The sequence below is a fragment of the Camellia sinensis genome, chromosome 1, assembly GCF_055761805.1.
Source record: "Camellia sinensis isolate YWXY chromosome 1, ASM5576180v1, whole genome shotgun sequence".
NCBI classification, from domain to species: domain Eukaryota; kingdom Viridiplantae; phylum Streptophyta; class Magnoliopsida; order Ericales; family Theaceae; genus Camellia; species Camellia sinensis.
Genome location: NC_138961.1, coordinates 231,813,810 through 231,885,898, shown reverse-complemented (window position 1 = coordinate 231,885,898; position 72,089 = coordinate 231,813,810). Strand labels below are relative to the sequence as shown.

The 72,089-nt window shown below is 34.3% G+C and overlaps 2 protein-coding genes and 1 long non-coding RNA gene across 4 annotated transcripts; 2 read left to right on the top strand and 1 right to left on the bottom strand.

Annotated features, from left to right (window-relative positions):
• The first annotated feature begins 14,507 nt into the window (after positions 1-14,507).
• LOC114317266 (B12D protein) lies at positions 14,508-17,152 on the top strand. The gene is made up of 3 exons (XM_028263975.2): positions 14,508-14,921; positions 16,626-16,714; positions 16,818-17,152. The coding sequence occupies exons 1-3, from the start codon at positions 14,898-14,900 to the stop codon at positions 16,972-16,974; spliced, it is 270 nt and encodes an 89-aa protein (XP_028119776.1). The 5' UTR covers positions 14,508-14,897; the 3' UTR covers positions 16,975-17,152.
• A 3,104-nt stretch (positions 17,153-20,256) lies between these two features.
• LOC114271504 (uncharacterized) lies at positions 20,257-22,832 on the bottom strand. Of its 2 annotated transcripts, none has more exons than XR_014345907.1 (3): positions 21,941-22,832; positions 20,794-21,666; positions 20,257-20,437 (listed from the first exon to the last, which is right to left on the bottom strand). It is a non-coding gene; the product is annotated as an uncharacterized LOC114271504 (long non-coding RNA). The 2 variants fall into 2 exon arrangements; XR_014345904.1 differs by lacking the exon at positions 20,257-20,437 and having other exon boundaries at positions 20,444-21,051; positions 21,483-21,666.
• A 25,779-nt stretch (positions 22,833-48,611) lies between these two features.
• On the top strand, positions 48,612-55,850 carry LOC114317287 (PLC-like phosphodiesterases superfamily protein). The gene is made up of 8 exons (XM_028263995.2): positions 48,612-49,074; positions 49,181-49,306; positions 52,148-52,285; positions 52,372-52,470; positions 52,720-53,023; positions 53,115-53,338; positions 53,467-53,553; positions 55,632-55,850. The coding sequence occupies exons 1-8, from the start codon at positions 48,988-48,990 to the stop codon at positions 55,674-55,676; spliced, it is 1,110 nt and encodes a 369-aa protein (XP_028119796.2). The 5' UTR covers positions 48,612-48,987; the 3' UTR covers positions 55,677-55,850.
• Positions 55,851-72,089: the final 16,239 nt, after the last annotated feature.

Genomic DNA, 72,089 nt, shown 5'->3' with positions numbered 1-72,089 from the left:
TCCAGAACCAGACGCTATCGCTCGCTCGAGCGAAGCCACTCTGGCTCGACCCACCAGACAAACTCAACTCTCGCTCGAGCGACAAACTCCTCGCTCGAGCAAAGGTCCAAAAATCTGGGCAGCAACACTAGGCTCCCAAACACAACCAACCTGTAACAAACCTGCCCAACACATCCCATAGCTCAAATACGAAGAAAAAGGATGCAAACAAGATAATAAACAACTACCAACATCCACGGACACATGTCCGGATCACTGTACGACAAGGGTAAACCCGGGATCGCTATATAAGTCCCCAGACATGGGTCCTTTAGAGGGCCAGATATTTAAGTCCCCAAGCATGGGACTTTCAGAGAGTCACAAAGGTGACAACAGAACAGAACAGAGGATTAATGGATCCATGACAAACAGAGAGTCACATAAAGTGACCAATTAGAAGATCAATGGTTATTTAAGTCCCCTAAGATATGAGACCGTTAGAGGGTCACTAAAGTGACAATTCAAAGGGCCAATAATGATTTAAGTCCCTCAAAACATAAGACCTCTGTAGTGAAACTTATAAAATAATTGCTCAAAAATACATTTAATAAACAGTTATATTTATAGATTTCATTTTTTAAACAAATATAATTTAGGAAAAATTAGTCTAAGGTCCCTTTCTCACTTTTAGTAATGTATAAGATCCATAATATCATTTTATAATGTCTAAGGTCCCTCAATTTGACACTCTCAAATCAAACCTCTTTCTCTTTGTCTGTCTTCCCTATTTCAACTCTCTCTCTCTCTTCCTCTCTCTCTCTCTAAATCCAAACCTCACTTCACTCCCTTCAATGGCCACTCTAGATTCTGTAGGAGTTCATCATCGTCGTCATCTTCTCCAACTCTCTCTCCTCCGTCAAGCGAAGCTCAAAGCATCCTTATCCATGTACAATTTAACCGATATCAGAATCAAAGCGTACCGCGACAAGAAGACAACCCAATGGTGGAAGTGAATGACGATACCATTTCTCAGAAATAGAGTCGTTTGTGAATGGTGGTTTGGAGTTGAGTTCGTGGTCCAAAAGGCTTTGAGTATCAATTTCCATTGGCAACGCCAGTAGTCAAACAAGCCCTAGAAATTCACGAAGATATATACATATATATATAGATATAGAGAGAGGGAGACAAGGTGTTGGTTATCATAGTGGAGCTTCAGAGAGTTGATTAGAAATCAAAGTTTAGGTATTGTAGTAGTTATCACTCTCCCAATATGAATCAAAATCAACATGGTAGAGAAAATCAAAGAAGCAACAAGGCAAAGAAAATCAAAGAAGCAACCTAGCAGAGAAAATTGAAGAAGCAACATGGTAGAGAAAATCAAAGAAGCAACCTGGCAAAAAAAATTATAGAAGCAGCAAAGAAGCAACATGGAAGAGAAAATTAAAGAAGCAGCATGGTAGAGAAAATCAAAGAAGTAACCTAGCAGAGAAAATTAAAGAAGAAACATGGCAGAGAAAATTAAAGAAGCAACATGGCAAAGAAAATCAAAGAAGCAACCTAGCAAAAAAAATCAAAAAAGCAACCTGGCAAAGAAAATCAAAGAAGCAACATGGCAGAGAAAATTGAAGAAGCAGCAAAGAAGCAACCTGGCAGAGAAAATTAAAGATGCAGCATGGTAGAGAAAATCAAAGAAACAACCTAGTAGAGAAAATTAAAGAAGCAACATGGCAGAAAAAATCAAAGAATCAACATGGCAGAGAAAATCAAAGAAGCAACCTGGCAGAGAAAATTAAAGAAGTAACATGGCAAAGAAAATCAAATAAACAACCTGGTAGAGAAAATTAAAGAAGCAGCATGGTATTTCTTTGGAAAGAATAGAAGGTCAGAGAAATTTATCTGGGTTAGATAGAATTTCTCTGGTCCAGAATTTCTCTGGATAGAATTTCTCTGGCAAGCCCAGAAAAATTCTCTGGATGAAATTTCTCTAGATCAGATTGAGGGACCATAGACATCATGAAAATATTAAATGTCTTTTATGCTATAAAATCTTAATACCAGGGACCTTAAAAAAAAACCCTAAAATTTATTTAACAAATAATATATCTTAAAAACTAATATACTTTACATAAAATAATTTATAATAACTCAAAATATAATCAAATTCATCGTCCCTAATTTCCTTCACCATTCACGGCTCACTTCCCTCCCATTTTTGGGTTTGTTTTGCTTTTCTATTTACTAAACTAGCATAATTACTCGTGCTATGCACGGATATAAATAAATAATTAAAAATTAAATTTTAAAATTAAATAATAGTTTAAAAACTTTATCTATAATATTTAGCAAAAATAATTTAGAATTAATCAAATTTTATTCATTTTTATCACAGTTACATATAAGAGAATTTTTTTATTCTTTTGTCATTAATTGTGCGCTCTAAGTTCTTAATAACAAATATATGTCATAATTTAACTAATAAAAATTAAAAAATATATCACAAAATTATATTTATGATAAAATATAAATACATTTCGTCTTATGAGTTTCGTAAATTTAATTTATCATATGATAGTGGTAAATTATATTTGTCAATATAGTAATTTTTTCATATTTTGTGAAGTCTAAAAATTATAATTTGTCTTATGTTATAAGATTCAACCTCGTTTTGTAGCTCGAAAATTATGAGACTCGAATGGCCCGAATCCAAAACGACGACGTTTTGCTTTCTTTTTTTTTTTCTTTTTCTTTCTTGTTTTTCTGAAGATAAAGATCATGAAAGTGGAGAAGAAGAGAGAAGAGAGAAGAAGGAGCTAGAGCTGGAGCTGCAGAACACAAAGAGGGAGCTGGACAACATCTTCATCAACACATCATCATCACCAACAACTTCATCAACATCATCATCATCAACAATTTTTTTTTTTTTCCAGATCCAGATCTACTTAGAAAAAAAAAAAAAAAACAGAGTCTGAAAGAGGAACATCTTCATCAGCAACAACATCATCATCAACATCATCATCATCAACACATTATCGTCATCAACAATTTTTTTTTTTTTTTAGATTCAGATCTACTTAGAAAAAAAAAAGAAAAAAAAAAAGAAGAGAAAACAGAGTCTAAAAGAGGAGGTCGGCCATACCCACCGGCGCCGCCACCATCACTGTCGATCATCTTTTCTCCTTCTTTGTCGCCTCTTCTCTCTTCCTCTTCCTCTTCCTCTTCCTCTTCTCTTCTCTTCTCACTACGCCAAAATTGGGCTTTAGCAGCGGTTTCGTTACCGCCGTTTATACTCGTGTCGAAAAAGGTACAACCGTCGTAAAAGGGTAAATTACCGTTGTTAAAAGTCGACCAAAAATGGCAGTAATATAGGATCAAAAACGGCGGTTCTTTACCGCCGTAAATAGGTTCAAATTTTTAAAAAAATAATTCTCTCTTCTTGCACCCCCCATGTTTTGAACCCTTGACCTCTAATCCATATACACCAACCACTTCACCATAGCCACTCTATGTGATATATATTCCCTAAATAAATATTTAAACATTACTTTTGCTTTATTGTAGATGGTCATGTTCAACCTCTGGCCGCGCGTGGTCACCACACGCTGGAGTTCCACCGGCAAAGACCGCCGTCATTAACGGCGGTAATGAGAGCGCTTTCGTGGCGGTTTCGTTACCGCCGTTAAAAGAGGGCTTTAGTGGCAGTTTTTTTAACGGCGGTTTCATTACCGCCGTTAAAGATACTTTAGCGACAGTTTTTTTTACGGCAGTAACGAAACCGCCATTAAAGATACATTAACGGCAGTATTAACGGCGGTTTTCATTACCGCCGTTAATAGTATCATTAACGGCGGTAATGAAAATCGCCGTTAAAAAAACCGCCATTAATGCCCTGTTTTGGCGTAGTGTCTCTCCTCTCTTCTCTCTCTCTCTCTCTCTCTCCTCTTCTCTTCCCTCTATCTGTGTTCGAAAGAAAGAAAAAGAAAGGGGGGAAAAAACTGTCCAAAACGATGTCGTTTTGGGCATTCGAGCCGGAAGAATTTCGAGCAATGAATCATTTTTCTATAAAATTTGTGTAAAAATAAATTAGGATTCACTTGTGATATTAAATTTGGGTTTAATATTAGATTTATGCTAACTTGTCATTCACCTAATCATTAAAAATTGTCTTGTTCTATTCTCAACTTAGATAAATCATTTAACCTATCTATTTATTAAATTAGTAAATAAATATTTGTAAATATTTTTTTATAATAAAAATAAGAAATATGGATTTATTTTATGCATACTTATTAAAAGTTTGAACTATAGTTTAAAAAAAAAAATCTATATATTTATGTTTAAAACAATTAAATGAATAGTTATATATGTTTATGTATAAAAAAATTATTTAAGATAAAACCATCCTAAATTGTAGGTCATATTCTAGTCCTAATAAAATTGTAGGTCATATTTTAGTCTTAAAAAATTTAAATTTTACATTTAAATTATATCATAGTTTATCAATTCATGACTGATAGGAGTTAATTTGAGAGTTTTAATATTGGATTAAATACTAAAAAGTAGCCAAGAAAATTTAGTTGAAGTCGATTTTTTTTGCCAATAATTCTTGATTTAAGCCTAGTTCTTAGAGAATCATCTAATTCATGTCTAATCCATGAGTTAGTAGACTTACCTATTTATTTAATTTTTAATTAGTAAATATATATATTTTAAAAAATTATAATAAAAATAGGAAATATGTACATATTTGTTTGGTATATTTATTAACAATTTCAAAATTAATTAAGAAATTGTGTAGTTATTCTTAAAAGGATAAATTACATTGGTAATCCCTATATTTTAACTCTTGTGTTATTTTTGTCCTTGCAATTTTAATTTGCTCAATTTTGACCCAAAATTTATAATTTTACCTCAATTTGGTTCAATTGTTATAATTGTTAGTTTTTTTTATTATTGAAAATACACACATAAATAGCATCTGTTATACTTTCATAGACAAAATTATAAACTTATTCAACTCAATAAGTTAATCTCAACCATCTCAATAACTATTTTCTTTCAAAAATCTTAACTGACATTATCAATTTGACCAAATTAATACAAAATTTAAAATTAGGGGTAAAAATCAAACTAATTGAAATTACAGAGACCAAATTGACACAAGAGACAAAATTCATAGACTATAGATATAATTTACCATTCTTAAAATATGTCTAATATTGATTGTATCAATATTAAGATATATTTATATCTGAGAAACTATTTAAGATCAAATCAAGCTAGAGCCTGAATAAAAAATTTATGGCTTATTAAAAATATTAAATAATTATAAATTCAAATTTGATAAATTTTTCATTTAAATTTTTTCATAGAATTAGGTTGTTTGATAATTTTAATTTATAGTTCCAATTTTCCTTGTATTTTTTTAGAAATATTTTAAAATTATATATAATTATAATTTCTTTTGAAATTTCATTTTCAATCTCAAATTAGTTATAACTTGAATTTTGTTAAAATTTATTTTTGACTTCTCATCTATAAAAATTAACAATAAACATAAATTAATTTTTTGAACATTGTAAAAAGGTAAATAAAGAAATATATAATCAATAATAATAATAACAAAACATATTTTTATTTATCATATTACGTCTCACCACTACATTGATAATAGACATTAATAATAAAATTCATTATGATAATACAATAATAATATATCAAATGATAAGTAACAAGTAATCATAATAATTTTTGATAGTTATACAAAAGTATCCAAAATTATATATAAAAAACAATATATGATTCATATTCAATTTTTATATGGTAAAATTCACACTTAATCTCAACTACACATTAGTTTCTAAATCAATTCATCACCCAAACTATCTACTATTCTTTTAATATTCACCTTTTCAAAATCCACCCAAACAATCTCACCACCTCCACTAACTATTATGCAACTCCGATATAGTGTTTTTATCTTTGTAAATATAAAAAGACAATGTTGTGGAAATAAAAAAGTGTCGTTAGTGCTTTAAAGAGTTAAAAATGAAAAATAAAAAAAAAAATACGTGATTTTAGGTTTTCTTATTTCATATATGAGTGTTAATTTTTTATTTATTTATTTTTTGAAATCCATAAATTATGGAATAGTGTTCATTATTTAAAATTTTATTCATTGATGGGCAAGTCAATTAAATGTTTTTAATTTTTTACAAATACAAAATTTGAAAAATTTGTTTAAGAAATTTAAAAAATGGCCAAATTATAAAGAACAATATAAAACGCCTTATTCTATAAAAAAAAAAACAAAAAAAAAAAAACTATATTATCAATTCACATGTATCAAAAGAAATAATAACAACAATATAAAAAATATACAAACATCCATCTCAAAAAAAAAAAAAAAAAAAAACCCTTCAAATCAACTCCTAAAACAGAGATAGTTAACAGATATATAGTGATTATCAATTAGCTGGAAAAAAAATAAATTGGAAAAAAAAATTCATATAGAAAAAAAAAATACTCACACGAAAATATAAATTTATAAAAAAAAAATCACAAACAAAAAAACTTAAAATAAGTTTGGACTATTGGTAAAGAGAGAGAATAACCATTGTATCTTTATATTTGAGGAGGAATTAGTTGGGCTAGAAAAAATATCAAATATTGAGTATTTTAAAGATAGAATTGTATTGAATTTTTAATTTAATTGGGTATTTAAAATTTTAGATTGATATTATTTTTGAAAAAGGTGAGTGGGATGAAGGTGGCTTACCATATTATTTTGAATTTGAAATTCAAAATCATAAATAATTAGTGTGTTTATTTTTTTTATTTGAATTATTTTGATCAACAATATTTTTAGAAAGAGTGTGGTGACTTATCATATTGTTTTGAATTTTAAAATTCAAAATTGTAGATTATTAAAAAAAAAATTGTTTTTGGATTTTTGAGTTAAGAAACTAACCAATAAATTTTTTTTATTTCTTTAAAAATTAACAAATTAACAAAATTAATTTAGAAATTTAAAACTTCCACAATCATTATTTAAAAAAAAAAATTTATTTCCCTTATATATATATATAGATTACTGGCTAATCCTTCTATTTATAGGAGTACTAGGTAGGGCAGCAACTTTGAGTTCACTCAATTGTCAGATTTTGGCCTCATCTTGACGAGTCAGCTCTAGCTTATCCCACACAACTTATCCAAATCCATTGCCACGTTGTTTGCCCACATCCAAACAGTTGGGCCTCAATCAATTGCCATCTAGTAGTTTTCTTTTGCTACTTATTTTGTTCCAAATAATATAATAATTACATTATCATTTTTTTAGTAAGACATAATGTCTTCTAATTGGAAATTAAATTATATTTTAAAATATTTAACTATAAAATTAAATATTTGATATTAATTAAAATATTTGAAATGTTACATTTCTCCCCTCTTAAATATAAGTTTATCTCCAAAACTTATTAATTATAATCTTTTCATCCGTCAATTTAACTATTTTTTTTAAAGTAAAAGCATTCAAAAATAAATTATCATATAATTTCGATAAAAAAATATTATTCGGAGTGTTACAGTAAGCCTTTAGAATGTGTCATTAAATAAGAAAAAATATTACTTTCAATAATATATATATATATATATATATATATATATTGTACGGGGTGAAATATCATTTGCTTTCCGTATTCCTTTGACTCAAGTTTCACGTAACGACGTCTGACCTGGAAACAGAGAAACGGTGAGCTGTCCGGTAGTGTATTGCCGGATAGACCCTCCGACGATCAAGTCAGATCACTTGAAGAGGAAAAAGAGAGCTCTTTTTAGAGAGAGAGAGTTGTTCGAAATTGCTTACCTCCAACGTCCACCCCTCTTCCTTTTTCTAGGCTGGCCATATAGCCTCAGGGATTATGCGCGCACTACCTCTGTTGTCCTTCCCTGGACAGGTGGCAGTGCTCTCCTCTCACTACCTTATGCGTGTAAAGGCTAAAACCCCCAAACAGCATACGTGGAACTGCCAAACGGTATTGACGCGTGCCAGGAGTGGATTTCCCCTCCATCACACCATTGGTCCAGGTGGCACACCAAACCGGGATACCACGACCGACCTATCCCTTGGGAAGAAACACAACAATGACTCTCACGACCGAGCTGTATAAAGTCGGTCCATCCGGGCTGACCGGCCATGAGCCGGGCTGACCAGCCGTGAGGCATGCCGACCTTCGCCCCGGCCTAAATTCACTCCGGGTTGTACTTGGCTCGGTCCAGACACACCATTGCGAATCCAACCGAATGCCTAGCCAAATCGCAGCTCGGTCTAGCACACGCCTGACTCCACACTCCGGTCGACAAATCTAGCTCGGCGGGGCATGACAGGCCAGGGAATCACTCAAACCGAGGAAATAGCCTGGCTCTCGCAAGGTCCGTTATAACCTGCGTTACCGTAGCTCAGCCGTCCTTGTCCGGCGTAGATCTCCCTCTCATATATATATATATATATGATTGGTTTCTCCATAGCAATTTAACTAATTATGCTTCCCTAGATGTGAATTGTGAGGCTTCGGAGAGAAAGAAATGTATCAAAGCAACACGTCACACAAAATATAGAAAAACACATAACCATCTTGGCATGGCATGCCCGGTAGGCTTGCCACAATCAAAACTTATTTTGTTTTTTTGGGTAAATTACATTCATACTCTTGAAATTTATATTTAATATAAATTCTCTCTTTATATTTAAAAAATTATATTTTTTTCTTTGAAGTTTGTAATCTCATTATAAATTGCCCATGGATTGCTGATATCATACTCTAAAATTGTCTAAATGACCATCTTGTCATTTCTTCTACCATTTCTTCTTCCTATTATCATAACTACGTTCTATAACTTTCTGTTGGTGAAAATACCAGAAAAAATTATATTTTATTAATAAATAATGCAAAGAAAATGAGATACAAATAGATCAGGCTAAGACACGGATATCTCGTTTTCTTTATGGAGATCAAGCCCACTGCAGTAGGAAGAACCCAAATACCGATGCAGCAGTCACAAAACTATGACTTGTCCCCTCTAGAATACAACAGTCCGACCACTTGTCGTATGGTTTAAGCCAACTCTGCACAAGATGGTAAACCCAAAGCTCCACCAAGAAAAACACCATTTTTTGCTAGTAATCCCTCTTATGTAGAAAATAGTTAATGTGTTGGTGTAGAAAATAGTAGAAGAGAAGAACTATTTATAGGCCACTTGGACATTACAAAATACATCAAAAAATAATAATGACCATGAACCTAGAGAAAAGGGAGAGTGTATCCAAATATGAATTCACCACCAAGTTCATGAGTTTTAATTAATCTCCATTTATGAACAAGACAAAAGGACACCAAAACAATGAATCTCCATTCATGAACAAGATAAGATTCATGAATAAGACAAAAGAAAGATTCATAAACAAAATATATAAATAAATAAATAAAAGATATTAAAATAGTCCAGCAATCCCCCGCTCATTTTAATATCAACAAGGACAAGAAAGATTACCAAACAAAGATAGACTAGTATGCATCATGAAGGTGTGCTCTGCATTGAACCTTCATTAGTGAAGCAGCAATCTCTACTCCAGAGTCAATAGTGGTCTCAAACTTGAACTATGACTGCTTAGGGGAAATAAAGTATTACTGCTCACACATAATAATTCAAGTGCTGACATGAGCTTTAATAGCCAGCACATTACGGCCTTGTACTTATCCCAGTTTTCATGAGCATATTTGAGAATAAGTCTTGTTCTCATAGAAAACGACCCCACTTTCTTGCTCACATAGGTGAAATCTGTCAAGAATGTTCTTATAATTGACACACCCCACTCAACAAGAGCTACAGAATTTCACTAAGAATATAAAAACTCAACCCTCTAACATTATAGGACAAATGCACTTACATCATAGGGATGGATAACAAAATATTACAGAGTGCATTTTTACAACCACTATATAATTCATTCTTCCCATTAAGCCTAGTTATAGGATCTCTGGTCCCTAAGTTGCGTATCCTCATACATGGTTTATGATTTTATAGGCTTCAAACCCATCCCCCTCGATGTATTCCAAACCCTATCTCTCGCTAAGGCCTTGGTTAACGGCTCCACAAGATTATCACAAGATCTTACATAATTCACAATTATGATGCCATTACTTAAATAAGATCTCACATTACTTTTTTTCCTTCGAATAGGTCTGGATTTACTATTATAAAAATGGTTATTCACTCTACCAATAGCAGCAATGCTATCACACCGAATTAACACAAGAGGAATTGATTTTTACCAAAAAGGGATTTCATGTAACAAATCTCTCAACCAATTCGCTTCCTCACATGCTGAAGCTAACGCTATAAGCTCAGCTTCCATTGTAGAATTAGCAATTATAGTCTGTTTTTTAGACTTCCAACATATAGCACCACTACCCAAGGTAAAAATAAAATCCGAGGTAGAGAGAGAATCACCTGACAAAGTGTTCCAATCAGCATCACTATATCCCTCAAGTACCGCAGGATACTTGTTATAAAACAAATCATAATTTTTGGCACCAGATAAATATCTCATAATTCTTCCCATGGCTAGCCAATGATCTTGACTTGGCTTGCTAGTAAACCTGCTAAGTACTCCAACAGCACATGCAATCTCAGGTCTAGTACAGTCAGTAGCATATCTCAAACTACCAATCATGCTAGCTTATTCATTTTGATTAATCACTTCTTTTTCATTTGTTACAACAGATAAATGTATACTTGCATCAAAAGGAATAGCAACATGTTTATAGTCTAGAAAGTCATATTTGTTTAACATTTTCTCAACACAATGCGACTGATCAAGAAAAATGCTATCCTTAGTCTTGGTAATTTTAATTTCCAAAATAAAATTGGCTTTACCAAGATCTTTCATATCAAAGTGACTATTAAGCATATTTTTAGTCTCATTTATAATATGCAAATTAGAGCCAAAGATAAGTAGACCATCTACATATAAGCTAATAATCACGTGTGCATTCACACAAGTTTTATAATATATGCACTTATCACATTCATTAGTCTTATAGCCATTCTCAAGCATGCAAGAAATAAATTTCTCATGCCACTGTTTAGGAACTTATTTTAAACCGTAAAGGCATTTAGTTAGCTTACACACCTTGCTTTCTTGGCCAGGCTCCACAAAGCCTTTGGGTTGGTCCACGTAAATCTCCTCATCTAGATCTCCATTTAAAAATGTTATTTTCACATCCATTTGATGAATTTTTAAATCATGAATTGCAGGCACTGCTATCAACAGTCTAATGGATGTAATTCTAGTAACCAGAAAAAAAGTATCAAAGAAATCAAGATCAACTTGTTGCTTAAAACCTTTAGCGACAAGCCTCGCTTTATATTTATCTATAGTTCCATCCGGTTTAAGTTTTTTACGAAGGACCCATTTACACCCAATAGTTTTACAACCTTGAGGTAAATCCACTAGCTTCCATGTTTTATTTGAAAATAGTGAATCTATCTGATCATTTACAACCTCTTTCCAAAAAATAGCATCAGGTGATGATAAAGCTTCTTGCACCGTAAGAGGAATTTCTTCCGCATTGTAAGGATAATAGTCAGGGCCAAAATCTTTTTTAACTCTAGCTCGTTTACTCCTCCTTGGTTAGATTTGAGAATTTTCTTGTTCTTGAAAAACTTGAGAAGGAGTAGAAGAGCTAGGCACGAATAAAATATTTTCAAAAATTATTTGATCCCCCACTATTTCTAGATTTGAAAGGAAATTTATTTTCATAAAAAATAGCATCACTTGATTCAAAAATAATATTATTTTCCATGTCAAAAAATTTATAAACTGTACTATGCAACGCGTACCCAAGAAAAGCACAGGTAGTAGCTCGTTCACCTAATTTAGGTCGTTTAGGATCTACAAGTCTCACAAAAGTTAAACAACCGCAAACCCTCAAATAACCTAGATTTGGTTTATGCCCCCGCCATAACTCATAAGGTACAATTTTAGTCTTTTTGTGTGGCACTCTATTTATCACATGGCAAGCTGTCAAAATAGCTTTGCCCCAAAGATTTGAGGGAGCACTTGAATCGATAAGTATAACATTCGTTAAATCAATTAACGTTCTATTTTTTCTTTCAGCTACGCCATTAGATGAAGGTGAATATGGTGGAGTAGTCTCATGAATAATTCCCAATGACTAAACAAAAGAGTTGAATCCAAGAGATTCATACTCCCGGCCTCTATCACTTCTAATTCTCTTAATCTTTTTACCGAATTGATTTTCCACTTCAAGAAGGAATTCTTTAAATTTTTCAAAAGCATCACTTTTATTTTTTTAATAAATATACGTTTGTGTATTTTGAAAAATTATCAATAAAAGTGATAAAATATTGGTTATCACCCCGAGTTAAAATTCCTTCAAACTCACACAAATCAGTATGAAATAATTCTAGCAATTCGGTATTTTTTTTCAACACTTTTATGAGGCCTCTTGGTAATTTTTGCTTTACTGCAAATTTCACATTTCTCAAATTTTTTTTGTCACTTTAGGATTTAATCATAAACTACTCATGATTCCCATATATTTACTGTTAATATGACACAAGCGAGCATACCAAAAATTAATAGAAGACAAAGTGTAAGTGGTGTCATAATAATCATAAAATTAATCAGCAAGGCAATTTAAGAGATAGAAACGACATTTATACTCATTTGTATTATATAAAGCCACTTTTGCTTCATGTGCCTCGTAGTCTTCATCATTCATCTCCTCGGTTGAGATTTTGTTTGGGTTCTTCTCAGTAAGAACATATACAACTTTCAAAAGGATAAGGTGAAAAAGAACTTTTCATTTCCATCTCTTAAAATGAACTTCTTTGAACTTGAAAGGCTTGTTGAGATCTCCAATTCTATCATTGGTTTTTTCTGGTACTTGATCCATGTTTGATCTCCTTAAAATTGTTGGTAAAAATACCAGAAAAAATTATATTTTATTAATAAATAATGCAAAGAAAATGAGATACAAATAGATCAGGCTGAGGTACGGATATCTCGTTTTCTTTAAGGAGATCAAGCCCACTGCGGTAGGAAGAACCCAAATACCGATACAGCAGTCACAAAATTATGACTTGTCCCCTCTAGGATACAATAGCCCGACCACTTGTCGTATGGTTTAAGCCAACTCTGCACAAGATGGTGAAACCACAAGATGGTGAAACCAAAGCTCCACTAGGAAAAACACCCTTCTTTACTAGTAATCTCTTTTGTATAGAAAATAGTTGATGTGTTGGTGTAGAAAAGAGTAGAAGATAAGAACTATTTATAGGCCACTAGGATATTATAAAATACATTAAAAAATAATAATGAACATAAACCTAGAGAAAATGGAGAGTGTATCCAAATATGAATTCACTACCAAGTTCATGAATTCTAATTAATCTCCATTCATGAACAAGATAAGATTCATGAACAAGACAAAAGGAAGATTCATGAACAAAATATATAAATAAATAAATAAAAAGATATTAAAATGGTCCAACACTTTCCATTATTAAATTCTACCTGACATATTATTATTGAGTAATGATATACAAATATAAATTTTATATAAAATTTTCAAACACATGGATATAATTTGATAGTGATATTTCACTTTAAAACAAAACACCCACAAACATGAGTTATATTTACAATAATATCATTATCATAACATTTTTATGATATTTTTTATATATGAATATAATTTTTTTTTTTTATTTTCACTATTATTTTTATTTCTCGTCTATTCATTTACATTTATTACAATATTATCAAATACCGCAAACCACTAAATCAAACTTAAAAGCATCAAAATACAATGCATATATATACGCTTATACAAAAATAACATCAACAAAAATATATTCCACACCTTTATAGAGTTTTCATAAATAACTTTCTGAGTTTTTAATTATATTTTTATATTTTTTTAAAAAATTTGTTGCAACCCTCGTGGATTCTTATATTTGTTGCAACCATGGACCATTGTGGTGAAGGACAACGTTAAAAAACACTTTGGGACTTGGGAACAACTCTTGTTGCAGACAATACCATTCAATTAATGCACGAATTAAAGTTGTTAATTGCTATAGACCATTCAATTCAATTAATACACAAATCAAAATTGCCCTTAGGGTGATATTACATGTATTAATTAGTATACTAATTAATATATATTATTATTAATCTCACCGATTATATAAATTATAAATTTTTAAAATTTTTAAAATTATAATACATCATCTGTTAGTATATTAATTAATATACTAATTAGTACATATAGCATTATTATTCTTAATTTTAGAAACACTAACAACAAAATCTTAATAGTAAAAGTGTAGCTTTAAACTCTTCCGAATATTTTTCTGTGATTTAGAGTTATTTTGACAATAATTTAAAATAATTAAAAAATCACTATAAAAAACACACTTATTTTGATAATAATTTTATTGGAGTAGAACATTCTAGTCTGCGAAAGCAACCTTAAACTTGTTGACCCAAATCGAACTTGTAAAAAAACACCGAAATAGTAAAGAAAACAAGAGGCTGAGCACCCAGTTTTGTTAAGAAGTCAAAATTTGAATATTTACAGCCCACTGGAAATGTTTTCCGCCCCATCATCGTCGTCGTCATCATCATCATCTTCATCATCGTTCTCTACGCGGTAAGAACATACCAAAGCCACCACTGCCAGACTCTGTATATATACCATTCCATTTCATGATCAAATAGTATAGTCTATACATACATACATATATTCACTTTAAATATATTTGGTGCACATCTGTATTGCTTGTTGGATCAAATTCTCAGAGCTGAAAAAAGGGTGACAGTTTTCGGAATGGGCCGTTGGATCAGACCAGAGGTAACCAAAAAAACATCATCGTTTATAATTTTCTATTCAACATAGAAACCTTTTCTTTCTTTTTTATTTTTGTTTAATTAGAATATAGTTATTCTGCTTAATTTTTGCAGAATCGTTGGCTAAGCATCCAATCAAAATAGTACATAAATTTTAAAATGCAAAAAAAAAAAAAAAAAAAAAAAAAAAAAAAAAAATCTTCCTTCACTTTCCTTGGTTAAATCAAAATCCAATCTTCTTCAAACTATCTCATTTTTTCATAAACAACATGTTGACTCGGTCAACTTGAACGGTGTACATAATGAATCTAATACATAAAATATTTTCTTTTTGTTAGGAGGATATATCACGTATTCCTTTTAAGTTTAAAATTAATTGTAAATTCACAAACTCAAATTAGATCATGGCTTAAAATTCATAATCACAAATTGCTCAAAGTCTATTAGCATGATTGCCTGAGTAATGATATTCATACTCTTTATTTTGTCTTCTTTTTGTCAAATGACATTTTATTTGGGTCCAATCCCATCCAAGCCCAAAATATTATATTTCCCTCTTTTTTTCTTTTTCTTTTTCTTTTCTTTTTCAATTTTTTTTTTTTTTTTTTTTGGGTTTCAAAAGAGAGCAACAATCTCAGCAAATGAAGGTGTAATCAATTTTCAATAAAATCCACATAAAAGGTCAAGGCCCCATTTGCTTCTAGAGTTGGAGGGTGGAATTGAGACTAGTACTGAGGTGGGATTCAAAAAAATTATGTTTGTTTTGGAAAGTGGCCATAGAATTAAGAGTCTCATGAAACTATGAAAAGCCGTAGATGAAGGGACTAGTAGTGGCCTAGGAGATGTGGTATTCAAAAATAAATCTCTTGGGACAATGGGTTAATTGACTATTCTACTTTTGTGTTTATTGCTAAATTTGTTATAATACTTGGAATGACGCGCATAATATGGCTCATGTAATATTAAATACAAATAATTGAGTAAAATTTTATTAATAGTTAGATTCTTGAATATTTGCAAAAAATAAAAAATAAAAATTTATTGATAGTTGGATTCATTAATATTAAAGAAAAAAAAAATAACGTTGAGTAAAAAAAAATTGATAGTTAGATTCTTTAATATTTAAAAAATATAAATAAATAAAAAAAAGAATAATAATACCATTGAGTAAAAATTTAGGGTGATGATTGAGACCTCCTCCAATCACCACTCCCACCATCTCCACACACACGTAGCGGGTGGTGATTGGAGGAGAAGGAAAAAAAAAAAAAAAAAAAAAAAAAAAGTAGCCAATCAGGTGAAGAGGGGGTCAAGGGGGTGGGGGAAAAAAATGGGATCCAAGTCATTATTGAAAAATTTATTTATTCTTTAGTTGGTACAAGCCTAAATTTGATAATAATGCAATGGGTATTTGTGAAATCTTACATGGTTAATCTCACTCATATCTCTCAAAACAAACATGAACTATTACTAGTCTACTGATTATCAAACAAACATAATTTTTTTTAATCCCCTCATAGTAGTTCGCTTGCTAACAGTCTCCTCCATTCTACTTCTGAAAATAAATGGCCAAGCTAATAAGTTTTTGTAACTAACTAACCAATGTGGGGGACAAGGCAAAAAGAGAAGCTTCTTGTTTTGGAATATTTTACGTACTTCCAACTATATATGTGGTCTAATTCTTTCCGATATTGTCAAAACAAAACAGGTGTATCCTCTAATGGCAGCAATGACCTTTGTAACCAGCATGTGTGTTTTTCAGCTAACAAGGAACATGCTCACGAACCCTGATGTCAGGTATACATATATATGTCGTCCAAAATATTAAAATTCACCTTTAATAAGTCGTTGGTCTTATATAATTGATAAGAGATATGCTCATTGGGGCTGGCATTTGCAGAATCAACAAAGCACACAGGAAGACGGCAGTGCTTGAAAATGAAGAGGAAGGAGAGAGATACGCCCAACATGGCCTCCGCAATTTCCTCCGCACTCGCCCTCCCGAGGTCATGCCTTCCATCAACCACTTCTTCTCCTCCTCCGACACCACCAAATAGATCTAAAAATATAAATACAGTACATGATTTGAAGGAAACTTATATATGTATATTTGGTCCACAATATTCATCAAGTTCTGCTCTGTACTATTAAGTAATGCTTGTGTGTTGTTTTAAAACTGTGTGACTCGTCCATGTTAATTACAATAAAAATTAGCTTATGCTTTCCTTTTGTTCATGTCAAGATCCAAAACATATATGAATCAATAGTTGTTTGCAACTCTTATTATGATTTGTTGAAAGGAGCTGAGCTTTTCTAGAATAGTTTATTTTGTATGGCCTCATCCATGCGGATCAGATCATATGATCGTTATGGTGTATGCCTCATGCGTGTTTGTGCGTTCAACATTTTGACATCAAAGGAAATGGAGGCTGTGTGAATCTTTGGCGGCTTAGCATCAAAGATTTTTTGGTGTAAATTAAATTCAAAGAAAAGAGCCAAAGAACTCTGAGAAAGGATTTCATAGTCATGGGGGCATAAATTCAGAAACATATCTCAACTAATAAAAACAACTAACAAAAACAAAATGCAGCATCTGCAGATGCACCATTAAAAATTGTAATATGAAGTTTGCAGCATCAGCCGTGCAATGAAATTTCTGTTTTTATTTTTTTTGTTTTTGAACATCAACATAGTGGCAAACAATTGGGGCATTACAACTAGTATTAAAGATGCCTTGTGTCCTTTCTTCTTTTTTTTTTTCTTTTTTTTTCCAAAATAAAAAACCTATTGAACACAACAGGTGAATACCGAATATGTGGGCTGCGCAAGGCCCAAAACCATTTTGTCAATTTTCTCAAAAGCTAAACATGTCTAATTTCCAATTTGTAACTACTAATTAGGTTATATTGCGAACCACACCCAACTTTTATAACATCATTGTAATTACTTTATATTTTTTTTCTTTGGAGGGGTGGAGGGGGGAATCAATGAGTAAAAAAATATTTATAAATATCAAAACAATCATATTAAATTGGATAATCAATTATATAAAAAAATCCAACAAAATAAACCGCAAATCCAAAGCGAACTATCACTGTAAGAAAGAGTTGATAATAAAGAAGGAATATACTACTAAACAAATACCTTTTAATAAAAACCAAATAATTAATATTTGTCAATGACATTGATTGACCCTTTTAAAAAAATCAACTTAGATGTACTCATTTTACACTGGCAATCATGAATAGAGTAGGGATAATGAAGGAACGAAGGGTGACCCGTGAAGCTTCTACCTAGGATGAGTTGCAAGGGCTAAAGACTAATATATTTGTTAGCAAAAATTTGATTTGGATTAAATGGATAAAAGAGATTTCATAAAAAAAATTAATTTTCACAAACAAACAATATGATTAAGTGATTGTGATTGGTGTCCTATATCTTGACAGATGTAAGGATTTTCTTTGACAGTTATCGTCGGAGAGAAACAAACTAGAAATTAATATTATATTACTGAAATTGTTACTTGTTACAAAGATTTGAACAAGAACAAAAATAAAAATAAAAATACAAAATAACCAAAACAAAATGTTTACTTATTACAAAAATTAAAAAATCACAAAACCACTAAATTAAAATTACTCCTAGAGAAAATAAACTACTCCTATGATATGTTAAAGTAATCTACTCCTAGAGAATCTATTATAAACTCATGGTGAGTAAGGGTGCGCGTGGATTGATTTTTGACAGTTTGGTTTATGGTTTGGACCCGCCCACATATCTGCGTTTTGGAAAAAATTGAACCCGCAACCGCCCGTGATGCAGATTGCAATTTGTGCGGATAGGGTTCGTGAATATGAGGGCAATTGCGAGCAGTTTGCGGATTAAGTTTTTTTTTCAAAAAATTATTTTTTGGCTTGTTTTTTTTTTCTATTTTTAAATATTTTTTATTGCGGAAGATTCAACGCCTCCTCCATTAAAACTCGATTACAAAAAATTAGAATGAAAATTAAATAAAAACTAACATAGAAAAAAAAAATCACATAACTAGATTTGTAAAAAATTTAAAAAAAAATCAATTGAATAATAAGTATTTCAAACAAGACCGTGTGTAATATTATTATAATGTTATAATGTTAGAACCTACAGGTTTGATAATCAAATTAAAGTGAGTGAGAGAAGAGAAAATTAGATTTACACACTTACAAAACTTATAAGAAAATCTGATGGTCCAAATTTAAAAATAAAAATAAAAAAATTGTATATAGATACGACAGGTGAATGTGGGTGCAATTAAAACCCACGACTCGTCCGCAACCCGCAAAATAAGAAAATCTTAAACCGCATTCAACTCTAACAATTTTGCAAAACTGTCCAAATAAACGCGAGCAATTTGGATTAAACGATTTTTATGGATCGAATAACTCTATACTCAACCCTCACGGTGGGTGATGATGATTGATCCCCTCTGTTCGTCCTCTTCTGGTCAATTTATAGGCTTTGAACTTCAAGCAACTGCACTAGGCAGTTCTCTAATCCATATGCATAGTTAATTGAAGTTACAATTCCCTCATCTATGCCACATGTTGCACCACACACTAGCCCACTTGACACTATTTGCAAAGTCGTTGCTATGTATCTTTCATTAATTTCCACGCCACTTTCTTGTGTAACTTCCATTAATCACAATTTTTTTTTGCACATTGGGGTGTTTGTTTGGATTTTTTTAGTCAATTTATAATTTTTGACTTTTGAAAAGTTATTTTGGACTGCTTGGTTCACTACTACAAATATAGATAAAGATCACACTTTTTTGGTGTGATGTATATTTTTTAATCACACCTTTTAAGTTTTATTAAAGTGTGGTCTTTAGGAATGTGATTAAAAATGGTCATTTTTAATCACACTTTTTAAGTGTCATTAAAAAATGCTTTCATCACACCTTTTAAGTGTGATTAATAATATTTAGATCACACCTTTTAAGTGTGATTAAAAACTTTAGTTCACATCTTTTAAGTGTAATTAAAAATATTTTGATCACACCTTTTAAGTGTGATCTTTGGAAGTGTGATTAAAAATGATCATTTTTAATCACACTTTTTAAGTGTGATTAATAACATTTAGATCACACATTTTAAGTGTGATTAAAAATATTTACATCACATCTTTTAAGTGTGATTAATAACATTTAGATCACATCTTTTAAGTGTGATTAATAACTAATAAAATCTGTGATAAAAAAAAGGTGCTACATATTTGAAAAATAATCAATATTATTTTTGTATGCACATTTGAATAATGTAATACACACTATATACTATATTTTGAATCATAACCACATATTGAATAGAATAACGTCATATATTTCATAAATGAAAATTAAATATTCAAAAGTATATACAAAGGAATTAAATAATAAAAAATTAACTGTGCTTACATATATTAAAAAATAAAAAAAACTTTAAAAAACTAAGTTCTTTAATTCTTGGACCATATTTTGCATCTCTCCAAAAAAATTCTGACCTGAAAAATAAAAACACAAATTAATCCAGAAACCGCTGATGCATATGAATAAACTAAAAAGTTAATTCAGCAAACCAAAATAGAAACATTAATTATTTCTGCTTGATCTTAATTCTTTTGGAAGTAACTTCCCTGTTAACAATTAGATGCCACAGCAGCTCAGTGTCAATGACATTGTAATTAGAAGGTCACTAATGAGCATAATATTTAAAAATGATAAATTTCAATACAGCTTGTGTACGATCTTTTTGTGAATATATATTATTATTACTGTTGAACCATAATTCTAGGTACCCATAAATAAATAAATAAAAACTCAAGAATTTACTCTTTTTTTTTTTAGGGGAGGGAGATACATTGCAGTTACTATCACCAGCACCAGCAGCAGGTTTTGAAGAAGCAGAAGCTGCATTTTCTTTTGCACCTTTGGAGGAAAAAGAAGAAAAAACAGCTACCCATTTCATGCATGTCTATCTACCAAAGAATAACTGCAAACACTAACAATTGGCACAAGCGTATAGAAAATCATAAAGAAAATACATTATTATCTCAAAATACCTAGCGAAGCATTGTAGCCTCAGATTCAATTCCTCCAACTCCCCAGCCAACAACTCCTAAGCCAGCAATCATATTTGTATGGGAATCAATTCTAACCACGCTATCAGGGTACAGAATGCCATTTGTGTAGAAAATAACCCATCCAAGGTATTCAAGATTAACTTGAAAATTACCAGAGTCACTTGCTAAATGCCAAACCTACCAAATAATATTATAGTGCTAAAAAAATGAGAAAATTTGGACTATGATTTACAAGAGGCTAGAGGTAAATGTGGCTTTACTCTGGAAGCCCCATAAATAGTTAAACATTGCAAACCTCATGTATTGAGCCTATACCTATCTAATGTTTTGGCCCTTTTAAGAGTAAACCATTCATACCACCTTAAGGTCAAATTCTTGCACCTTGCCATGAGAATTTTCCTTTAACAACAGTATAACATCTAGATATAGAAATACCCTTGATGCACTAATGATGCCAAAGTCTTACCTGGTGGACAATACCAGAACCAGGAGGAATAATGAGCATATTGTGAAAAACATTGGAACCCCACTTCAGAAAAACAAACCTCTCCTTGTTTCTCTGAAATTCAAGCCCCATATTTGCCTGCATTGCATTCATTTCCTGCCACATCAACCTGAACAGAATTGTCAATGACAAGATCCACTGGAACCTAGACATAACATTTATGTGTGTAAACAAATATTGGTTATATTAATTTATTAGTGTGAGATTCTAACAAATTAAGAACAACTCAGTTGATTGATACATGTGAAGGTTAAGTTGGAAATCAATGGTACATTCAAGAAAGCAGATTTTTTTGCCCAATATTATTTGCCGACTCCCAATGAAGGTCAGCAAGTGGGCCGAGCAGAAAACACATTAAGGCAGCATGCAATCAAGACCCTACTACCAAACTAAATATTCAAAGCGCTCAAGGCCATCACCTTGCATTGTTCGTTCATGGCCAAGAGCTGGGCCTCTTTTTTGTCAAGTAGAGCGGTCAACCTCACATTTTCTTCCATAAGTTTCTGGACTTCAGTTTCTTTCTGCATTTTCTCACTGTTCAGCTGTGTGGTCTTTTCAACTAACCTGCTTCCAAACAAAATCAAATTTATCATTTAACCAGAGTCGGTGTGGTAGATATCAGTATTATTAAGAAACAAAACGGTCGGCCCATTAAATTAGTCACATATTCTTCAATAGAAACACCAAAATATGGCAGCGACACCTTCCATACTCATAGCTTCTCCAAAATTAGGTTCTGTGCTACTGGCTACTGCTGCTGCTGTTGTTGTTACCTTCTTGCTAAAGCTTGTTGTCTGCTGTTGCTTGCCATTTTGCTGGTGCTTAATGATCTGATGTTGCCTGCTGTCTAAGAGGATGTGGTGGTTGTTTTATAGTCTGAATTTTTATTTATTAGTATAGTTATGTGGTGGTTGTTTTATAGTCATATTCTTAAATTTAAAAAATAAATAAATATAAATAAATCAAACTGATGTAGCCAAAATGATATGTAATGGGTCTCAACAAATTTTAAACTTCACAGAACAAGGTAAATTTTTTTTAACTTATTCCATCAACATAGCAGTGCAGTCTTGTTCTGAATCTAATTCTAAAGATACTCAACAGCTGTACAAAGAGAAATCAAAGTACCAAACCAATTAAACAACTAAACATAAAAAGAAAAAGAACATTAATATGTACATCTATACTATACTAAATAAAAGGAGAAAATTTGGTGTATCATTTCGAAGTTTCCATACATTTATCCCATATTCATTCATACTGAAAATTTTTTATTGCACATACTCCCAATGAAACACCCTGTATTTTCCTTTTTTTAACAGCAACAAAAAGAATATAATTTCTAGCTGACAAAATTCTTGTTTAAAATTACTACCAGCCTACCACAACTATATCAACTCAGCCTATAAGAGAGAATGAGACTGAGTTATGACTTACAAATATTATTTTGAGGAGGATTATAGCTGACAACAATAATTATGGTGGTGATGGTCGAGTTAGACATGGACTTGAAGACAATGGTTAACCTCAATCAGTTCACATTTCGTAGTAAACAAATTCATGAACAAAAACTCAAACCCCACCACTGACCAAACAATGATTACACTAAACAGCAAAATTGTGTTGGATCTAATGTAATTCAACAATAAAAAGCACATTTTCCCTCAAGCTTTTCATATCCTTTCTTCGCATCGTTATTACGAGCATCATACATCACATTAAACTACGTACCAATTAGTGAGGCTCGAAACACCCATTTTACTTTGGGTGTAGCATTTATGTACCAATTGGGCTACAAGACGCATGGTGCCCTCTAGTTATATCAATTTGCGTGCAACTGTTAGTTGCAAATGATAAAGGTCACGCAATCAGGGGAAAGAAAATAAAAACAGATGTAAGAACATAAGATTGTTCAAAAAGAAAAGAATGAGTCTTGCAAACAAAGATCGATTTCTAAATGATTGTAGAGTTATAAAGACAGCATTAAACTGAAGTAGTAAATTGAAAAAAGATTCCAGATTCACTCATACGCACTAGAAATAAGGGACCCAAATTCAAATATAGACTTTCAAAGAAGACAGATAGAAAGAGTAGATTTCCTACACACAAAAGACAACTTTCAGCTCCAATTCTTCTATTTTGCCTAAAACTTCAACACACTGAAAATTCATCAACAAATGAACCAAAAATAAAACAATTAAAGATAATGACCAAAAATTAAAATTGGTTGATCTCTCATAACCTTTACATATCATTGGTCTTATAACATTTATTTTGTTTAAGTTTGATCTCTTATAACCTTTACACATCATTAGCCTTATAACATATTTTTTAATTTTTTTGGTTGATTCCCTACTCTTCCTGTTTTATATAAATCTCACCCACCAAAAAAGAAAAAATCATGTGGTGCAGTGGGATTGCAGTTGGTGAGGGAAGGCGAAGGGGGTTGCCCAGACGGGCAAAGGGAGGGCAGAAGTCACCGATCAATTTTTTTATATCAGTGGAACAACATTTTTTTTTTTTTTTTTTTTTGAGAGCTCAATTGAGCACATGACATAATCTGAGCCATTGGCATCGACAACCTGTGGGCAAGGCAAGTCCAGTCCTAGGCGCATCTCGGGCCAATGGCATCGTCACACCTTTGGCCGATGAAGGGAGGACACTGGCTTCTTTGTGAGTTGGAGGTGCAGGTGTTGTTGGGTCTTGCGGGGCTCACCACAGTTCCACTCGGATTATCTGACTAATTGATTTTTGTTCAATTATGTTTATAGATTATTTATTAAAAAAAAAATTAATCTGATAACAGTAGCCAAAATTTTGTTCTACCATTTATACTCTTCAAAAGCTCTCCAATACAATCCAAACCCAAAATGACATTGCCTATGGAGCAATTGTAAACATAATCATAACTAGTTACTCTAGTTCAACAATTCTCACAATTCAAATCAAATCAATCATACACATGTATACAAGTGATAAAAAGAGCGAACCTTGAGATGAAGAACACCGCTGCCCAAACCCCGATCACCGCCGGTGAACTCAAGCCGAGCTTCGTTATCGAAAAAGCAAGCCCCTTTCCACTCAATCGACCCATTGGTAGGGGAGACCGATCCGACGAACGACAGCAACAAGTCAACGGCGCTGTGGAGATTGTTGAGCACAGGCCACGAAATCTGCCGAGGAAGAGCTGGAAGGACATCGTTGACTCTGAAGGGTACCTTCAGAGATTTCCCAAAATTCAAACCAAACACTAAACCTAACCCCAGAAAGTAAATTAACCCCAGGAACCACATGCTACGAGCAAACACCATCATCGTCAATATGTATGTACAGAATTGTGGTGATTGTGTATAGCCCTAGATTTGGGGTTTGAGGGAGGGAGGGAGGGAGGAAGGGTGTATTATGGGCAGAGAAGGATGAGAGTTTGATCCATGGTTTGGGTTTGGACTGGTTCAAGTGACTGCTAGGGCTCGTTTGCCCTTTCGGCTGCTCCTCCGCCGAGCGGGAATAGAAAAAAAAAATGTGGGGAGGGGAGCGGGGCGGGAATAAAAAATAATTTTTTTTTTTGTCAAAAATAAAATTTAAATAATAAAATAATGTCGTTTAATTTTTATTTTTTTATTTTTTTTTGCGACGGGGTTGTCGTCATCAAAAAAAATTTTTTTTTTGTTAAAATATATATTTTTTTGTAGTTAATGAATTTTTTTTTAAAAAAAATCTTTTTTTTTTAGTTACTAAGATTGAAAATTTATTTGTTTCATTTTTATTTTAATGAAAAAAATATTATTATTTTCTATTTGGTAGAAGTAGGGGTAATATTTTAATAAAAAATATTTTCCACTAAAATAAAAGATAATTTTCTGTGGTCAATGAAAAATATTTTTCTACGGCCTATTTTTTTTTTGTTATTAAAAATCATGAACTAATTTTTTGTGGTAGAGGAGAGGGAGTAGTAGTAGTGGTGAAGGTGGTGGATAAGAGATGGTGGTGGTGGTGGTGGCGGTGGTGGCGGCGGCGAAGGAGATTAATGGTGAAGTTGTAGTAGTGGTCGAGTAGATAAAGTGGCAAGGGTGAAGGAGAGGTAATGGTAGTAGTAGTGGCAGTAATGGTGAAGGTGGTGGATAAGAGATGATGGTGGTGGTGGTGGTGGTGGTAGCGAAGGAGATTAGTGGTGAAGTTGTGGTAGTGGTAGAGTAGATGAAGTGGCAAGGGTGAATGAGAAGTAATGGTAGTAGTAGTGGCAGTAATGGTAGTGGTGACAATGGTAGTAGTAATGGTAGTCGTAGAGGTGAAGTGGTGACAGTGGTAATAATGGTGGTAGTGGAATGGCGTTTGCAATAGTGGTGAAGATGGTGAAGGAGATGGGTGGTGAGAGAAAGAGAGATGAGTGAGAGAGAGAGAGAGAGAGAGAGAGAGAGAGACAAAGACAGAGTGATGAGCGAGAGAGAGACAAAGTGGTCGCTAAAAGTGCATTTTCTTGTAGTGGATAGATAAATCAAGAGGGAGCTCAGTAAATAGAGAAGACGGAAGAGAGAGTGAGCAACGCGAACACAGAGGGGAGAGAGAGAGAGAGAGGGGGGGACAAAAAGATAAAGAGATAGAAAGTGGGAGACAGAAAAAGAGACGGAGAGAGAAAAGAGATGAACGAAAGAGACAGAGAGAGAGAGATAGAGAGAAGAGAGGTGAGCGAGAGAGACATAGAGAGAAGAGAGATGAACGAGAGAGACAGAGAGAGAGATAAAGAAGAGAGATGAGCGAGAAAGACAGAGAGAGATGAAAGATAAGAGAGATAGAGAGAAGAGAGATGAGCGAAGAGATAGCGAGAGAAAAGAGATGAGAGAAGAGATAGATGAGTGAGAGACACAGAGAGAAAGAGAGAAACAGATAGACAGAAAGAAAAGAGTGATGAGTGAGAGAGAGAAAGAGAAGAGAGAGAGGAAGATGAAAAAATGGGTAAAAAGATATAGACAAAGAGAGAGAGAAAAAAAAAAGAGCGAAAATAGATAAACGAGAGAGAGACAGAGAAAGATGAGCGAGAGAGATAAAAAGAAGAGAGACAGAGAGAGAAGAGAGATGAGAGAGATAGATAGAAGAGAGATGAACGAGAGACACAGAGAGAAAGAAAGAAAGAGAGACAGACAGACAGACAGACAGACAGATAGAGAAGAGTGATGAGTGAGACAGAGAGAAAAATAAGAGAGACAGAGACACAAAGAGAAAGAGAGAGACAGACAGACAGAGAAGAGTGATGAATGAGAGAGAAAGAGAAGAGAGACAGAGACAGAGAGATAGGAAGATGAAAAAATGGATGAAAAAGTTCCGTGTCTAACGCCTCATTTTCTAGTAGTGAGTCGTCTCTATCATTCATGGGTAGAATAGAGGCGCGGATTTGGGAATTGTATATTTTATATAAAAATCAAATTGAAATATTTTATACAATCACACCTATTTAGGGAGTGTGATTAAATATATATATATATATATATATATATAATTACACTTATTTAAAAAGTGTGATTAAAAAGTAGTAATGTATATATAATCACACTTTAATTAAAATGTGTGATTAAAAAAATATATATATATAATCACACTTATTTAAAAAGTGTGATTAAAAAGTAGTAGTGTATATATAATCACACTTTAATTAGAATGTGTGATTAAAAAATATATAAATAATCACACTTTAATTAGAATGTGTAGTTAAAAAATATATATATAATCACAGCTATTTAAAAGTGTGATTAAAAAGTAGTAGTGTATATATAATCACACTTTAATTAGAAGGTGTGATTAAAAAATATATAAATAATCACACTTTAATTAGAATGTGTGATTAAAAATATATATATATAATCACACTTGTTTAAAAAGTGTGATTAAAAAGTAGTAGTGTATATATAATCACACTTTAATTAGAATGTGTGATTAAAAAATATATAAATAATCACACTTTAATTAGAATGTGTAATTAAAAAATATATATATAATCACACTTGTTTAAAAAGTGTGATTAAAAAGTAGTAGTGTATATATAATCACACTTTAATTAGAAGGTGTGATTAAAAAATATATAAATAATCACACTTTAATTAGAATGTGTGATTAAAAAATATATATATAATCACACTTGTTTAAAAAGTGTGATTAAAAAGTAATAGTGTATATATAATCACACTTTAATTAGAAGGTGTGATTAAAAATATATATATATAATCACACTTAATTGAAAAGTGACATAAAAAATAAATATTATCACACTCAATCAAATCAAGTGTGATTAAAATATCAATCTAATTTTTTTTATCACACTTCCAATAAAAGTGAGATCTTTTTTTTTTTTGTCAAAGTGTGATCTTTAACTATTTTTGTAGTAGTGGTTAAACTTATTTTAAACATCTTATGATTCTAGCAACTGATTTTAAGTCAAAAAGCTGATTCTGAAAAGTTACTCACCCATTGCTTTTGATTGTCAGTTTCTGTTGTGGACATGTTAATTTATCGTTATACTCATAGATTTTTTTTTTATTTTATATTTTTTAAAAAATAAAAAATGACCCAAATGGACTATAAAATATTATTATTATTTTTTATAAGAAATGTAGACAAGTAGTGAATAATAAAAAATAAAAAAGCTACTTCACAGCTTATTTAACAAACACTACTTAGCAACTTAAATCTATAATTCAATAGGTACACCAAACAGATTAATAACTTTTGATTAAAGTCATAATTTATAATCCGTTAAGATATAATCTATAATCTGTTTTAATAGCTACACCAAACGGGGCCATTACCATTTTTCCTTTTGTAATTGCATGACCCACCGGATGGTTGAATGATATTTACCTACACAAAAAACAAAAATAATAATAATAATAATAATAATAAATAAAAAACATGGCCATGGTAAATCTTTAAAAATAGTTATGATCTGAATCAATAGATTAAAATCAACAGGTCACAATTAATAAAATTAAATTTGACTATAATTAATAAGTCACAATCAATTAAATGAGACTTGGCCATAATTAACAAGTCATAATCAACAAAAAATTATTTTTTTAGTATCAACAGTACCAAAAATTAGAACAATACTAAGGATTTCAACAATATTATCAAAAATTTAGCATAATATTCACGTAGCATAAAATCCAAAATTACGTAAATATTATGTAAAATTTTTAATAATTTATTTAAAGTCTTTAAAATTATTTATTTTTTTGGTAAAAATTATTAAAAGTCACCGGTAATAATGCTACAAACTCATCATACCATTCATTTCTCAGTACCATTGATTTCATGTGATCACAACATTGGCATTATAGATCAATGGTCCAAATCATTCTAGTAACAATCAAAGATACGACCGAATGGGAGCCAGATGTGGCAGTCTCATAGTAGCCTGTTGAGCCAGGACATCGGATTCGGACTCTCAGCCCAGTCCAAAAGAAATAGAAGATGCTTCAGAATATTACACTTTGTGCCTCTTTCCAATCCAATCCAAGTCAATCAATCCACTTCAAAGCCCAAATTGACAAGGTGGCCCCCCAGATTCCCACACCAACAAAAAATTATCACAAATTTATTCACTACTTTTTCTTTTTAGCGATATTTAACTATTAAGCCCTCTTATTAGTTTGGCATACTATCCACATAAAATTCTCAAAAGACAATTACTCCACGTTGACTGTTTCTTCGTAGCCTCTCTTAATATTTGTAATATATATAAGTTAAAAGTACTTAACACCTAATTGCTAGAAACTCACAATAATATGATTACAAAGTTAGATTTTATATATAATTTGTGATAAATTTAAAATTAACGCATAACTTATTATGTCATTCTAAATAAAATTATCAATTTAAATCTTTTTTGTTAATAAGTATTGAGATTTACATTTACATCGAGAAATTAGTCACCACCTCCATTTATGTAAGAGGAGGCAATAAAACTCAAAAAAGAAGTTTATATGCCGTTAGAGGTGAGAATCAAATCATTTTAATTGTGTTTGATGTATTATTTTAATTCAGAAAGTTTAAAACTTTTCAACATAGAGTTCAACATGAATGAAACCTAACGAAAAAACATATACAAATAAATTTTTTATCCTAAAATGTGTGATTAAAAAAAAGAATGTAGCAATAACTTTGGTATAAAAAGACATTATTTTATTTTAATTTTAAATATAGAATATTGAAATACGGCTAAAGAATCCTATTTCGTTTGTAGTGGCTGAACAAACAACCAAAAAGTCAAGACAAACAAACATTGATTCACCCCCACCCTACGCTACACCTCCAAATATATTGTTCACTTATTTAATTACACTTGTATACATGGTCCTCTTTATGAGTAAAAAATCACCTTAAATTCAGCCTTCTTACCATAATCTCACACAAATATATATGTTGAAATTTAGGGAAAATAGTAAATTTTTTAAAATTAATTATCAAATTATGAAATTTTTTATAATTTTACTTTTTAATTTTTGTAAAGTTTATCACTATTTAAAAATATTTTTTCAAACATCTACTTAAATGAAATTTTTCTTAAAATTTATTAACATGTATTTTAATATATAAGTTAAAAGATTAAAATAATTTTATATTTTGCATAAAAATAAGTGTAATAAAAGATATATGAGTTAAAAAAAATTAAAATAATTTTAATATGTGTTCTAGCAATTTTGAATTGTTCCTAAAATTCAATTTTAGTATAGGTTTATTGTAAATATCAAAATCTTTTGTTAAGATCATCTCCAATGGGTCATCAAATCCATTATTAAATTTAGATTTGATAAATAAATAAAAAAAGTTACTTTTTGCTTCTCCAACGGTTTATCAAATTTAGAATTTCACTTTTCTTTCATTAAACTGGGGATCAATGTTCCTTTTATCAAATTACTGTTCATTGTCATTGAATTTTCACCATTGGATGTCTCTCCAGATAACCATCTCAAAGTAAAAATTTGTGAAAAACTCTCCATCAGAACACTTGATATCAAAGAAAGTTTTTTCTCAAATTTTTACTCGAATTTAGTGAAAAAATTAATGTACTGTTAGAGATGCCATAAGACATATCACATCAATTTATTAAGAAAAAAATAGAGAAATTACAACAAAAAAAAAAAACTTCAAGGTTTGATTCTCGTAAAAAATAAATTTTATTTTTTTATTAATTTAAATCATAATTTTTTTATTTATTTTCAATTTCAATTATTTAGCCTATTTTTACTACGTAAAACTAATAAAAAAATATAGGGTAAATCACACTGACACCCCCTGAGGTTTAGGTTTATTACAATTTCCCTCCTCACCTTTTGCAAATTACATCTCCCCTGTGAGGTTTAAAATTTCATTACAGATTCCCCCTTTAGCAATTCATTTTTTTAAAATACCAAATTTGCCCTCATTGAGTAAATTACATTGACACCCCTCACATTTTAGAAATTACAATCCCCTCTCTAAGGTTTAAAATAGCATTACCAATTGCCCCCTCGGTTAGTATTAGTTGGGAAAAAAATTCATTGAAAAAAAAATTATTTGAAAAAAAAATTAATTGAAAAAAAAATTTGTTAGTAAAATTTTTAAATTTCTGTTTAAAAACTAACGTAAGCTCATTTTTTGAATTTATATTTTTTCTTCAAATTTACAAACCGAGACAACCATTTATAAATCAAAAAAATTATCAAACAAGTTTTTATGACATTTTTTTAAATTTTTGTAAATATAAATTGATAACTGAAAACGAAATGGTTACCAAATAAGCTTCAGATGGTAAAAATGTCGTAAAATTTACAAATAATTAAATAAGTTACCAATGTAAGAAATTACTTATTAAAAGATTCTTCGGCTATCTACAGTTTGATTTTTAGAATTTTTTTAAAAAAATTAAAAATTAAAAATTATTTTGGTTAAGAAATAAAAAATAAAAAATAATTATCATTTTTATATAATTTTTATCTTTCGAGTGGTTAGAAATAATTTTTTACAAATTAAATTGAAACAGCCATACGTATGTATATAACCTACCCAAAAGTAAAAATGATAATTATTTTTTACCCTTAAATGATAATTGTTTTTTATTTTTTATTTCTTAACCAAATTAATTTTTAATTTTTTTAAAAAAAATTCTAAAAATCAAACCATACATAACCTAAGAATTTTTAATAAGTCATTTCTTACGTTGGTAACTTATTTAATTATTTGTTAATTTTATCACATTTTTACCATCTGAGGCCTGTGTGGTAACCATTTCGTTTTTAATTTTTAATTTATATTTACAAAAATTTTAAAAAATGTCATAAAAACTTGTTTGATAATTTTTTTTACTTTATAAATGGTTGTCTCAGTTTATAAATTTAAAAAAAAAAGTAAATTTAAAAAATGAGTTTATGTTGATTTTTAAACAAAAATTTAAAAATTTTACTAACAAAATTTTTTTTCAATTAATTTTTTTTTCAAATATTTTTTTTTCCAATTAATTTTTTTTTAATGAATTTTTTTTCCAACTAATACTAACCGAGGGGGCAATTAGTAATGTTACTTTAAACCTTGGGGAGGGGATTACAATTTCTAAAATGTGAGGGGTGTCAATATAATTTACCTAATGAGGGCAAAATTGGTATTTAAAAAAAATAAATTGCTGAAGGGGGAATCTGTAATGAAACTTTAAACCTTAAGAGGGAGATGTAATTTCCAAAAGGTGAGAGGGGGAATTGTAATAAACCTAAACCTCAGGAAGTGTCAGTATAATTTACCCAAAAATATATATTTTAGATATTGAATTTAAGGATCAAAATATTTTTTTTCTACTAGTTTACTTAACAAAAATAAAAGAATTATTTAAATTAAAAACAAATTAAAAAATTATAATTTAAATTAATAAAATTAAAAACCCATAATTTATTTGTTACAATAATGACCAAACCTTGTTTTTTTTATTATAATTTTTTCAATTTTTTTTTATTTATTTGTATAACATCCAAAAATGTTGTGACCGGCAAGAGGCTAAGGTGAATCTTATACAAATACAAGTGAGTGAGTGAACTAGTTGGGTTGGGTGAGTGAGTGGTCCTATGTTGGCTTCTTTTGACAATTGAGTTAAAAATTACTTTATTGGCTTTTTATTTTTATTTTTATTTTTATTGTCATATTATTTTTTAAAATATTTTTTAAAAAAAATTATAAAAATAACATTTAACTTTACTTTTTGTACAGGAAAGAAATAATTCTTCTCGTATAATCCTGTTGACTAAGTCTACGCTCCTCCGTACGACGTCACTTTGTCACCTGAAAACACAAACGTGAGCTAGCCGGCGGGTGTGTGCCGGAAACCTCTCCGATGCCTCAGTCAGAAAACTTGACAGATAGACAAAGCTCAATATATTCAGGAAGCAAAATTGTATGTTGTGTTATGTTACCTCCTCCAAGGTGATGCTTGTGAGCTTTTATAGGTTTCGAGTGGCCCAATCCTAGTAGGACTTTTATTCCTCCATGCAGAGTCCTCCTAGGTTTCATTCTTCTAAAGGATAATGCTTATCCTTTTACACCCCCCACTGCTTAAACCAAGTGGGATGGTTTTTACTGCGGCCGAACTACCATTTGACCGAAGTAAACTGGCTAAGCTGAGCCACAAGGTAGGCCGAACTATCCTTAGTTCGGCCCTTCCTTTACTCCTCATCTCGGCTCTCCCCTATATGAACCATGATATATTGGGACCGAGCTACCGAGTAGCAAGGTCTTGACCGATCTATCCAAAATACGTCATGACCGGACTAACTCGGAGACCGGACTAACTCCAAGTCGTCCAAACCGAAGTAGCTTTACAATTCCTGAGCCGAAGTAACTTCATCCTTTTTGGCCGGAGTAACTTTATTTCTCCTGGGCCGGAGTAACTTCTCGACCTATTTTACCCAGTCCGTTGTACTTTGGGTCATAAAGTCCATCTCATAGCTCGGCCCAATTTTCACCAAAAATTACCCTCTCAATTGCCCCTTAATTCCATCTGCACAGCATGATTGGAATTACCTAGTGACCAGCCGAGCTAACGTTTTTAAGCCTTTCCAGCCGAACTAAAAAACCTCCTTTAGCCTCTCTAGCCGAGCTTGCTTTACTCCGGGTTCCGCTTGTCCGGTCAAAACGTCTCTTCAATCACTGACTGTAACGCTTCACTTTCCAATGACACGTGGCAGGCTCTGATAGGCTATGAGCAGCTGTCACGCCGCCCTCGTACCACGAAAATTTTGAACAGTTCCCGCTTTTTTTCCCTCTCTCCCTTTTCACAAAACAACCCTTTCATCTTTGGATCAATCACCTATTCTATTCATCTTCTCTCTTCGTGCCTCTGCTTTTCCAACTACCAAGCTCGTGTTCTTCATTTGCTACCACTGTTTTCGTCTCCAGCTCTTCCTTCTTCAATCTGGTAAACAGATCCATCTTCCCTGTTCTGTTTGTTTTTTGCATTTGTTCTATGCGTTTTGTTTACTGTATTTTTGCAAAACATTTTCTTCCATTTCTGCTTCGCTTCTGTACTTCCTTGAAAAAACATTAGCAGAACTTATGCGCGTAAGACTAATTCTGTAGAAAATTAGTCTTGAATCCAAAATCAAGTAGCAACCGAACTAGGATACCGTTTGTCCTATATAGGTAGATCACTTTAGATAATAACCGAACTAGAACTCCAGAAATCAGTAGTTTCAGTAGGTTATCAACTCCTGAATAACTCTAGCCGAGATAATCCCACCGAACGAAGTTTGACTTTAATAAATAAAGAACCTCGGTCTTCAACCGAGCTAAGCCTTTGGGGCTAAGCCAGCTTTCCTAGTTTCTAAACCAAACTCAGAAAGTTGCCCCTAGAGGCTTAACCGAAGTAACAAAACTCATAGTTCAACCGATTTAGGCCATTGGGGCTGAACCAGCTTTCTTAGTTTTTTAGACCGAACTCAGAAAGCTGCCCCTAGACGATGAACCGGTCTAACAAAATTGTTTCTAAAGCCAGTATGCCGAGATGCCTGCCAAGATTTGGCTAATAAGAACCTTGCTCAAAACCGAGCTACCAAGCACTTTGGTTGAACCGAGATAGAACCTGTCCATAAAGCCGAAGTAGGACTTTTTTACCTCGCTTTTAATTTGTAGAACGGTCCAATGATCTGTGCTTAACCCCTGTGTTTTCTACTTTGCAGACTTAGGTTGCCCAGGCACTCCTGCGTGTGCTCAACCGAGCTACTGAGCACAATTTTTGCACCGACATAACTTATTCTTAAATTATACGATAGATGGGGAAGTATAGATACTTAGAAAATACTTCGGGCGGCCTAGCCGAATTCAGGAAAGACTACCAAATTCCTGATGACGTCCATCTGGTCTTGGCTGAAAAAGACGTCATTCCCTGGGACAATGAAGGCTTCGTCCCCTTCACCCTTTTATCCATTATAGAAACCGGACTACGGTTTCCAGTCCAGCCATTGATTTGCGAGTTCCTTAGGCAAACCAGACTATGCCCAACCCAACTATCTACTAACTCTTACCGCATCATTATAGGAATAGCCGAACTGAACCGTCAAGCCGGACTAAACCTTGGCCTGGCCGAAATCTTCCATCAATATTCCATTGGCTCAAAAGAGGATGGATGGGTTTATTACCTTAGAATACGTCGCCGCCGAGAGAAGATAATAAAATATACACCGGACAAAGCCTTAAACGACGACGATTTTTTCTGGGTCTCTGGGAACTTTGAGGACTTTCAAGCTCAAATTCCTGGCCGACCTATAAATTGGAAAAAATGAGAGCCCGGTAATTTAACTTCGGTCTTCTTCCTTGCATTTTTTTACTTCGGCTTTTTAATGTTTCAGCCGGACTAACAGTTGTCTTTTTTCACAGATTTTGCCCACCTTCACTCTTTATACAGTTATCCAAATCTTGCAGCTTTGCGAGCCACACTACGGTATCCTGAACGTAGTTGGGCCAAGTTGCTGCAATTCGAGCCGACCTACCGATATAATGGTCGTTGGAAAGCCAGAGTAACTGACTTCCTTCTTGAAGATGCCCCAGAACCGGACCCATCCTTGCCCGAGATTAGACTAGTCCCACTTACAGCTGAAGAAGAGATGGCAAAAAAGAATAGAGTCAGGGCCCTTTTAACCGAGACAACTAGGCCCGAAGTAACGCCACCCAGCCAATCGCAGCCTGCTATTGTGGCCCTCCCCTCTCAACAGGCGTCCTCTTCCCGCCGAACCAAGCGAGCTCGGACTGCCGAAACCGAACAAACTTTGGTTGATGAAGAAGAACCTGCTCTTCCACTGAGCTTACCACCGAGCTTACCACCGAGCCCCCAACCGGAGCCCTCTGACCAAACGACCGGTTGCTGGGCACCGAAACTTATTTTCAACAACCGAGACATCCAAGCCTCAGACTCGATTGTTGCTGAAAAAGACCATCAGTTGGCCTTCAACCTGGCCAAGAGTGTGTGCCTCCCTAAAAACATGGAGCACCACCAAAAACAACTGAACACCGAACTGAAGGCCATCCGGTCTACGACAAAATCCATGATTCTGGTAAGTGACTTCGGTCGTCTCTCTATCTACTTTCTTTTTTCAACTTTACTTCGGCTGAAGGGAAATCTTTGCTTTGTCAGGCCATTCAGAAAAACCAAATCACTCATAGGAAAGTGCTGGAGCTTAGAAAAATAACAAGGCAAGCCGCGGAAGAGGCTGAAGCAAAAGCGACCGAGCTAGAGGAGGCCAGAAAGCAAATGGCCGAGCTACAAGGTGAGATCGGCAGACTGACCGGACTAGTTAGTTCGGCCGAAGTCGAAAAGCAGAAGGTTGTCATTGCTCTGAAGGACAAGTACCTACGCGAGCTGGTAAAGCTTGAAAAGAAGAAAGATGCCGAAATATCCCAAGTGAAGGAGAGCGCAGAAGGAGCCGAAAAACGAGGCTACAAGAAGGCAGAGGACGCCTATGTCAAGCAGTGTGAAGCTGCCAAGGAGCTATTCTTTAAGTGCGGCTGGAGGGGAGCCGTTGAGAAGCTCGGTCATGATCCACAGACCGAGGTTTTCAACCCTCCAGCCTACTTCATACCGAACTCCCTGATGGAGTATGCTAATGCCATGCAACAGCAATTTCTTGAAGGCTCAGACTCTGATGAAGACTCTGCCTCTGAGGATACTCCGGTTGTCAATGTAGATCAGGCAGTTCGGTCGAAGCCCATGGTGGAAGATCAAACTATTGAACAACCAGGTGAAACCGTGGTTCCGACCGAAACCACTCTTGCGACTGAAAACGACCTTCCGCCTGAAACCGGTCTTCATGTTGATGCCGATGCTGCCTTTGACGCCGAAATTGAAGATCTTTTTTCTTGATTTTGCACTTTTTCTCTTTTTTTGTTACCTTTTGTCTTTGTAACCGGGCTATGCCCCTCTGTACTTGCTTTTTAATGAATGAAAATTTTGTTTGAACTTTTATTCCAATTTTGATTTGTATGCTTGCAGTTGATCTTTATATGTCCAATGTTTATCTTGGTTTTTGCTTGTCCAAACTGACTTATGCTTACCAGCCAACCACTCCTTAGCCGATATAATTACTTCGGCTGAGGAGTACTCTGAGTTGGTTTTAATCCAGCCAACCACTCCTTAGCCGATATAATTACTTCGGCTGAGGAGTACTCAGTTGGTTTTAATCCAGCCAACCACTCCTTAGCCGATATAATTACTTCGGCTGAGGAGTACTCAGAGTTGGTTTAGCCAACCACTCTTCAGCTATTCCCATACTTTGGCTGAAGAGTACAAAGAGTTGGTTTAGTCCAGCCAACCATTCTTCAACCATACCCATACTTCGGCTGAAGAGTACGAGGAGTTGGTTTAATCCAGCCAACCATTCTTCAGCCATACCCATACTTCGGCTGAAGAGTACGAAGAGTTGGTTTAATCCAGCCAACCTCTAAGTTAGTTTTTTCCAGCCAACTTAGAACAATGTTTGGTTATTCCGACCAAACGTCCTGCAGCCTGGATCCTTATCCTGGGCTTAGGAAGGGTGTTGGTTTATTCCAGCCAACCATTCTTCAACTATACCCATACTTCGGCTGAAGAATACGAAGAGTTGGTTTAATCCAGCCAACCTCTAAGTTAGTTTTTTCCAGCCAACTTAGAACAATGTTTGGTTATTCCAACCAAACGTCCTGCAGCCTGGATTCTTATCCTGGGCTTAGGAAGGGTGTTGGTTTATTCCAGCCAACCATTCTTCAGCTATACCCATACTTCGCCTGAAGAATACGAAGAGTTGGTTTTAATCCAGCCAACCTCTAAGTTAGTTTTTTCCAGCTAACTTAGAATAAAAGGTTTGCAATATTCCTATCTTTACTAAAACCAACTTTTACAAAGAACAACTCATGCTAAAAAAGAATTGATTGTCTTATTGAGAAAAAAGAGGAAATTACATGCTTGAAAGAGAAAAAGCTAAAAATAAAACAACTTGAGATTGGCCGTGTTCCATAGCCTAGGGATTGCTTTGTCGTCCTTGTCTTCTAGGTGGTATGCCCCTTTGCTTGCTAACCCAACCACTTTGTAAGGACCTTCCCAGTTTGGCCCTAACTTGCCATCTCCTGGTACCAAGGTGTTTCCCATTACTTTGCGCAGTACCCAATCGCCGATCTTGAATTGTCTTGGATGCACCTTTTTGTTGTATTTTCTAATTAACTCTTGTTGGTATGAAGCAATGTGAACCAGTGCCCTTTCTCTTCTTTCTTCCGCAAGGTCGAGTTCCAATGCTATGGCTTCTTCATTTAAGTCTGGATCAAAATTTTCGCTTCGAATTGTGGGGAGGCCAACTTCCAGTGGGATTACTGCTTCTATTCCATATGCTAAGGAGAATGGTGTTTCTCCTGTTGATCGTCGAGGTGTGGTGCGGTAAGCCCATAAAACATGAGGAAGTTCGTTCGCCCACTTGCCTTTTGCCTTCTCTAGTCTTTTCTTAAGTCCATCCAAGACGACTTTATTTGATGCTTCTGCTTGGCCATTCGCTTGAGGATATGCCGGTGTAGAATTGTAGAACTCTATCTTGTATTCTTCACAAAAGCTTCTGAAGATTCTGCCGTCGAACTGAGTGCCATTGTCTGAGATTAGGGCTTTTGGTATGCCAAACCGAGTGATGATATTCTGCCAAACGAACTTCTTCATATCTTTTTCTTTGATTGATGCCAATGCTTCTGCTTCCACCCACTTTGTGAAGTAGTCTGTTGCTGCGATAAAGAACTTCCTGTTGCCGGGTGCTGTTGGAAGCGGTCCTACTATGTCCAAGCCCCATATTGCGAAAGGCCATGGGCTGGTCAATGGTAGGAGTTCTCTTGCTGGTTGATGAATTTGGTGTGCGAATTTTTGGCATTTCTCACACTTCTTTACATATTTCTCTGAGTCTGCTTGCATGTATGGCCACCAGTAACCTTGTAAAATGGCCCTGTAAGCTAGCGATCTTCCGCCTTGATGGCTTCCACACACCCCTTCATGTATCTCGTACAAGAAAGCTTCTACTTTGCTAGGATGTACGCACTTTAGGTAGGGTCCTGAGAATGACTTCTTGTATAATGCTAAGGATGGGGAGAGCCAAAATCGCTGCGATTTCGCTCTTATTCTGTTGGCTTCTTTTTTCTCTTCTGGTAGGATGTCGTCTTTTAATAACAGGATGATGGGATCCATCCAAGAGGGGCCTAGTTCTGTGCAATATACCTCTTCTGCTTCAGGGTCATCTATGCTTGGTCTAGGTAGGTAGTCGATTAGTAGTGGATGAGGTATGGAGGAATCTGCCATTAAGGCGAAGCCTGCTAGTTCGTCTGCTCTGCCGTTTTCCTCCCTGCCGATTTTCTCTATCCTTACTACTTCAAATTTCTTGATTTCTGTTCTGACCAACTCTTGATACTTGGTCATCCTATCATCCTTTGCTTCATAGTCGCCAGAAATTTGATTTACCACCAGCTGTGAGTCGCTATAAACCATTAGTTCGGTGGCCTTCATGTAGTATGCTGATTTGAGTCCTGCGAGAAGCGCTCCATACTTTGCTTCGTTGTTTGATGCTGGGAAGCCAAGGTTGATTGCTTGCTCAATAACCAGGCCGTCTGGGGAGATGAGGACTATACCAAGCCCTGCACCATGCCGGTTGGATGCTCCATCCACAAAGAGCTTCAACATCTCTCCAACGAACAACTTCCCGTATGTGGAGGGGTCAGATGATGTCGTGGGGTCAAGAATGGTGTTTTCTTCAAGGTCCATGCTTGCTGTTTGCCCCTCGCCGTTTGATTGTACTGTTGGTGAGCCTTGGTTTGTTTCTTCCTTGTTGTCCTTAGTCTGGTCTGCCTTGGAGTTTGACTGAGTACCTACTACTAGGGGTTGCGCTATTCCGACGTCAACTTCCGTCCCTAGTTCGGTTGTGTTAGTTAGCTCGACTGGGCAGATATGATGACTTCCAGGAGTAAACTCTGCGACGAATTCTGCCAAAGATTGGGCTTTTATTGCGGTCCTGGGTTGGAACTTGATGTCGAATTGTCCCAACTCTACTGCCCACTTCAAAATTCGCCCAGAAAAGTTCGCTCTTTCAAACAAAGCTTTTAGTGGGAAAGCTGTGAGGACGACTATGGTGTGGGCGTGAAAGTAGTGTGCCAATTTCCTGGAGGCCATCATCAAGGCTAATGCCAGTTTTTCCAGTGACAAATACCTTGTTTCGGCTCCCAGGAATGTCTTGCTGACATAATAGATGGGCAAGTGTTGAATTCCTTGTGCATGAACCAACACTGCGCTAACTGCGTGTTGAGAGACTGCCAGATACAAGAAGAGTTCTTCACCAGGTACTGGGGTAACGAGCAGTGGTGGGGAAGACATATACTCCTTCAAGCTTTCCAGAGCTTGGTCGCATTCTTCATCCCACTCAAACTTGGTTTTTAAGGCATGAAAAAATGGTCGTAGTCTGTCTGACGACCTGCTTATGAACCGGTTGAGTGCAGCTGCCATGCCGGTGAGATGCTGCACTTCTTTTACTGAGTTTGGTCTCTCCAGATCTTGGATTGCCTTGATTTGAGAGGGGTCTGCCTCTATACCTCGGCTGGTCACGAGGAAGCCTAGGAATTTTCCAGATCCTACTCCGAATGCGCACTTGGACGCATTGAGGCGCAACTTGTGCTTCTTCAGGATCTGGAACATCTCACCTAGGTCCTTAAGATGGTCATTCTCATCCTTGCTTTTGACCACCATGTCGTCGATGTAAGCTTCCATTGTTCTGCCTAACAATGGTTCAAACATCTTGGTGACCATCCGTTGGAATGTTGCCCCTGCGTTCTTCAGGCCAAAGGGCATGACCTTGTAACAGTATAATCCTCTTGAAGTCGTAAAAAATGTGACCTCCTGGTCTGGTTCATGCATGGCGATTTGGTGATAGCCTCTATATGCATCCAGAAAGCTAAGTCGGTTATGCCCCGCCCTTAGGTCCACTAGTTGATCTATCCGCGGTAGAGGAAAGCTGTCTTTTGGGCACGCCTTGTTGACTGTTTTGTAGTCGACACAGACTCGCCATTTGCCATTTTTCTTTGGCACTACGACTGTGTTGGAGATCCATCTTGGGTAGTGCACTTCTCTAATTGCTCCTGCCTCCAGCAGGTTGCCTACTTCTTCCGCCACTATTTCGGCGTGGTGGAGTGCCGATCTGCGTGTGCGCTGAATGACTGGTCTGGTGGATGGGTGGATATTGAGTTGGTGACTGATGAAGTTTGGATCAATGCCTGGCATATCGTAGGGCGTCCAGGCAAACACTTCGATGTTGGAGGTCAAGAATTTCAAGACCTCTAGTCTCTCAGTGCTGGACAACGACGAGCCAAGCAAGAAGAACTTATCCGGGTTCTTTTCATCTATTTTTACCTCCACCAAGTCCTCCACCGCTTTTTGATCAGCTTCTTTGCCGACGTCCGCGAATAGTTCATTGCTTTCAGGTTCCTCCACCCAATGAACGTATCCTTTGGCAGCGCAGCTGCCGTTTACTGTGACGAAACATTGCTTTGACATGATCTGATCTCCATAAACTTCTTCAATTATTCCGGTGTCATTGGGGAACCGCATTACCTGGTGGTAGGATGACGCCACCGAACGCATGGCGTGCAGCCATGTTCTGCCCAAGATGATGTTGTAAGTGGAGGAGACCTTCAATACCCAGAACTCCACTTGTTTTGTTACGCTTCCTGCTCTGACTGGAAGAATTATTTTGCCGACGGGCCACTCTGGCATGGAGTTGAATCCAATTAGGGGAGAGACTGCAGGCGCCAAGTCTTTGTCTTGTAGCTTCAGTTGTTTAAATGTGTCGTAGTACATGATCTCACATGAACTACCCTGGTCAATCAGAATCCGCTTGACGTCAAAATCCTTGACTCGGAGAGTGACGACCAGAGCATCATTGTGAGGACAGTATATTCGATCCAAGTCCTTATCCGAAAAGGACATGACGTTTGTTGCCTCTGTCTTTCCCTTCTTGATGGCAGGTTGGGCACTTAACACCTCTCTAAAGTGCTCAGCCTTCTTGATTGATCCCTTGAGCTCGCATACACACTCAGGTTCAAAGACTCCATGTATTACATTGATAACGCCTTGAGGCGGGGCGTCAATTGGCATTCCGTCGGGGTTATTGTGATCCTGGGGGGCGGGTTTCGTCCCTCCTTCGATGTACTTGTCCAAGTGGCCTGCTGCCACCAATTCCTCCAAGTGTTGTCTCAATGGTGTGCAATTCTCAGTGCGGTGCCCTTTTTCTTTGTGGAAGGTGCACCGTGATCTCTCGTCATAGTCCTTCTGGGCTTCTCCTAGTTTGGCTGGTCACTTGACGAAAGGCTCATCCCTTATCTCGCTTAGAATCCGATATATCGGTTTCTTGAACACCGTGGTTATGTGTAGACGCGCCCGTGGGCCTCATGCTACAGTTCGGACTCGATTTGTGTCACGGTTCTTAATCTGAACCAAAGAGTCCAAATCTGGCAAATCGTTTTGAGAAACAGATTTTTGAAAAAGTAGTGCCAAACATGGACTGCTTTGCCAGATACAGAGTCGCCACCTAAATATTTTAAAATGGGGAAATTTAGGAAACCCTGACTCGGTGTCGAAGGCCACGTGTCCGTCATCACCGGAGTTGTCTCGGCTCGGGAGCTTGGGTACGATCGAGGAAGGTCAGCTATGAGCACCCCCTTTCGCCCGGTCCGGAGACCGGCCTCTACTAACCGTGATATCCGTTTTTGAAAACTTTATGTGTTCTTAAACCAATTGTTAGCCTAGAATTACTATGTTATGCGCGCAGCAAACAAGTATAGACCAAATCGCCCAAATTGGAACAAAACATTTCATGTTTGTTTTGAAAATGGTTTGCTACTCGCAAGTAGGCTAAAATGCAGATTTTGCCACCCTCAAGTGGGCTTTTAGAAAAGATGATTTTGCCACTATCTAGTGGGCTTAAAACTCACAGTTTTAATGCATTATTCCAATTTAGGTAATTCAACCTCCATCCACAGGCATTCAAGCAGTTATATCACATAAGCAGCTAGCCTCATGGTAATCATACTGTCATGGCAACACTCACACGCATGCGATATGCTAAAGCGTAAAAGCTTACCTAGTACTCCGAGCCAAAACAGAGACTAGTCAGTAATCATATGCATGATCCTAGTTCATGTTAAAAATGGCTAATGCAACACATGCAAAGATGCAATCTAAACAGGCTCGGCTAACCCTAAAATGGCATATGAAATGCTACAAGTAACATGTATTCAATTTGGAATTGAAACGTACAATGTAGTTTGTATGATGTACCGAGCCCGGTGCATGTCAACAAATGCATGGATGCACGCATGCATAGCATAAGGTATGCTAAAATAAATGTGCCCTAATCTACCATCATAAGCAGGTAAATAAAAGGAAAGAACGAAGTGGAGGTTGGAAGACATGCACACCACGCACACACACTTATTACAGACACGCCCTCACTCGGAGGGACCAAAATAATAATACAAATTAATTAACTACGCAAGCTAATTAAATATTACAAATTGCTTAATTAATTAACAAATTAACTAAACTAAAGAAAAACAGTAAACCGCCTCGGGGCGAGGGCCAGATGCAACACATGCTCGGGACTGGCTCGGAATCGCACTGCCATGCGTAGTTTGCCTCTGTTTTCCCTGCTCTGCTCTTCTGAAAACTGCCAAAGTCTCAGGGATGCCTCTCAGGACACTGGGGGATATCATCGGCTGACCAGAATTTCCACCGGCAGTAGCATTTAGTCACCGGCACAAAATAGATCCACCGGCCATCTATTGACTGCCGGTCGGCACTAAATACTGCCGGCCGGCAATCAATTCCTGCAGAACCTGCAACTCACAGCAGCAGAGGGCAAAATCTTGCATGGCAATGCAATTCAAACAATTTATGCACCAATCACATTCCTTATCATGTTAATGACTCAAAGGAGGATGTGCCCCAATTCTCGGACCACCAATCACGCATTTCCATACATGATGGCCCAAAGAATCAAGTGTGCAACTTCAATTTCAAAATGCATGCAAACCAACTAAACACACAAGGGGGCCTAACCTCTATCATACTCATCTCAAGAGGCAAGGTGATGCATGCAAGATGCAATGCAACTTAGGCATACGAGCTAAGGATGCAACATGCCGATACAAGCAAACATGCAAGGTGAGCATGCAAATAAGCAAAGGATGGTCTTAAACATGAATTAGGTAGCTCTAGTTAGGCCCAAAACAGTGGCCAAAATGCTAAGTGCATGGAGGCAAATGACATGCAAACATGCATAGATACATGGTCCAAGACTTAAGCATAATGAAGCCACTTTTCGACGCATTTGAAAGGTACAAACATGAAAAATTTGCATGCAAATTTCAGAGGTGATAGGTGATGCAAAACAGCCCCGAAACATAACGAAACAACACTCAACGCATGGAATGAATCCCGAAATGCAAAATTAGGCACGTGAAATGGCTTACAGCTATACAAAGCATGCATAATATGGACATGGAGCATGAAGACAGAAGCAAGGAAGCCCTGAGATAAGCATTTTTACAGTTTATGGCATGGCCAAACAGCAAGCAAAGATGGGGCTAAAATGGCATACAAAAACGGGGCTACCGCATGGATTTCAAAGCAAGTAGTACATAGAGTATCCAAACAGTGTTGAGCCCTTCTTCAATGTTGAAGAAGGGCTCAAAAGAAGAAACTTCACAGTTTATAACATGCCTCAAAACAGATCACACGCAAGCCAAAAATATTATGCAAAATTATGGCATAAAGAGGGCTAATGAAGGAAGTGCTAGCTACTGTCCTCAAACAGCAAGAGGTCCTTAATCAAACATGAAGAGGACCTCAAAATATGATGATTTGAAGTTTGGGTCGGAGCCCAAAGATCTAACCACAAGGAGCTAAGATATAGGCCAAAAAAATGTACAAAAGAGGGAAAGTGGGACTCACCCTTGTCGAACCAATCTTTAGCAACCTTTGGACCGAGTTTGGGAGCTTTTAACCTCTGGAAGACAGCCTCAAGCTGCTGGAATGGGCGTTGGATGCCTTGTGCTATGAGTTGATGAAGAAATGGCCCAAGAACAAGGGTGTTTGATGGTTGAATGAGAGAGATATGGAGAGAGATTGAGGGTTGTATGTATGTATATCAGATATACATGGTATATCTCTGGTTTTTTTGCCTCAAACCATCCAACCTAGACAAAGGGAGAGGAATGGTGCTTATATAAGGCAAGGGAAGCATTTAACTTACAAGCTAAGTAAAGGGAAAGGGTCAAAGGGGTTCAAGGGGGTGCAAGGCTTCTAGAGGAAGCTAAAACAGCTTGGAGAAGCTTGGCCAAAGGGTTCAAGCTTCTAGAAGGTTAAGGGGTTCAAAGGCTCACAAGGTGCAAAACAAACACACATGTGCGTGGGGGATCGATTCTGTGCATTCCAGCTGGCACAGCTGGAATCCACTCAATCTGCAGAATGCCCCGGAAGGTCGTCGGTTAGCAAAAATTGCTGGTCAGCAAAATAAAGTGCCGGTCGGCACAATAAATTGCCGGCCGGATAAATATAGTGCCGGTGGATGGCCGGTAAGGTCAAAAAACAGCCCGTTGGTGTCCAAATTGAAGCCCCGGAAGTTAGCTTTCCAATGGCGCAAACCTTGCATTAAAATTCCTCCTGTGGAAAAAGTTATGCCCATTTTGGTGAAGCCGCGCAGATTCGATCCAACCGGGATGATACCCAACTTCAACCAATCATATCTCCCCCACCCGGACTTGGCTTTAAGAGATTCTTGAGTGAAAAATGAAGCCCCGGAAGTAAGCTTTCCGACGGTGGTGGCCTCATAGCTAAAATGCAAGTGTACAGACAGATAAGCCCGATTCAGCGAGGGCTGCTCGACTCGCTTCTACCCGGATTCATGCCGAACTTCTCCCAAACTAGTTTTCTCCTCTCCTTTCCTCTTTTCTTCAACTCCAAAACCCTAAACAAAGTTTTTTGAAAGATTTGCCTCTCTTCTAGCCGAAGAAACTGATTCTTTGCCCTGCACATCTCTCAACACCGAGCAAACCATCAGTAGTGCCCAAGTCTTAAGGGCGGTCAAAAATGGGGTGTCTACATTATGGCAGTGCGGATTCTCAACCATATTTTATCGGGGTCTTCTCCGTTATCTCGTCTGCCACGGCCGTTTCTGTTACTTCGGTCTACCGTGTTGACCTTGGCTGAGGTTTTCTTTTCTGGCACTGCGGTCGCACTGGATTTTGCTTTTGCTCGTGCGCCATCCTCTTCTACCTTGATGTGCTGATGCACTCTTTCCATCAAGGCTTCCATAGTGAGGGGTGGCATCATGGTGATCGAGTCCCTCAGTCTGTTCCCAACTGGAAGGCCTCTTTTATACTGTGCAATGGCGAGATTGGTGGGGCAGTCCCCAATCTGATTGAATGTCTCCCAGTAGCGACTGTTGTAGGATCTTAGGGTCTCTTTATCGCCCATGTCGATGGAGAGTAGCTGGTCGATCTCCACCGGGGTTTTAGTGTTCGTTCGGAACCTTGTTACGAACGCTTCTGCCAATTGCGCCCAAGAGGCTATGCTGCCCTCAGGAAGTTTCTCGAACCAAGTCAAGCCTAGGTCGCCAAGACTTGATGGGAAGAGTATGCACATCAAGGTCTCGTTTCGCCTGTATACAGCCATGACTTGGCGAAAGTGGCTCAAGTGTGAGTACGGGTCCGTCTTCCCTTCATATGTGGTGAATTTCGGCTGAAGAAAGCCTGATGGTAGGGGCGCGTTTTCGATCGCTGGAACAAACGGCGAAGTTTGTAATCTTGCCAATGCTTTGTCCGTTGGTTCGTAGGCTGGGCGCGGTATTGGCATTCCAACCTCGACGCTTCCGTGCATTCGAGGAGCCATCCACTGTAAGGCAGAAACTCTGTGCGGATCCCGCGCCCTGGCATCCTCCTTGCATCGTGCTTTCTCTTCGAGCATGGTTCGTAAGTCGGATGATCTGGGTAATTCCGTCTGTCTAGATCTAGTTTGATGCGAATGAGAGGGCCAGTATGTGCTTCCTTCAGTGTATTATCTTTCAGACTTCGTCCTTTCAGACCTGGAGTGACGAGTTCTGGAAGACCATGATTGAGTATCGCCTGTCCTGAGGCTTCTACTCTCTCCTTGTGAGGGTGTAGTATTCCTACTACGATTTTTTGAGTGGCGAGGGGGCGTTTTGTTTTTGCGCCCCTCTCCTGTCGCCACTTCTTTTTTCTTCATCTGGCGTTTCAAGGCCTCCATGTCCGCCGCCATCTTTCTTATCAATTCATCTTGTTCTTTCACGTGGTCTTCCAGAGCTTGAGGGTCGATCCTCCGTCTTTGCCTGTCTGGACTTTGTGAATGAGAGCGATGGGGGCTGTTATTCCGCCTTCCCCTAGCATCCCTCCTAGAGGTATGTCGTTGGGGCTCCGAGTCCGCCATGGGAGGGACAGAAGGTAATCCTTCACGCCTTGCGCCCCCATCTGGAGTTAGTCCGTCGACGGCGGACTGCGGCAATTCTTCAATGTGTGCCATTGATTATAAAGGGGAGAAGCTTTAATCAAGAGGTTTTGTTCTGTCTATATTTCCCACAGACAGCGCCAATTGTACGGGAAATAAATAATTCTTCTCGTATAATCCTGTTGACTAAGTCCACGCTCCTCCATACGACGTCGCTTTATCACCTGAAAACACAAACGTGAGCTAGCCGGCGGGTGTGTGCCGGAAACCTCTCCGATGCCTCAGTCAGAAAACTTGACAGATAGACAAAGCTCAATGTATTCAGGAAGCAAAATTGTATGTTGTGTTATGTTACCTCCTCCAAGGTGATGCTTGTGAGCTTTTATAGGTTTCGAGTGGCCCAATCCTAATAGGACTTTTATTCCTCCATGCAGAGTCCTCCTAGGATTCATTCTTCTAAAGGATAATGCTTATCCTTTTACACCCCCCTGCTTAAACCAAATGGGATGGTTTTTACTGCGGCCGAACTACCATTTGACCGAAGTAAACTGGCTAAGCTGAGCCACAAGGTAGGCCGAACTATCCTTAGTTCGGCCCTTCCTTTTACTCCTCATCTCGACTCTCCCCTGTATGAACCATGATATATTGGGACCGAGCTACCGAGTAACAAGGTCTTGACCGATCTATCCAGAATACGTCATGACCGAACTAACTCGGAGACCGAACTAACTCCAAGTCGTCCAAACCGAAGTAGCTTTACAATTCCTGAGCCGAAGTAACTTCATCTTTTTTGGCCGGAGGAACTTTATTTCTCCTGGGCCGAAGTAACTTCTCGGCCCATTTTACCCAATCCGTTGTACTTTGGGTCATAAATTCCATCTCATAATTCGACCCAATTTTCACCAAAAATTACCCTCTCACTTTTCAAAATAGATTTGTGTTGTACTCTAATAAATAAATAAATAAATAAATAAGAAGGGGCATCTAATTCATATTCCAAAAAGTTGATTTGTCTTTTGATTGGACGGCCCAACTTCTTGCCCCCTTTCGTGAGTAATTATTGGGTGTGTTTGGAACACGACAGGTGAGCTCTAAGATGTTATAATGAATGTGAAATTCATGATATATTAGGGGATTAGAAAGTATAAAATATGTTATATATCATGACTGACAAAGAGTATCAACAATCAAAAAAAATATTCAATAATTTTTTCCCTTTGGTTGCGCGTTCCTTGGCATTTCCCAATTCCTTTCTCTCTCTATCCTTCTTTCTTTCTCATCATCGTGTGAAACCCCGGCCCGTACGTTGTTTTCTCAGCCTGAGTTCCCATAATGTCTTATTGATTTTTAAAACAAGTCTCTTACAATTCCATCCCCTAAAAAAGATTACTAGCTTCAATTCTCTTTCAATTCCTTCTCCTTCCCTCCCTCCCTCCCTCCCTCTTAAAAACACTACTTATGGATCTTCGGAAACTTCCTTTGTTTCTGGCAACAGTTTCGGTATTGTTCAGTGTTTCCAGGGCTTGCTCTAATGGAGAATGCAAGGTCTCTCTATCTTTCTATTGTTTTTTTTTTTTTTCTTTTCTGTACTGGGTATTTTATTTTTAAGCCTCAATTATAATGAATTTCCGTAAATTAATTAAAATAATAGGAACTGGACAAATGCACATCGGACTCGGATTGCGGAACAGGGCTGTATTGCTTCTCTTGTATCAATGAAGCATTTTCAGGCCCTATATGTGTGAGATCCGACATCACTGATCAATTCAAGCTCGTCGTAAGCCTCACTTCGCACTTCTATGAATTTGTTTGAAAAGTTATTTTAATTTTCAGCTATTTTAATTTAACCTATTTTAATTTAACGTTAAAAATTTCGTTTGAGTTCAATTTTTAAATTTTTTTAATTTTTATAAGAGAAAAAAGTGAAATGATTGTGATTTACCTATGACAGTTTGTTTTATTAATTTTTAATATATTTTATCTTTTTATAATTATTTTAATTAAAAAACTCCCAACCTAACATGTCAAATGAGGGATATATATATATATATATGTATGTATGTATGTATGTGAAGCATAATAGTTGTTAAGAGATTCATTGACATAATCATCCCCATTAGTATGCAATAAAATTTTACATTAATATTAGTTTGGCATATTTAAAAAAAGTCAAAAAGTCACTATCCTATTTAAGTTATGTCATCTTATTTAAGTCACACCACTTCTCTAACACGTTACTTCAAATTCAACCAAAATCCAACTCATATTTCATAAAAAGTCAAAAAGTACACTTATTTAAATTATCTCAAACAATCCCTAAAGATTTTAAAAATAATATGACTTAAGTAATTTTTCGAATAATGTTTGAGAGCTCGAGTTTGGCCCCCCCTAATCCCCAAAACGATGTCGTTTTGGGGATTTTTTTTTTTTTTCTTTCTCCATTTTCGACCCTAAAACAGGGAGAGGGAGAGAAGCAGAGGGGAGGGGAAGAGAGAAAGAGAGAGAGAGAGAGAGAGAGAGAAGACGATCGTCGATCGCCGATGCCCAGTCGCCGATCGTCGTCGCAGCCCAGTCCCGCCGTCGCAGCCCAGCCCCGCCGTCGCAGTCCCCTCATTCCTCCTCCTCTTCTCCTTCTCTGCTTCTGAAAGGCCCCCTCCAGTCCCCTCCTTCCTCCTCTTCCTCCCCCTCCCTCCTTCCTCCTCCTCTCCTTCTTCTCTGCTTCTGAAAAAAAAAAAAAAAAATTAGAGGGATTGGGGGTAGCTCATTTCGAGCTACCCAACACGACTCAATAAAAACAATTATGGTACATGAATTATTCATCACATAAGTGGTGAGGTGGGGCAAGTTAACCGAGTGGTTTGGACTGGCGTGAAAGAGTTGTCCATATATATAAAAATGATTGGAATTTTATTTTTGAAATTTATAATTCTTTTTGAATCTCAATTATTGTTATATGTATAAGACCTAAATATATAAGGTCCATACTATTAATGATTGCAAAACTGTTATAGATCCCCATCACCCTCACATACATATGGGGTTAAAAAGAGGAGAAAAAAAAAAATTAGACCAATCAACATTTACTGAAAATGATGGTGGCTACCCTCACTCATTTTTGTAATGATTGAGATCAGAAAAGGATTATAAATTTTTTTTTTAAAAAAAATGTCAATCATTATTGATACATATATTAGCTCATTTTTGTAAACAACCGTCGTGGGCCATCCCATTCTGTTTGCTTTTCGGTTCCTCTTAAAAAGAAATTTCGTTAAATTTATCATCTTGACTTTGTTTCCAAAAATAAATAAGAAAAATGCTTGCTCCCACTAATTAGGTGGCAGTGGGTCCCGTCATTAATGATGTGATGTTTTAGTCTTGAAGTTGTGTTTTTTTTTTTTTTTTACTTTTTTAATACATTAGTGCTATTAGTAATGATGTTTTTAATAGAATGAATCATTCTTAAATAAATAAATAAATGCGCCTGAAGTCAATATCTGTCAAAATCTGATGGTCGATCATAATAATGACAAGTTCATGAATATATATATATATATATATATATATATATATATATTTAATGCTTGGGATCTCCCTGTTTTTTTAGAGATCTTATAACTCTCTTTAAATTTTAACTATTGATATATCTGTAACACTTATTTATAAATATGTGTGACCCACACTATTAATAATTGAGATTCAAAAAAATTGTGAGATCTCCCAAAAAGTGGTTTGTGTAACCTGTGTTACTACAGGTCTACGTAAGTGGTTGGGCTTTCTAGTTCATCAGAGCAAGGATCCTCTAGAGTGATTTTTCCCTAAAGTTTCCTAAAGTGCTACAGTGTATGGTTGAGATTTACTGGCAAGTCACATCAGTTGCCAGTAAATCTCAACCACACAATATAGCACTCTAAGAAACTTTAGGAAAATTTCACTCTAGAGGATCCTTGGTGAGTTCATCAGGCTGGACTAGCCTCTTCTAATATATATTGGTCTTCAAGGGTGAAATAAAACCAGCCCATATTCATTTGAGCATTTGTTTTGGGATTTTTTTTTTTTTTTAATTTTTAAACCATGTTTTGTTTTGGGAAGTGTTAGGAAACTAGAAAAAAGAAGTCTGTAAAGTGGCCAGAAATTGAAATAAACATGTGTTTTCATAATAAATCTAATTCGTACAATTAATTTGTTGCCCACTTTTTTTGATAGCATTGTTGATTTGTTTCTAACCTTTTTGCAAGTAATGATATGCATAAATGGATTTTTCACCTAATTTTCCTACCATGAGATACAACGGTAGTGAGGTCTACATTAAGAAAATTAAGCAAAAAATCTGTTTATATATACCAATTTTTGTTTTTCGGGCATATGATCAGTTATGCTAAGAATTTTGTTGTTCAATTTACTTGATAATCATGCTTAAATCTGATAATTCCATGAGCACTAATGCTTATAACACAAAATTAAAATACAAATTAGATCACAAAAAGTGCAATGGATCCTTCCATAATCGTGTTTAAACTTAGTCTTCCATTTCATTTTTTGTGATCAATTTTTGTATTTCTAACATTGCTGATCAAAAAATTCACACATTTTATTCAATTATTCGTCTTTCGGGTAACAGAATAATTCACTGCCGTTCAACAAGTACGCATTTTTGACAACACACAATGCATATGCCATAGAAGGAGAGCCATCTCACACTGGAGTTCCCAGAGTTACCATTACAAATCAAGAAGATAATATCACTCAACAGCTAAATGTAAGAGTACCACCCTCTCCAATGCTTCTCCAACATTCTAAATAAAAACTCATTTTGATATTTTTGGGGCATTGTTGATTTTGTAGAATGGGGTTCGAGGCTTAATGCTTGACACATACGATTTTGAAGGTGATGTTTGGTTGTGCCATTCTTTTGGAGGAAACTGCTACGATTATACTGCATTTGTAAGTTATTTTATTATTTTTGGTCTTTATACCTAGCACAACAATAAGTTGTTCTATTACGATTTGGGCATCGTGAGTTTGATACATGAAACTATCTCTCTACATGGAAGGTCAGACTACATACATTTGGCTCTTCTCGAGCCTTGTGTTGGGCTTTTTTCTTTTTCTTTTTTAATGTTCTATTGGTTTTATACTATTTTCTTCAAATGTGCAAAATTTCATTGTAATTAAATTAATTTGCAATTGTAGGAACCAGCAATAGACACATTGAGGGAAATTGAGGCATTCTTATCTGCAAATCCATCAGAAATTGTGACAATAATCCTAGAGGATTATGTTCATGCCCCAAATGGATTGACAAAGGTCTTCACTGATGCTGGTTTGATGAAATATTGGTTCCCAGTGACAAGCATGCCACAAAATGGTCAAGACTGGCCTCTGGTCAGTGACATGGTTGCCAAAAACCAAAGGTTTATTGTGTTCACTTCAATTAAATCTAAGGAGCAGAGTGAAGGAATTGCTTATCAATGGAACTACATGGTTGAAAATCAATGTAAGAATCATATATAAACTCTCTCTCTCCCTCTCTCTCTCTCTCTCTCTCTCTCATTATTTTCCTATCAATGGGGAATTATTTTCGGTAGATGGGGATGGAGGAATGAAAGCAGGAAGTTGCCCAAACAGAGCAGAATCAGCACCAATGGATGACAAGACAAAATCACTGGTGTTGGTAAATTACTTCAAATCTGTACCCATCAAGGTATCAGCATGTATACAGAACTCCGCGGACCTCGCTAACATGCTTCCAACTTGTTACGCTGCTTCTGGCAATCGATGGGCTAACTTTGTCGCTGTTGATTTTTACAAGGTTTCTATAAATTATTCTTTTTTTTTTTTTTTTTTGAATTCACTCCCATGTATGCTTGAAATGCAAGAAAACCATTCTTAACAATATTGATCTTTCTATTTGTTTTTTGACTATGGTTATTAATGCAGAGAAGTGAGGGAGGAGGATCATTTCAAGCAGTGGACACTCTTAATGGGAAGCTGATGTGTGGCTGTAATGACGTACATGCTTGTGTGGTAAGTTCTGTGAAAATTTATTAAATCAAAAAAAGAAAATATATTTATTTATTTTTGCACGGTATGCATTTGTAGGGGTAGTCTTTTTTTTTTTTTTTTTTTTTTTTTTTTTTTTTTTTTTTTTTTTTTTTTTTTTGATAATCAAGTGTCCAAACCAGTTTACCTGTCTTAATAGGATGTTCGGTATGCATTAGTAGGGGGTAGGTTTTTTTATTAGTAGGAGAATGGTATAGTGATGGTGCTATGGTGGTGCTACACAACCAAATGCCCTAGTTGTTTCTTATTGGGCCCAATAATGATATAAAAATTATTGTGAAACAAAGGACAGGTGTAAATTCAATAATTATAAAAAATAAAAAAAGGAAAATATAATACATAAACTTTTGATTTTGCTATCTATAGACATAATTATAATGAGTTTCATGTGTATTTATTAATGTCAATCTATTGTTTTCTATCGAAAAATTAAAAAATTCTAAAAAAACCGTATTTATGTATAACATTATTCATAGAAAAAAAATATTTTTGTTGCTGTTAAAAGGGGTAAAGTTGAACGAAATCACATTTTGACACACAAATAATAATAATAATAATAATAATAGATAAAAAGGCAAAAAAGATATCATCAGCTTGTTTGGTTCTGGTTTTCAAAAACTAATTTTTAGAAAATTCTATTTTTTTATTTTCCGTATTTTAATGTTTTCAATGATTTTTTTTAATATTTTAAGATTTTTTTTTTAAAAAAAAAATTTGACACACCATAGATAAATACACTTAAAAAGTATAATATTTGTCAAAAAAATCTTTAAAAAATACACTAAATACCAAAAAATATATAAAAAATACGAAAATTCAATACATTTTTTGTATTTTTGTGTATTTATTAATTTTTTAAAATATTTTTTCACAAATATTTTACTATTTAGATACGTCTAAGTAAGGTGTATCTAAAAAAGTTTAAAAAATATTTAAAATTTAAAAATTATTCACTAAAAAAATATAAAAAAAAAAACAAAATACTCAATTTTTAAAAAATTGAACTAAAAAAACTGAAATCAAACACAGAGTATAATTTTTCAGGCGAGTTCAGTTCAGTCCATATTGGAATCTCAAGTGGACTGGGTCGGAAAAATTTAGGGCTCAATCAAGCCCAATAAAGTTCGCGAACTTTCTCAAGCCCACCTAGAACTCCTAATCTCTTAAGCCTGTGATAAGCGGCCGTGAGATGAAACTTTGGTAGACACTAGTACTGAGCATTGAGTCGAAATAAATAAATAAATAAATAAATAAAAATTGGTTGATTTTACGGCAATTGGTAGTAGAAATGGCCATTGCATCGAGAGGTGTAATTTGGGCGGATTTAATCCGACCAACCTGAACTTAGTAAGAATTTTTTTAGGATTTGAACAAGTTATTTTTAAATTCGGTATAGATTTGGATAAAAATTTAAAAGTTCGAATTAAATTTAAATGGGTTTGAATAAAAATGTCAAACAACCCAAGTAACTCAAAACCCAAATTATATATATAGATATATAAAAATATTAAATATACACATAAATTATTAATCATTACATGATATTAAAGTAATTTAGATTATTAAATCATAATGAATACATATTATATATACAAATAACATAAAAAAAAAAATTTTTATTTTCACTCTTAAATTGTAAAGACTACTATAATGGCATATCTCTTACATTATATAAATTATTTGTTTTGATGGTATTAATGATTTCCTATAATAATAAAAAAAATGTGAATAGAGTCAAATTTTAATAATTTAATAATACAACAGTAAGAATATATATATATATATATATATATATCATTTACGATTCGGGCAGCTCGGACAATTCGGGTTTAACTCGGGTCGGTCTTTGATAAACAATCTCGGGTTACAATTCGGAGCTGGGCGGGTCTGGGCAAGTCTGGGCACAATTTGGGTTGAGCCTGAACAACCTTCCAACTCGACTGAATCCACCCGAGTTGTACCCCTGTTACAATCTAAGTCTTAACTTTAGATTTTGGTTATTTGAAAGGAGAAATTTATGATAATTATTTGATTTTTTGCAGCCAGGATCTACATCCAATTCCTGCACTGCCCCAGCTCCTACATAATGGCAGAGAGAGAGAGAATTCAATGGTGTAGTATATTTAAAATCTTATTGAATTCAATACAACTATAAGTTTAGCATGCTTCCTATAATACAATACATAGGAGTTTCAAATATGTATGAATCCCGATGCAACGGTATAAAAAGAAAATGAAAAGCTTATTTTTTTTGGTGGGAACTGAAGAATACAAGGATTTGTTCAACTGAGAGCCTCAGGGGAGCAAGATAACATTCTAAAAAATTTAATGGTGCAATTGTTTAAATTAAAAAGACGAATAGTCTTCTCTACTTATCTATCCATTTAAGGGTACTCTAGGCGGGTTTGAAATATGACCCATGGATACCCTTTGTGCATCCTACTTATAATATGCTCAACATCACTATAATAGGGCAATCCTCAATGGACAAATTTTTACCCCAAAAATAAATAAATAAAACAACTCGATTTTTGGGAGATATTTTTATCTAGTGATTTTCCTCCTAAGCACATAATTAACTTGGTTCAAAAAAAATTATTATAGGCTCATTGCCTTTTAAATCATTTTAGGGCATCATTTAGTTTTATCATTTACACTATGTTTGGAAATCTAGGAGAGAAAAGAAAAAAGAAAAAAAAAATTTGATTGTGATTTCTCTCCTTTTTGTTTGGATAAGTAAGTAATAAAAAAAAAGAAATGATTATGATTTTTGTCCTTCTTGTTTGGTTAAATTTCATAAGAGAAAAGAAAAGAAAAGAAATTATTTTATGTTATATTACCAAAATAAATTTTTTATATTTTCAATCATTTTATTTCTTTTATTTTTACAGGGACAAAATTGGTATTATGAAAATATTGATTTCTTTTCTCTTCCAATTTCTTCACTTTTGAGAAGATTGAAAATGAGGGTTATAAGAGAAATAAGTCTCTCTCCGTTTCTTCCCATTTCTCCTCATTTCTCTCCACTTAAGTTATCCAAACAAGTAAGAGAAGTACATATCTCTCCATTTCTTTTCTTTTCTCTCCAAATCACTCAATCCAAACATATTATTGTTAGAGATTTAATAAACAAGCATGTATATATGTTTAGCCCATCTGGAGTCCAATACAAGTTCCTTTTGCTTTTTAAACGGTACGGTGATTATGCTAAGATGCTACATTTAATAATTAATGATAATATTCTAAGATGGGAACCAGGTACCCAACAACATATGTTTCAAGATAACAACATTAACACTACTAGTTCTATATTTAATAAAATAAGATAATAATGCTAAGATGGCACTTTGTTTCTGCTAAAGCATATTAATGTGTTTCCATGCTGCTTTGTGAGAACAATGGGCTACAACTGAAGTGTTCTTCAAAGTGCCACAATTAAAAATGGCCAAAAAAAAACTAATTGTTCCTTCACTCCCATTTAACAAAAATGATGATCCTCGACTGCATCATTTTTATACATCATTCTTTACTCTCTTATTTTATTTTATTTTTTTTCTGAACGACAAGTCATTTCTTATTACTTGACACGACACAATTTACAATAAATTGTAAGTGTTGATGATCAGTTAAGAAGATGTAACATTATTGCTCGTATAATAGTGGTGCCCAACAACATGATGATCCTGACACACAAGCCCTGATTAGTAGGGCAAGAGTCTGAGCTTTGTCCTCATCAATCCAATAATGGAGTTGTGCTCTCAGCTCTCATATCATTATCCATACATGGATAAGTATAACTTTCTCAAAATTTAGGGGTGTTATATTGTGAAACAGTGTAATTTCTCAAGTTTTTGGACGCCACAGCCTCCCTTGGTCTCTACACATTCTACCTTTTGGTTTTACTTTTTCTCAGAAATAGTTGGTTTATCGTTTCATTAATCACATGACTATGAAAAGCTTTGTCAAACAAAGGTTAATTAGGACTCAATATAATTAAATTATTCATGAAATGCAAGTGGATTTCACCTTTGCAATTGCAAGGACAGTACTTAGTTCAATGTATTATAATATTGTCACAGCTAGCAATAGCAAAAATAATCTCTTCAATAACTGATTTAGCCAGATGGTATAATAACTCTCCTTAGATTCTCCACACCTTGATTAGAGAAAGTAATCACATTCATTCCTATAAATTCAACGTCGGCAAATACATAGGTCCCGTTTGGTGTAACTGTTAAGACAGCTTATAGATTATAGCTTAACAGATTATAGATTATGACTTTAATCAGAAGTTGTTAATCTGTTTGGTGTAGCTGTTGGATTATAGATTTAAGTTGCTGAGTAGTGTTTGTTAAATAAGTTGTGAAATAGCTTTTTCAATTAATTTTTATTTTTTGTTTGTGTACATTTCTCATAAAAAATAATAATAATAATCTATAGTCCATTCGAGTTTTTTCTATTTTTAAAAAAATAAAAAATAAAAAATAAAAAATAAAAAATAAAAAAATTTAAGAGTATAACCATAAATTAATATGTCCACAGCAGAAGTTGATAATCAGAAGCAAGAGGTGAGCAGCTTTTCAGAATCAGCTTTTTTGAGTTAAAATAAGCTGTTAGAATCAGACGCTGTTTGAAATAAGTTTTACCAAACTGTCCAAAATAACTTTTTCAAAACTAAAAGCCATAAGTTGGCTTTGAAAAACTGAAACAAACACCCCCATAATCTATTCACATTATTATACCTATAAATTCAACGTCGGCAAATACATAATATATCTCCTCCATGTTGAATATTATCAATCCATAAAGTTGTAAAATGCTAAAAAAATAAAAATATTGAGATACAAGGGATGGAGACACTCAAAAAGTAGTGAGCAAAAGTAGAAAACAAATTTATAGACATCATAAGTTTGTATGGCTCACAGGTATACGAGCGTTTGTTTTTCATTCAATAAAAATGTTGAGAGAAAATAATAATAAAACTGTATGCGTCATAATTTATGAACTTACGCGTCAAGTACATTATAAAAATAAATAAATAAATAAATAAATAACGATGCTAGTCAAAAACTTGTAAATTAAATTCAGTCAATTAAACACTGACTTCAGCAATTTTGAGAGACTCAAAGATCTACTTATATATATAATACTATAAATAAGTGTTCTGCAGGTTATATTAGTCACTTTTTATCTATGTGTGGAGCATGTGAGTAGTTAGGCTAGAAGGTATCTAACACATGATAGCAATAATCTTAGGATATTAATAAAAAAAATCATAATTCAATTGTCATATACTATGTGGTCCTAAAAAGATGTATTATAAAATGATATCAAATCAAGATGATTAACCTAATATTGATTGGGTTAGTAACATGCTTAGATGTCGCACTTTGCAAGAATAATGGGCTCCATGTTATTGGTGGATGCTTGCAACATTAAAAAAAGTATCAGAGGCAGAGAGATAGAATGAGAGAGAGAGTGTCAATTAAGAGGTTGTTTGGGATGACCTAAATAAGTGTACTTTTTATCTTTTTACGAAAAGATGTGCAGAAAAGTAGAGAGATAATGTAATAGAAAAAAGATAAAAAGTGTGTACATAGCCAAACTTGACCTAATTATTGTTTGTTCATTCCTAATTCCTTACTTAAATTTATTGGAGACTTTGTTTAAATACAATTACTAATTAAATTATTTTTTCTGTGTTTGTTGACCACCGTGGTAATGGACTCGTGTCTCGGTGCAAAACTAGATCTATTAAGAATATTTTGTGGAGTAAAAGTTAAGAGTATTTTCAATGCTTCATTTTTTATTTCATTAAATTTAAATTTAATAAAAAAAATACAAAATTATACTCTAACATTATCATCAAATCAGTATCAAATTAAGAATATCTCAAATTTTTCATCAAATTAAAGATGTTAGAACCTTTTACCAAATTACTCTACATAGCCGTTAGTTTATAGGTGGCTAATAAATTATAAATGAGCACTTGACGACTGGCATGTTGTCTTCCAGTCAACCATCTCCTTACAAAATCTATTTCAGAATTTGAAAAAATTGCACTAGTTGGCCAACCATCTGAACATTCTCTTGGTTGTCCTCTCGGTCGACCGGTGGTTCGATCAAATCCTAAATTACTCTGTTGAAATGCATAATATCAGATAAAACTTTTATTCAAATTTAATGGGGAAAAAAAACGTAAATATTGAAGATGCTCTATATATTTGATGTTTGATGTCACCTTTATGTAATATTTTTTACTTGGTTCAACTTCATGTGCCCAAAACTCAGTTATATGCATCAATGTTGCTTGACGAAGCATGTATTATTTTATTTTATTTTTTTGGCTAATGATGATGATAACATGGTGTATACTATATATGTACTTATAACTCACATAATAATTAAGTGTTCTAAAAAATATATAAAAAAACTCACATAATAATTAATTCTTTTATTAATAATTTATTAATAGTATAGATTAAAAAAATAATATTTTAATATTTTTTATATAGAAATATATATTTTGCCTTTATTTATTTTCATATCTACAGGCTATCTATATTAGTTTCGATTGTTTTAATTTTATTAAAAGGAGAAGCGATGTTGTAACAATCCCGACCCGTGATTAGCGCTAATTCATGTTTAAGTATGCCTAACAAGTAATTAAGGAGAAATCTTGAGTTAATTACATGTGCATTGCATTATTTTGTATTTATATCTGCTTAACGTAGAAAGGTTTGTTCATGTTTTAGCTTCGGATTGTGAATTGAAGGCTTTATTGGCAACCGATTCAAAAATTGACTCGGTTTGTGTTAATTGAAATTTTTAGAATTTTATGGTAGGTTTAATTGAAATTTGGTTCTGAACGATTAAATTAAAATAATTTAAGATCTACTTGATTAACTCGATCAATAAAGGATTACATCTTTGCCCAAGCCTATATAAGGCAAATTGTTGAGTCAAGACTAGGAAAATACATTTTCAATCCCTTATCTTGTGACTCAAACAAGCAAAAATGTGAGAGAGAGAGAGACAGAGAGAGAGAGAGAAGGAAAACTGAGATCAAAGTTGGGATAGGAAAGAATTGCTAGGAGATTTGTTGAATTGCTCAAGATTTTGCTTAAGTGGAGCTCAATTGAGTAGCCTAGGTAAGAGCTCAACCTTACAACCTTGACATTGAGTTATTTAGTACATGAATATAAATGAAATAGGTGAATTCACATGGAGTTGAGCTAGAATTTAAGAAAGCAAAGCCATTCCATACATGCATGTCCAGATCATGAAGTTTTGAAGTTGTTTTCATGAAAATTCTCATATGCATGTTCATATTTTGGTTATAATCTAAGAATTCACCATGTTTTGTGTTGGGTATTTCATTTGATCATGTTTTTGGAAACTATGAACTCAAGTTATACATGCATGTCATATTTATAGCATGTTCTTACATTCCAAGTTGAATTTTGCATAATTGGCAAGCTATTGGGCCATGATTTCTTAAAATGATCTTTAATTTATGATGTTTTATGAGTTCCTAAGTGTTTTCTCAAGTTTTAGCCCAGAAAAATCAAGTTTTGATGCTTGAAAGTTGAATTTTGAGCTGGTAGAACAAATCTGGAAATTCCGAAATTTGCATCTACGCTCGAGTGTAGGAGTTCACGCTCGAGGAACCACTCTGAGTGCATGTACTTCCGCTCGAGCGACCTGAAGCCCGCTCGAGCGTAAATTGCATGTTCCCAGAAGTTCATATATTTTGCAACATGCTCGAGCGATAGAAGTCACGCTCGAGCGAGGATTTAAGTCTCACGCTCGAGCTGGGATCGAGCGTCCGTCGAGTGTGAAAAACAAGCAAACCAGTATTTTTTCAAAGTTTTCAGATCATTCGAGTGAGGGAAGTTATGCTCTAGCGAACCCTTGTATTTTGCATGTCCGCTTGAGCGAGGAAAGTCACGCTCAAAAGTAGACCCTGTTTTCAGCAAATTTTGAAAAATGATTTCAAGTGCATTTTTGCATCCTCATTCCATCCTAGGCATTCCTAAGCCATGATTGAGACACCATAATGAGGATAATGAGGTAGAAACACACCAAAACAAGAAAGGACTAAGTTATCATTTTCGGGTGTGTAATTCAGTATACGTTCGTTCTGTAACTGTGTAGGTCATGCACCTCAAGGAAGTTGAATCGTCCACTTGCAGCAGTTGTTATCTGTAAGTAATAACTTAGTAAAGCTATGTTCAACTTTATGTATTTTCTGTATACGAAATAAGATCTATTGAAAGAAATGCCATGCTTTATACTATGAATGATTGTCCAACAACAACAAACATTGATGATATTATGCCATGATTCAAGTATGTTACAAGTGATATTATACTATGATTCAAGTATGCTACAAGTTCCCGGTACCGGAGGTTCCTTATGGAACTGACAAGTTATCTATACTCGGCTGGAGGTTCCTAAGTGGAACTGACAAGTTTACAAGTTCCCAGTCCAGAGATTCCTTTATGGGACTGACATGTTATCCTTACTCGGCTGGAGGTTCTTCTATAGAACTGACAAGTATGATTTAAGCCACTTTGTATGAGATCTATCAGCACTTATGGATGTAATACGTAAGATTAAGCAAGAACTCTGATTTTTGTATACATGCTCAGAACAATAATACGAATGTGAATTTCAGTTTCAGCCACAGTTATGGGACATCATTCATTTACCCATTTACTTTGTTATTATTCACTGGGCCTCAGCTCACTAATTATTTATTATGTATGTAGGTGAACAGGCTCGTGATCTGGCTTAAAATGATACCTGGGGTATTTTTGTGTTGGTCAGCCACCTTTTGTGCCTCACGAGGGGGTTCCATATCAAGTCATGTTTTGTAGCTGTGTCAATATGGATGTATAAGACTGTTTCTTTTGTTTTATGAACAAGTTCTCCTTTTGTATGTACTTGATAGTGACGTGTAAATACTATACCTATGATGTCACTCGTGTTTATAAAGTTTAAGATTTTCAGTTCCATGTATGTCTGCACAGCTCGATGGACTATGTATATTTTTTTATATAATTACTGCTGCAACCCCTAATCTTAAGTCAAGTCTTAAGAGGCCTTTGGTAATCTAAGGATTACTGGCCGGTTACGACACTAAACCTATAGGAGCGGGTTTAGGTAGTGACAAATGTAATTATAGTTTCGTTTGGCATTAGCTATGGTAGCCAACTTTTTTGTGTTGGAATTTTTTTAGCCTCGTTTGGTTTTGTTTTTAGGTTTTTTTATTTATTTTTGTAAGAGAAAAAGTATAATAATTATGATTTAGATGTGACATTTTATCTTTTTGGCTTATATAGCCTATTTTATCTTTTTGTGTTTTTTTAATTCCAAAATATTTACCAAATGAGACTATGTCAGATTATTATATTTTTTCTAAACTATAGGGAGGATAAGATTTTTTTTTTTTTTTTATGAACACAAAAAAAGGAGGTTCTGTGGAGACATCACGACCTCCGTAGGCCCAGGCCCAGGCCCCGGGATAGCCTGTTGCCAGCCTGATTTAACCCAATCCACAGGAAGGGACCTACCACCGAGGCACCAGTGGAGCTCATCAACCGCTCCAATCATGTACAAGTTTCGATTGGAGTACAGCGCGAGGTCTCCACAAGGAGGATAAGTTTAACACCCTCTTTTTTTTTCTTTTTTTTTCTGAATGATTTTTTTGCAAATAGTTGTACTTTATTTTTTGGCTTTTGAGGAACATTTTTACGACCAGTCCCAACATAGAGACCTTAGGATATATGCAATCACTTACCAACTACCTGTATCAGATAACACGGTATCAAAAACGATTGTCCAGAATATTCAAATTTATGGTTCATGATTCGTCCCAAGAATCCCTAGAAATTAATACACTCTCGTGACATTTTGGCAAACTTCCAGAAGCTGTAGAAATGAAAACAATAATTACTAGATTGACCATTAATTATTATGAATGTGTCTTTCCTCAATAACAGTCAACAGAAAATATAATGAGCTTGAATGCTCAATAATGTTGTGAACAGAACAGCAGGCTAACAAATCCATGAACCAAATTCAAGTGTTGAAAACCGGTCTCTAAAAATTACTACAACAAGGGATGTATTCTTGTAGATAACTTAATTATCTGAATCTCTCAATTCTGACATCTGAGTTGTTTCAAAATTTTACTTCTCTATGCTACATAAAAACACTTCTTTTTTTTTTTTCTTTCTATATCTTGGTCCCCACTTTTTTCCTAAATCTGGGTGCCATACAATTTCCCTGGTAGAGTTCAAGTAATAAGACAAATGCACGCTTCGTCGCACTTATGCACATACTGTTATTTCATTTTCAGTGATGAAAAAAGGGATAAAAAAAAATTAAAAATTGAAATGCCAAATATCTTTTTTTGTCGACATTGCTGAATGCTCAATTCACCAGATAAAGAAATATCAGTAGGGAAATGCATACAACATAGAATGCATCAATACCAGTTGTTTTAAGGATAGAAATTGATGAAAGTTTTATTATTATTTATTATGTTTTTGTGTTAGTACTGATATCGATATGTAAGGTTAGAGTCAGTTGGAGTCAGGTAATAGTCAATTTGTCCATTATAGCACAAGAAGGACAATTTTGATTGATATTCCCCCACGAGGGAGTAACATGCAATTGGGATTGTTTCTTTCCATTGTTGTTTGTGACATGAGACCAACCAAACACAAGCCCCACCCACCATTGCTAAGTATATATCATCCCTATTGTGGCCAAGCATGCACCGGAATCACATGGTTCCGCCACCCCTTTTTGACATTTGATAACCTCTTGCAGTTATGCTACAAACATTGAAACCAAATACAAAAAAGAAACACTTAATACATGGAGTTCATTTTTTTTTAAAAAAATTCTTGTATATCCATGTATATTCTGTAAGTGACTGATTATGTGATTGATTTCAATGTTTTTAAACTTGTTAAACCAAATGTAGGGGCCGAATGGAAGGGAGAGGGGAAAAAACTAGATGAACACAAAGGAGATCGTGAAGGGAAGAAACAACGACAAAAACAAGAAGCACCAAAGCATGAAAACAAAGAGAAATGGGGACCTTTAACACATGGGGGTGGGAGGGGTGGGGTAGTACTAGCTTGTGAAGTGGAGCCAACTAAACCTAAGATTCTTTTGCAATATGTTGGTTGGAAGCGCACACTTTGGGCAAGCTGTACCTTCTATTTGATAATTTCAAACTTAAACTTATGTCAATCTTTGTTGTCTTCCATTTTTTTTTTTTTTCATTTTTAAATTTTTTGTTACTCATTTGGATTACATAAGGACCGTTTGTTACAGTTTTTAGATGGTGATTATAACTTATTTTGATTTGGAAACCTGTATCAGACTGTTTGATGTAACTTCTGCTTATAGTTTATTAGGCAGAAATAGTTTAAATAAGTTGAAAAAAACTGATTATTTAAAAGCGGAGTAAACGTTTTTAGTTTTTACTTTTTGATTATCAACTTTTAATTTAAAAAAATTCCACCAAACATGATTATAATGGTGGTATTAATTTAATATCAACAATGTGTGTATTTTTTTTTTTAATGTATGTCAGTATAGGTTCTTTGGGAGACGTGATTGAACAAGAAAAAATGGTGTTAAAATATGACTTGATTCATGCATTGTAAATTTTGATCAATGACTGTTTTCTGCAAACTGAAAAAATAAATAATGATAATTGCTATGATATCATGTGTTGCCATTACTTATGTTGTATTTGGTTGGGGATTTGAAGAGAGATTTAGAAAAGAAAAGGGAAAAGGTGTGTGAAACTTAGAGATGGCAATTTAAAACCGGCCCGATGGGGACCCGACCCCTCGATCCCGAATTGAGTGGGTTTTCTCCGAAAAATACCCCCGACGGGACGGGGATGGTGATTGAAAATCAATCCCCGAACAGATTCGGGCCGGGGACGGGGATCAGTGTTCCAGTCCCGTACCCGGCTCGGCCCCGGCCCCGATCCCCGGCCCGGTTTTATCCCCGATGTTAAATTACAATTTTACCCTTACATATATATATAAACCAACCAGGTCAGTCCTCTCACCTCTCATTTCTCTCTATCCGTCTCTGTCTCTCATTTCTCTCTACGGTAGACTCTACCTCACTGTCTTCTCTCTCTCTCAAATCCACCACCACCGCCGAGCCTCGCACCACCACGGCCGACCATCGCCGAGCCTCGCACCACCACATCACAGCTCTCATCCACTCCCTCTCTCTCGACGAGCCTCGACCACCAGATGAGATCTTTTTTTTTTTCTTTTTTTTTCAGATCTGTTTCAGATCTGATTCACAATTATTTTTTTTTTTAGATCTGTTTCAGATCTGTTTCTGATGTTGTATAATACATCCCTTGTGATTAACTTGTATTTTCAGATCTGATTAAATTTATTGGCAGTGATTCACTGCACACAACCCTTGTGCAGACATTAAAATATGGATGTATAAACTTGTATTTTCGGATCATGTTGTTGATGTTGTTGTATATTCTGAGTTGTATTTTCTGATTTTTTCAACTTGTATTTTCTGAGTTGTATATTCTGAGTTGATGCTGTTGTATATTCTGAGTTGTATTTTCGGATGCTGTTCTGAGTTGTATTTTCTGATTTTTTTTTTATTTTTAGCCGGGGAATGCTCGGGGTCGGGGAAACCCGATCCCCGTTGGGGGCGGGGGTGGGGGCAGGGATAGGTTCCCCGTCGGGGATCGGGGCCGGGGCCGGGGGAAATTCTACCATCGGGGATCGGGGACGGGGAGTGCGATCCCCGGCCCCGCCCCGCCCCGTTGTCATTCCTAGTGAAATTATGTGAAATATAAACATGATTTATTCACATTTCAACTACCTTTTTCATTTCCCTTTCCAAATCTCTTACCAAATTCCCCCATCCAAACACCCTTTCCAAATTCCTTACTAAATTCTCCCAACCAAACACAGCATTAATGAGTTTTTTAGTCAAAAAAGATTGGTAAAAGTCAATTCTGACACTAAAAAGACCATAAATATATTTTGAAGAAAATGGTGTTTGTCTTAAAATAAATTTAACTTGTTTCTTCACCGTATACATGAATCCGCACAGGAAATGTTATGTACACAGGCAAGACTGACTACATTTTAATAAAATATATCAGGAGATCTACATAGGATGTGAAAAGATGTTGTATACCCACTTTTTTTGTTATCGCAACAATAATGTATTTATAAACTAGTTATCAAAATGTCATGCCAAGTCGGACCCAATAATCTACCAAAATAAAAACCCGACAGTCCAAAAGCTATGAAACCCAATCAAATCTATATTGTTGTTGGGCTCATGACGGGTAACCCGTACCAACTCCCTAATTTGTTTTTTTTCTTCTTTTTTTTTTTAACAAAATTTTATTTAGGATAAATTACACTTTGTATCAAATTTCATTTTGACCCCTACACTTCTGGTCAAATCTCACTTTAGTCTCTGCACATGAAATTATGACAATTAACTCCTTATACTTTTAGTCAAATTTCACTTTGGTTTCTATACAAGTATTAATGTCTCATTTCTGTTACTCAATTGTTTAAATCTTTAATAAAATCTAATCATGTAATAACAATGTAATTACGACATGAGGATAAGAAAAAAAAATCATCTACATTTTTCACCAATACACACTTTATCTCAAAATTTACATCAAAATATGACTATATTAGGCTAAAACAAAATGCGGATTGTGAACAATTAAGATTTACAAACATGAATGATTTTCCTCTCTTATCCTCGTTTCGTAGTGACATTTTTGTTACATGACTGGATTTTATTAAAGATTTAAAAATGAAGTTACAGAAGAAGGATATCGACACTTATGTAGGGATCAAAGTGGGATTTGAGTAAAAGTGTAGGGGTTGACTATCACAATTTCACGTGTAGAAATCAAAATAGAATTTATCAGAAGTGCATATGATTGACTGTCATGATTTCATGTATAGCGATTAAAATGAGATTTAATATAAAATATAAAGATACAACGTATAATTTAACCTTTTATTTATTATATCGTTATGTCTTAATATAGTTGGTTATGATAATGTCGTGGGTAGGTAATGTTAAACATAATTATAGAAGTATATAACATGTCTTTGCTTTTCACATTATAGTAAAAAAAAAATTAATGAATAACAAATTTATACAATATTAGTTGGTCTAAACCAAACACAACCTAAATTTCTAAAGTTGAGTTGGCTTGATTTAATTTGATTCCATTCTGAATCAAAAAATTCAAAAGAGCAGAAGATCAATTTGAATAAAGGAATAAGTACATTAACTAAGCAAGGTTTTTTTTTTTTTGAAAGATAAAAACTAGTTACCAACTTTTAACTAAAATTAAATGATGATTTTGTAAGTAAATTTATCATCCACTCATAAATATAGTTTTTTATCAAATAAAAATTTTGTTAAAAAATAAAAGTTAATTCTTCTTCTTTTTTTTTTATACACATCTTTTAATAAAAATTTTAAAAAATAATTAAAATAATTAATTCTCAAAATAACTTTTTAAAAAATTAACAAAATATATCTTATTAGAAGACCATTTCTGAGACAGGAAAAAGTGTATGAAATAGTATTACAATGAGTGAAAGCAAAAAAGTTAAAAGAAGGAAGAATACAGTGACCAGTAGTATGGTTATGACAGTTGAGATGAGAGACAGGAATTGTGGTTGGGGGGATTGCGATTTTTACGAGAGCAGTGAAATGTGTAAAAATGAAAGAACACAGTTACTGCTACGGTTGGCCGTTGAGATAGGAAGGGTAGTGGGGTTTTCATTTTACCAGCAGTAAGTAAGTATTGTCTTTCTTGTTGTAAGAACTGACAATTAGGTTTGCAGTAGATAGCTAGCTAGGTAGGTAGGTCCGACTATGACCATGACCATCAGATTATATTTGCTACCCAGGATTTCCTCTGATCAACTTGACCCCATTTTTAAAATAATAATGCTAAGTAGTTTAAAATTTTGTGGTTTAAATGGTTTAAATTACTTAAAATAGTATTGTTTTGATAGATTTTGAATGTAAAATGATATCGTTTTGATAAATTTGAGTCATTTGAATTATAAAATTTTGAATTACCAAATTTTTTTTTTAAATTTATTTTAGAAAAAATTACTGAAGTTTCTATTTAATACAAATTTTCTTTTTATATTTAAAAATTTATATTTATCTCCTATTATATTAAAATGATGTATTTATCTCTTATAACATTTATATATATAATAGAATAAAATAATACTGATATTTTATTTATGTCATTTTAAAAAAAATAACAATCATCTTCTTTGATTTAACTCACATAAAAAAAAAATTGAGTTTTTTTATTTTTTGTATTTTTACTGAATTTTTTTAAATATTTTGAATTTTTTTTATTTTTTAGATACACCTAATCTAAATATATTTAGTTGTCGTTTGGTATTGACTTTTTTGAGATGAGACTTTTTTATTTTTGAACTAAAAAGTTTGTTTAGTTTGATTTTTTTGATTTTTTTTTTCTTTTGTGAGAGAAAAGTGAAATTATTATACTTTAGATATGACATTTTGTCTTATTGACTTATTTGACAATTTGTCTTTTTGTACTTTTTTAGCTCGACTTAGCCAAATGAAAGCTTCGTTTGGAAACATGCTATTCTAATAACTTTTTGACTATTTACGAAAATATGTACAGAAAGGTAAAGAGACAACTTATAGTGACTTTTTGACTTTTTAACTAAAATATATAATTGACAAGCGAGGGCTTAAGAAATATAATATTTTGTGATTATTTTTTAATTCACCAAAGACAAAAAAAATAATATAAAAATACAAAAATTCAGTAATACTGTAATAAATGTAAATGACGATATTTGGTAATACTATATAAAGGTCTCGTTTGGGAACATGCTAATTTAGTAACTATTTGGCTATTTGGCTAAAATATAAATTAAAAAAAACTAGTATGCTTGGGATGACTTTTTAGATTTTTATGAAAAGATGTGCAAAAAGTAGAGAGAAAAGAGAATCTTTAACTTTTTGGTATGGATTGTTGGCTTTTTGGTTAATTTAGTAACTTTTTGACTTTTTTGCTAAAAAAGAGGGTTCCCAAACGAGGCCTAAATGTGTATGAATATAAGAGAAAGAAAAATAATGGTGGAAATAAAAATAAAAAATTATATTCATATATAAAAATTTATACAAAAAATATAATAAAAATGTTGTGATAGTGATATTGTTGTAAATATAAATTATTTTTACAGTGTTTTTATTTTAAAGTGAAAGGTCACCATTAAGTTATATCATTGTGTTTGAAATTTTATATAAAATTTATGTTTATATATTACCACTCAATAAGAATATGTTCAGGTAGAATTTAATAATAAAAAATTGTAAAATGTAGTCATGATGATAAGAAGAAGAAATAGTAGAAAAAATGATAAAATAGTCATTTAGAAAATTTTAGAGCATGACATCAGCAATTCATGAGACAATTTGTAATGAGATTACAAATCTCATGGAGGGGTACGTAATTTTTCAAACATAATGGGAGAATTTGTATTAAACAGAAACCTCGAAAATGTAAGTGTAATTTACCCTAGAAAATTGTGGGCATAACACCAACAATCCATGAGGCAATATGTAATGAGATTACAAACCTCAAGAAGGAGAATGTAATTTTTAAAACGTCAGGACAGAAACCTCAGGGGTATCAGTGTAATTTACTCTAGAAAATTGTGGCCATGACATCAGCAATTTATGAGACAATTTGTAATGAAATTACAAATCTCAGTGAGGGGAATACAATTTTGCAAACATAAGAAGATCTATATTAAATAGAAATCTCAGAGGATGTCAGTGTAATTTACCCTTTATTTTATTAATAAGTAAGTGATTATTATTAAGCCTCCGTTTGGGAAGTGGGTTGGCTTTTTGACTTTTTGACTATTTTAGCCTGGGGCTAAAAAGTCTGGTTTGGGAATGACTTTTTGACTTTTTGGATTTTTTAACTTTTTTTGTGAGAGAGGAGTGTAATAATTATGGCTGGATTTGATGTTTTATTTTTTGTGGCTAAAATAGCCTATTTTATTTTTTGTGGCTATTTTAGCCCCTAACCCACCAAAACCAACTTCCCAAACTATGCATTAATATGTAATGAATTACATTAATCATAATCCACAGACATAAGAAATAAGTTTGGCTTATTTTGAAAAATAAGTTAAAAGTTAATTTTTCTTATTTTTTATTTTTTTTGAAAAAATATGCAAAAAAAAAAAGTAAAGAAACAATATGACTTTAAAAAGTCAAAAAATTAATAAGTTAACTTTTAATCGTATTGTCAAAGGCCTCTTTTGGCAAAGAGGAGCAACTTTTTGGCTTTTAATCTTTTTTAGTCACATTACTTTTCTACTTTTTTTTACATTTTTTTAAAAAAAACCAAAAAAATTCAAAAAATTAAGGGATTATTTGGGATATTCTAAATAAGTTCACTTATAGACTTTTTTGGACTAAAAGTTGAGGAAAAAAATATGGTTGTTTAAGATAACTTTTTGACTTTTTACGAAAAAAATGTATATTAAAAAATTGTATAAGTTAATGTATCGAAGAAGGGAGAGAAGAATAGGAAGTACACTGGGGCAGAGTAGTGGGCAAACTAGCATATACGATATGCTTGCCTCTTTTTCGAGTATTGAATTGGACGATGATGTTCGGCCCATGGGGGCCCACCACAGGTCTCGTTTTGGTAATCGAAAACGTTGAATGTGTAGAACTCGTCGAGTACTATATATTTGTAAAAAATCACGTTGATCGGATATCGATAGCTATCTGATCAGATTATTTTTTTGTCAACCGTTAATTATAATACCATCCATTTTTTTATACAAAATTGATTTGATTATATAGTTAACGATATCCGATCAACGTGATTTTTTACAACCATATAGTGCTCGACGAGTTCTACACATTGAACGGTTCAGATTATCGAAAAGAAAAAGCTTGCCACCGCCTGTGTAATATGTTCTCACCAAAGTCAAGTAAAGACAACTCACCTCAGAGTGAGTGGTACATTTTTTGTGTAAAAATATTTTTTTTATATATATATTTTTTTTGAATAGTTATAACTTTTTTAGTAACTTTTTGACATTTTATTTTTTTTTGAAAATACCAAATCAAGCATAACTTTTAACCTAATTTCCAAAATAATCCAAAATAAACCTTTATAATAGTTAAAAAAATATTAAGAGCCATAATTTGGGAAAATATTGTCAATCTTTATTGGCTTCATAAATAAGAGTGTAGAAAAATAGCCAATTAAACTAATAGCTCGATTTGCATAAATTTTTTTAAGTTTTTTGGCTATTTTAGAAAGGAAAAAAAAAGTTTTTTTAGTCTAATACGAAAAAATATCATATCCAATCCAGAATCATTATATTTTTTGTCTCACAAAA

Excerpts from the sequence above, each read along its gene's own strand:
- LOC114317266 (XM_028263975.2), top strand. The coding sequence starts at position 14,898 with ATGGGCCGTTGGATCAGACCAGAG. Across the intron at positions 14,922-16,625 it reads GCCGTTGGATCAGACCAGAG|GTGTATCCTCTAATGGCAGC; the intron begins GTAACCAAAAAA and ends AAAACAAAACAG. Across the intron at positions 16,715-16,817 it reads CTCACGAACCCTGATGTCAG|AATCAACAAAGCACACAGGA; the intron begins GTATACATATAT and ends TGGCATTTGCAG.
- LOC114317287 (XM_028263995.2), top strand. The coding sequence starts at position 48,988 with ATGGATCTTCGGAAACTTCCTTTGTTTCTGGCAACAGTTTCGGTATTG. Across the intron at positions 49,307-52,147 it reads CTGATCAATTCAAGCTCGTC|AATAATTCACTGCCGTTCAA; the intron begins GTAAGCCTCACT and ends TTCGGGTAACAG. Across the intron at positions 53,024-53,114 it reads CTACATGGTTGAAAATCAAT|ATGGGGATGGAGGAATGAAA; the intron begins GTAAGAATCATA and ends TATTTTCGGTAG.